The sequence below is a fragment of the Clytia hemisphaerica genome, unplaced genomic scaffold (genome assembly GCF_902728285.1).
Source record: "Clytia hemisphaerica strain Z4C2 unplaced genomic scaffold, Clytia hemisphaerica genome assembly, whole genome shotgun sequence".
NCBI classification, from domain to species: Eukaryota; Metazoa; Cnidaria; class Hydrozoa; order Leptothecata; family Clytiidae; genus Clytia; species Clytia hemisphaerica.
The window spans coordinates 24,588-96,676 of record NW_027104088.1 but is presented as its reverse complement, the minus strand read 5'-3'; the positions used below and the strand labels follow the sequence as shown (position 1 = coordinate 96,676).

Sequence of the window (72,089 nt, the reverse complement as noted above, 5' to 3'; positions counted from 1 at the left end):
TCTCACACACTCGTTGGGCCACACATGGTGAACCCAGTCCAACCAATGCTCATCCACACAGATCTGACGAAACAAATGGTAATTCCTGATTAATTATTCACAAGAAGTATTGCTAGAAGCTTTACTTTTGTATTGAGACTTTGGCTTAGTCTTGCTTTAAAATAAGTTCATGACAAGAGACAAATTTTTGTGTTTTTTACAGCTTTTGGATGTAAAATTAGGAAAGAATTTTGTGTCTAAAAGGCTCAAAAACATTAAAAGAACCAGAAAGAACACAAGAAAGTTTTTTTGAATGCGATATATGCCATAAACTTTATAACAAAATAAATCTCACATATATTTTTATCTCTGCCTTTTTAGAATTTGTTGTTGTACATAATGGAATTATCACAAATTATAAAGATATCAAACAATTATTGGTAAGATTTTTTTTAATGTTGTTGTTTATTATCCCTCACTTTAACCAAAACCTTTTAAAACATGTGGAATGTTACTACCTTAAGTGTATATTTTTAAGGTTTATTGTACGTAAATAAACTCTTCCTGCACTTTAGGCAAAGAAAGGTTATATGACCGAATCTGATACAGACACAGAAGTTATCGTTAAACTATTGAAATTGATTTATGATCGTGACCAACAAAGTGGCAATGAAAAGAAACTATCTTTCCCAGAACTTGTGGAACAAGTCATCTTACAATTGGTAAGTTTTTAGTTTTGCATGTCAATAAAATTTTTGAATTTCTGCAATGAATATGGCATAAACTAATGTTTTTCCTTTACAGTGGATTTTCCTTTAAATTAGGCAAGTTCTTTCCTCCGTTTAGACCCTGTCTCAATTACTCAAAATTCCCATATATTGAACAAATCTGAGTACCTTAACAGGCTTTATTGTGAAAAATTGCTTGGCAAGAAGACTTTCACAAAAATGAAAAAAATACTTAAAGATTTGTCAACTTCTTGTCTTTCTAGGAAGGCGCATTTGCTCTGGTCTTCAAAAGCAGTCATTTCCCAAACCAATGTGTAGCTACTAGAAGAGGAAGCCCTTTGTTGGTTGGTGTCAAAAGTGACAAACCCATTACAATAGATCAAATCCCTGTCTTGGTCAGCCAAAAGAGTACAGGTAGGTGTACCTTAAGGAATTGATTTTGGTAAACAGTAAATGATATTTACTGTATGTATGGAATTATTTTATCAACCTTTTTTTTAATTACTGCTGCTTTATTTCCTTACAATGACCTGTTAGAGAATTTTCGTAATAATTTTCTATCAAAATTCTTTTTATTAGAAATGTCCAAAGATGAACGTCCAACATTGGAGTTCGATTCACAAAGTACAAATTTCTGCACAGCTGACGGTAATGGAATGGAATATTTTTTTGCTTCAGATGCTAGGTAAGAAAATATCTTTATCCATAGAGCAGTACTTGGTCATAAAAAAAAGATTTTTCATTTTCAAAAAGATTTTTTCAAAGTTGACATTGTAGTTTGGTATATTTGTATTCTAAGTTCCATTCAAGGACAAAAACATGTACAAACTCAAACCAAACCTTTTATTTTTCTTAAATCGTTAAAAAAAGAAAAATTGAATAAAACATAAAATTTGAAAGATGGAAAATATAATAAGCACAATTTAAGAGAGTGTGACAATAAGAATACAAATATTTCTTGACACTTTACACAATAATTCAATTTCTTTTCCAGTGCCATCATTGAACACACAAAGCGAGTTATCTTCTTGGAAGATGGAGATGTTGCACTTGTTCGTGATGGAAGTAAGTAGAATCCAAACTGATAGACATCACCTTTTTTGGCATTCATTAATTAAAGATTTCTAGACGTTAAAAAACATTAGATGGATTTTGTTTGGTCTAAAACTAAATTAAATTTTCAATCCTCGCAGCATGTAGTTTTGCAAGATGGAAATTTATCTAACTTTACTAAATTTACTAAAGCCATAGCCGATAAATATCTTTTAGGGTTAGAAATGTATATGATAAGGCGTGGTAATTTTAATTTTAAATATTCATCTTTTTTACAGATTTGCAAATTGCTGGCATGAACGATTCAACGCCTTTGACAAGAGATGTACAACATCTTCAACTGGAAATTCAACAAATTATGAAAGGTTGCTATTATTGGTTTCTTATTACTCAACTGCAAGCTTTTCATATCTGAAAAAGTAACTTCTAGGGCATAGTTCACTACAAAAATAACACAAATAGCTTAAATATTAAACGTGAATGTAAACCATAATTTGCAAGAGTTCCATCAAATGTTTCCGGATTAAATGAATCCAATCTAGTGTTGATGATATGAATGAAATAAAGGCTGCTAAGGAGCGTTTAGGTACTTTGGAACAATCTCCTTTTTTAAAGCTCGATCGTAAGTATGTTTGCCCAATCTCAAAATTAGCCATGGCTTAAGTCATATCAAAGATTCTTGACAAATAACCAACACTTATTCTACTATTTTTAGGCAACTACAGCACCTTTATGCAAAAGGAGATCATGGAACAACCAGAATCAATCTACAATACCATGAGAGGACGTGTCAACTTTGAAGAAAACAGAGTTATCCTTGGTGGTTTGGTGTCTCACATGGATTACATTAAACGTTGTAGAAGGTTGATCTTCATCGCTTGTGGAACTTCTTACCACAGTGCAGTCGCAGTAAGTTGATCGAGCCTTTACAAGTTAAGACACATACATAGGATCACCATGTAGCACAGTCTTTCTCGTTCTGATAGCCTGATTTTAATGGTTATGATGACAAATTGTTATCAAAATAGCAGGCATTTCTTTTTTTGTTAGCAAAAGTATCTGTTTCCTGAACTTAAATTTCACTATTTTTACATGGTATCTTTTACATCATAAAGAATGGAGCAAATTATGTGCTTCATTTACCAAATCTGTGATTTAAAATATTCAATTAAAATTTTTTTGAAAAATCCCTAACCTGTAACCCTTGTTCTTCCTAGACACGACAATTATTAGAGGAATTGACAGAGCTACCAGTCATGGTCGAACTTGCCAGCGACTTCTTGGACAGACAAACACCTATTTTCAGAGATGACGTTTGCTTCTTCATCAGTCAGTCTGGTAGGTGTAACAATAACGATTGTGTCTACTCAGATATCATCTTATAGCCCGAAAAATTAATCAGCTGTTTCGCCTCAAAAATGAGGCAAATTCAAAGATTTTCTGCGATTCGCCTGATTTAAGTTTGAAATAATTGTATAAGTAAACATTTCATTGTTTTTCTGTCATGAATATTCGGAAACTTTTAGAAAATATGTTTTTTCTTTTACGTACTTTACCATAATAATTGCCCTATTTTTGTGTCATTTCTTCTCATTCAATGTAAAAGTGACGGGACTTTTATTTTTATTTTTCCCCAGGCGAGACAGCTGATACATTGATGGCATTACGTTATTGCAAATCACGTGGAGCTTTATTAGTGGGAATCACCAACACTGTTGGAAGTAGTATCTCACGTGAAACTATGTGTGGTGTTCACATCAATGCTGGTCCTGAAATTGGTGAGTTTATTTGCGTTAATAGTTGAGTAGCTCAATCGGTCGAGCTCTTGTTTGTGATCCGAAGGGTCACCACCAACTCAATTTAGTTTGAGATAATATGGTCCAGTAAAGGTGTGGGAGCTAAATATTACACGGTAGTGTACTTGGTATCTGGGTATTGCCTTGTAAACAAACCTTTATGGCTCTTGAAAGTTAACCCTAATTCTTTTGTCCTTGACCAGTACCAGATTCGAACTCACCACCACTAGTGCATGGGTAAACTAGCTGAGTAAAAATCATCATCTATGGAAGTAAAACCTAGTGCGATTCTACATTTTGATGTACAACCTCGTCATTGTAATGTCTTTTAATCTCTTATCTCATCACAGGTGTTGCCAGTACAAAAGCATACACCAGTCAGTTCTTATCGTTGGTCATGTTTGGTGTTATGATGGCTGAAGATCGAATCTCTAAACAAGATCGCGTCAACGAGATCATCACATGTCTGAAAACATTCCCAGGTTTGTAGTGTAGAGTTGCTATTGAAAAAGCCAGCTGATTTATAATCCTGTATAGACGGTCATGGCTTTTTTCCTAGCACCGTTCTATCCACGTTTACACGTATATAGCCCAGTAAAGCGAAAGCAATATTTAGAACTTTTTGATGATATCATCATTATCAGCCGACTTTCTTCAGCTGCTTCAGCAATACGTTGAGTAGGGAGTATATTTCATATTTTTCTCCTGTTTGTAGAAAAAATCTCTGAAGTATTGAAACTGGACAAAGAAATTCATGAAATCGCATTGAAAATTCATAACCAGAAAAGTTTATTGATGATGGGACGTGGATACCAATTTGCGACATGCCTCGAAGGAGCATTGGTAAGTTTCTAGCCAGATTTCTTTAAATTGGCTGGATAGTGTCCTTCTTAAGACAAATTTAAAATTTACTTTAACCGAGTTGCCGAAATCTGAAAATCTTATACCTACAAGTTTTTCATAAAATGCAACTCAGCATCCTGGTATACCTACAAGTTTTTCAGAAAATGCAACTCATCACAATCCAAGCTGGCACACAACGTTGTTTTTAACGTTCATTTAACGTTATATGGACGATGTGAACGTTAGATAGTCAGCCTGTTTTATGCCTTGCTGCTGTTTTTCATTAAAACTCACACTTTATCGGTTTCTTTTTGTCTACTATTTCAGAAAGTCAAAGAGATTACATACATGCATTCAGAAGGTATCTTAGCTGGAGAATTGAAGCATGGACCATTGGCACTTGTTGACAAAGATATGCCTGTACTCATGATCGCACTCAGAGATAAAACTTATGATGTAAGTTCAGATGTGGTCTCGTCATTTCTCTGAAACAGAATCTACAAAAACTTGTTTTCTACCACTTAAAGTGTTACAGGGGTCTTATAGTCTTATCACTGTTTCTATTGTTTTCGATTGTGTTCTTACATGTGTTCTTACTTGTTCTTGCTTTTTATGCACTTTTTTATATCAGCACTGTAAGCATTAGATTGAAGCATCATTATGAATTGAATTAGGTTCCAGTTTACCAGGGTTGATGACGTCGAAGTTCTAAAAGCTCTCGCATTTACCAATTTCAACCCTTTGAAACTCGAATCCAATGCTCTTGTCTTGTACCATTAGTGAATTAAGAAATAATTCCAACTAAGCTAAATAACAGGAATCCAACCTAAGAATGACCATTAAAAACCTTAAAAAAATTTTTTCTTTCCTTCTCTTTAGAAATGTATGAATGCTTGTCAACAAGTGTTAGCACGTCAAGGACAACCTATCGTTATTTGCACCAAAGGTGACGAAGAAACAAAGAAGATTGCTGATTACTCACTGGAGATCCCACAAGTTCCAGATTGTCTATCTGGTGTATTGACAGTCATCCCTCTACAGTTATTATCTTTCCATTTAGCTGTTCTAAGAGGATATGATGTAAGTTGAATTTCTTATTGAGGGTTTTGGACACTTTAGATACTGAGATACTCTTCCAGAAAATGAACTCTACTTTTGATTGTTTTCATTGGGATTTTTTTTTTGTTCTCGTGGTTCTGAAGGCTGGAAGATCGAAATACTCGCTGAAAGTTAATTGAAAACGTGTTATAACTACCCAATCATTTCCGATTTTCATGAAAGAGCAGGTTTCCTGGAAAAGCACATTTTATTCTTCATCAGAAAACTGCTGTTTTATAGCTACAATCCTAGACAGAACTGTTTGTCCACCCCCTCCCCCTCACTGAGTACCATCAGTGAGTCTTGTGAACGTGCAAAAATTCAACTCCAACATTGATTTTTGGGGGAGAGGGGGGACTTGCCGGTGGAAAAGGGTCATCGGACACCAGTTTTGATCACCATTGTACCAGCTAAATTTCACTACTGTATCAATGATTTTTCTTCTCTTTTTTTCCAGGTGGATTTCCCAAGGAACTTGGCAAAATCTGTCACAGTAGAATAGATTACATCACAAACCACATCCATGCCGCCATCTTTTAGCCTTTTAATAATAACCCCCTAGTAAATAGAAAATAGTAATAGCAATTTTTTAGAATATTTAAAAAAATAACATCCCAAACAACGAAAGTTTGAAAATCCTCATACCAGTCAATTATTGTGTGACATTGTAGAATTATACAAACTGAAATATTTGTTTTTCTGTTGTAAGGTATAGATATTTTAGAATATCGTATCCATCATCTAGTTAACCATGTGAAAATCCACTAAAATGACCTTAAGTGGCATCAAGGCAAAGAATGACTATAAGACAGCCGTTTTCTTAGCCTCAAATAGCTCTTGTTCTTTTTCGATATGTGTGTGGCCAGTCTAAGGGGACACAAAACAACCCAATGCATTGTGCATACCCTAAAATGGTTTATCAAACCTAGTTCAGTTAATTTTTTTACATCATACAAGCCCTGTCAGTTTGCTTTAGATTGTCATTTTAATGATAAATGTATCAGATTTTTTTCGTTTTTTATACGATGTGAAAGTTTAACCATAACTTTTGAAAGGATCTTTAAAAATTTTTATCCTTATTTTTTTTTTTTTTGCAATGTAAATGTGTTTACGTGTCATAGTAATTTCATTACAGTATTTTTTGTTTGTTTGCTTATTTAAATAATTGAATACATTATTTTTTATAAAATTTCTCATTTTTTATTTCCCTTCTTTCTCCGAACCTAAGCCTCTAAGCTCCCGGTTCTTCCGCAATACTATTTTGGCTATTTTTGTTGCTTTGCTTAGTGGACCTGCTCGCCAGAAAAATCTTAAGCTTGTTTCTTGTTTAAATTTGGTGGTCACAGGCAGTACGCGGCCTGAGTTGCTACGATTCACGATTGTCTTCTTTATTTCAAATGAAAATTGCTTCAAGTATGTGAAAGTTATGAAAGTTATGAATGAAAATGAATTAAAAACCTGGGATCTTGGGATCTTGCCATCTATTGACATCAATTATGATTTCAAAGCGTATGTATCACTAAATTCAATGCTGTTCGGGGCGTTTATAGGTATAGATATAGGTTTGCTTTCTTAGACCTACCCCCTTTGTGCTTTCGAATCTCTGTGATCCAAGTATTCACAAGTGCTTTCTATATGATTAGATATATAAGATTTTATTAGATACACAGTAACTTGAAATTTCTCAAGTTTTTGTTGGCAGCTCGGAGGTTTTATAAAAATGTTTGTTTTTTTTCATTTCATCATGGATATTCTTAACATTTTTGGAAAAATCATCCTAAAATATTCTTATGGTATTTTCTTAGGTTAGGGTCGAAGTTCAACCAAAATTTGACAAGAAATACACACCTGAAAATTTGAGTCTTACTGGGGGAAGACTGGCAATTTACAGTTAAAATTGCTATGTAAATGGCATTTAGATTTTCATGATGGTGATATTCTTACGATATTCTTAATTTTTTGGCCATTTTCATCATAGACATTCTTATAAAGTGTATTCTTATAAAAAAAGCGTGTATTATGAAACACTTTGAGATAATGTAAGGAAAGCCTTTGGATTGCAATAGAAGTCGTCAAGACAAATATTTTCCTGTTTTCAATTATGATGAGAAGAAAACTTTTCCTAATTGATGAAGAGTGGTTTTCAGTTGTCTGATATGGACAATCAAGACAGGAAGCGAAATTTGCGCTATCAGAAATTTCAGTTATTTTCTTTTTGCTTTGGACCCATTTTCGTAATATCATAGTATTTTATCCTTTATTATTTACCAATTAAAAAACAAATTGAATTAAAAACCATTTCCTGATACGGAATGCCACGCAAGCTGGTTTATGATAATGGTGATTCCTTTACTGTAATTATTGATTTCATTATTGTTTCGTTTTCTCTCGAAACAATTAATTAAGAGGATTCCCTCTGTCTTTACCTGATGGGTAGTGCAGGTGTGTACACTTCACGGTACCGAAATTACCTTCTTTGTTCCCTTGTGCACACCTTAAATGTTCCCCCTTTTCCTCCTTGGTGGTGGTAATCCGCCTCTAACTAAGCTGCGCGGCCGTGGTTTTTATGCAAATTCCAGGTTGAAAGTAAAATTTTCCGCTAGATTAAAAAAAATATACCACTCGAAAAACAAAGAAACCGCTAAATTCAATCCATCGTTTAAAAATACGGTGTATATTCTAAGGCTTCATTTACTTTTTTTTGCCAAAGAAAGGTTATTATAGAGATTCGCTTCTTAGTAGCCCTTCGGGCTAACAGCATTATATAATATACTACATTGATCCGGGGGTTACTTTAGCCAAGGTTCTAAGCTAACAGTATATAATTTTGACTTTAAAATAAATGTATACTCTTACTTTAGCAGTAGCACACAGGATAATAGGATGAGTCAAATAGAAGGGCGTCAAAGCTGGCGCGTCGGTGGGCGGCGTAAGCGTGCGATTCCGTCGTTCTGCATTTTACACATTTCTGTTTTCATGTAAACATTCTTTAAAAAGGGTAAATCAAAACAACAACAGCCTGCATGCGAAAGTCAGCTGTCAGCTGAGCTCAAGCTGCTGGGATAGCTGCTGAGAACCAAGAACTGAGAACCTCTCCCTGTCCGCCTCCTTCGCATCTTCATGCTAATCAAACAGATTGTAAGTCACGTCTGGTGAAGCCCACATCTGTAAGCAATTTGACTATTTTTTATTTAGCGATATAGCTAGGTAATTTGTTTCTATTCAAATTTTGCTACATTTTCAAAACTTTATCTCCAGGTCCAGACGATGTCAATCGAACGAATTGAACGCCAAATCAATTGAACGCAATCAAACACAATCGAGTGCCAATCGAATATTACGATTTACTTGATTGATTCAATTGCGTTCGATTAGTGCCTGGATTCGATTGATTCGATTGTGTTCGATTGATTCAATGCATGATTCGACTACGTTCGGTTGGCTTATATGCATTCGACTGGTTCGACTAATTGATTCTGTTGATTAACGTTGATTCTCGCTCAACATTTGAAGAGTTAAACGAGATGATATAAATCATTTTAGCCTGGATTCTAGAAAATGCAGATCATGCAGGCCCACTGCCCACATGTTTACTGCAGGTTGTGTGTCAAAGCCCGTTCGTTGCGTTGATTTATCTATCATATCGATACTTAACCTCCCTAATAAGAGGCACTCGAAATTGAAAGGAATTGAGGTAAATTGGAATCTAATTTAATCGACCACCCGTCGAACGCAGTCGAACGTAATCAAATATCAATCGAACATAATCGAATATCAATCGAACATAATCGAATATCAATCAAACATAATCGAATATCAATCGAACGTAATCGAATATCAATCGAACGTAATCGAACGTAATCGAATATCAATTGAACGTAATCGAATATCAATCGAACGTAATCAAATATCAATCGAACGTAATCGAATATCGATAGAACGTAATCGAATATCAATTGAACGTAATCGAATATCAATTGAACGTAATCGAATATCAATCAAATCAATCCAATTTTACCCAGAATACGTTCGATTGCGTTCGATTGAATCGATTGATTCGATTGGAATTTTCGTTTGATTCCGCTCGATTGACATCGTCTGGTTATCTGGGAAAACTTTTTGCCGCTTTGATTGAGCTTTGTTGTTGTCTGATTAATGTTTGACTAAGTTTGTTTGTTGGACTTTATGATAGACCTTTCTGCTTTTCTTCCGCCATCTTGAATTATATATAGATTATATGCCCGGGCAAAAAACATGTCAGTGAATATGACCTGCGTTCAAAAGGACCTTAATCTGCTAAAAAATGGTTTTTATTTTAGTATAAAGTGAGGTCAGCGCTAAATTCGAATTTCCCACTGTAAAATTTTTGAGGCAAATTTGGTCATAGGCGGTCATCGAAAAAATGCTCTGTTCGTGTCGCAACGGGTGTTAAAAATGCATGCAGGCGGACGGGTGGTAAAAACATTCCCAGGTTTTTTTTAATCACGCCAGTAACTCAGGGGTGGGTGGTAACGCGAGCAAAACAATTTTTCGCTGGTCGTCAGAGCAATTGAGAAAAAAGCTATACTTTAAAAGAACAAATTGCTTTTCCCAGATTTTTTTCCGCATCTCCGCACCGGAAAATCAGCAGAAAATTTGATGCGGGCGGGTGACACGAATAGAACAATTTTACGATGACTGCCATACCCTGTGCCATACCAGGCACAGGTCATACCCGTCCTGTATACATCAGATTATAAAAATACAGGACGTTTCTCCCATGGTTCTCCTCCTGTCTACCATTTGATCTCTGGAGGTAAACAAACCCCAATTTTGCCTGCGTTTCTTTAGGGAAAGTTGATTTTTTGAGCTCTTCTTAACAGTGCGTCACAAACAGCAATTTTTCGATGGCACGGAAGCGCTTCAAAACACCAGCTTTTTTGGAGTTTTGTCTCGTTTACCCAAACGCTTCAATCTCGCGTAGGCTTAAGGGTCAAGACTAGAACCCCCAATACGAGACATTTGCCTGACTGAAAAAAAATCATCATCTCCAATTTTGTTAATTGCCAGAATCGTTTACTCACTGGAAATACGCAACTTTATGAAGTTTCCTTTTTTTTCGGTTGTGCTTCATTTTAAAAATAACGAAGATGAAAAGTTACCATCAATCCCGCGAGTATAAAAAAATTTTCCGACTAGTCTACGAAAAGTGCGCTCGCGCGGCAAATAGAATATCTCGCAAATTAATAGATGCATAAAACTGACAAAATCCTTTCTTTTTTATGCTTAGGTGACGTCACCATTGATCCTGACTTGACAATGGAGAACCAAATTTGGCAATGCATAATTATTACGAGCGGCCGAGAAAGTTTGTGTGACGCAAAAATTGCACGATAAACGAAGCCCTAGAAAAACACCCACTGAAAATTGAAAATAGGAATTTATTGAATATTTCACTGATTAAGTATCAAACTTTTTGTTTTTTTGTAATTATTATAAATTCATGATTTTTAAATACTATTTTTTGAAAGTCAAAGGACAATTAAAGTTGAATTTAAGCTGATTGGGTGGATATTGGGCGGACGGGCGTTTTGCACGTTCCAAGATTGGAAATTAAACGAGAGTAAAAAATGGGGGCGTCTTAGTATGTAATATTAATTCATTATTAATTTTATTTTTATTTTTCGCAAATGAAAAATGAATTTTTGATTTTTGAATTAAGAGCCATTTTCTGTAAAAATCAGGCAGAATCAGGCAGGTTGAGGAAGTGATATCCTCAGATTTTGCCAATTTTTGGATATTTTGCTCAAATACATGAAAATAACATCCTGTAAAAATTTTTTTGAAAAATCTTTTTTCGTTCCCAAGATATGGGCCTTTAAAATTTGGGCCAATTTGCCCAAAAAAGTGCACTTTTGATAAATCTTTGACTTCAAGAGCAATTTTAGACATGATCAAGCCTAAGATTCATTTCAAAACATATTTTCCTGGAAGAAATCAATGGGTACTTTGAAAAAATGGCATTTTGAGAAATTTTTTTTGACCCCATGGCTAGAAATCATTGCCTGAAATCACAACATTTCTAATTTTGAATAGATTTTGAGAGCAATTAGCTGGCTTGGCCACAAGTGTCACATTGATATTTTTGTATTTTTCTGAAGTCTTTATGGTCATCTTTAACTTTCAATTAAAATTTTCATGTGACACTTAAGGCCACGCCCTAAAATGGCGGTTAAAGATAGCTTTTCGCTCAATTTTTAGTATTTTCAATGAGCTTTTAAAGCCATGGCCCTAAGTTCCACCACTAAAACAAACCATTTTTAGTTAGTGTTTTGGCCATATTACCTGATCCTAAAATCAAACCCATGTGCTCCAATACCATTTTTGCACAATTTATCTTTGAAAATATTTTTAAGTCATCAAGACTTAGACAATTTTTCCCTTAGCAACGCATTGTTTTTCCCTAGCAACCAGGCATCCAGCTTTATCAAAATTTTCCAAACTGTTTCCTAGTGGTTCCAAACCATGGTAAATGTCTTAGATTGCAATATCAAACTCTTGGACACAATTTTCACTGAATTTTAGGGCAAATTAGGGTCGCAGAGACAGAAATAGCAGACCCCAACAGGTAACGAGGAAGCAACTTTGGCTGATGCTTGTTGCAAAACCCTAAATCAAATCAAATTGATTCTAATGTTTTTAACATTATTGCAGAGGAAATACTAAGAGAAAATTAAGTGGGGGTACTTAGCATAGAAGTTGAAGGTTCTTTTAACAGGTGAAATGAGGCTTTTGACAAGAAATTTCACCACTAAGGAAAAACGCTAAGTCTCTTGTTTTTCATTGTTTTCAAATGCTAAAAATTATTTGCAATTGATCTTTGAAGGGAAGTCTCTTCTTGCATTTCATACCTTTGTACTGTTTTATCATTATACATACTACACAGACCTAGAAAAGAACTTTGAAGAAAGTTATACTGCCTTACAGATGGACTCTAAGAGGAGGAGAGGATACAGAATTTACTGTCCTCGACCTGCCTGATTCTTACAGAAAATGGCTCTTAAGGAAATATAATATAATATAATATAATATATTATATTATATTTGATTGTCAATACCAAAAGATATTTCTTTACTTTACGAATATTCTGCTGTGCTGTGTTGCTTTGCCACTTACCCCCGGATTGTTTTAGTAGACACTTCGGTCACATAAATAAAAACACGTGTATATGTTGAAGCAGACTGTGGACTGACCGAAATTGCAATTTACATAAATTATTGTGGAAGTGAACGCTATAGACAAATGTTTGGGAAATCAAAAAGACAACTTTTGTGAGAATGTTGAGTTTTGTTTATACGGCGGTTTGTGACGCACTGCTTAAGTTCTGTCAAACAAAATCCCCTCAAATTTTAGTATGTTCAATCTATTCATGATATTATACCACCCTGAAAATCTTTTGCCAAAACAAGATCGCTATCAAAAGCTAGAAGCTGAAAACCCACTTTCCCTAACCACTCGCAGGCGTTCGTTTACCTCCCAAACAATTTTATCCATTTTATACACAACGGTGAAGCGCACATATTTTCCCAGGCAATTTCTGAGAAGTTTGAATTACGGGAAAGGTGTATTGCTGTGGTGAGGTTTTACAGGAAAATTTGAACCTATATTATGCTAGTTTCATACAAATTGCAAATGAAAAGCTATCAACAGAAAGAAATTATCAATGATGAAAAAATAAAAATCTTGGGAAATTTTGTTTTTGTGTTCTATTGAAGCTCCCCTGACAGTTGACAATTACAAGACGGTGTCAATCGAACAACTTCGAACAAAAATCGCAATCTAACCAATCGAACGTAATCGAACGCGATGGAATAATTGCGATTCGGTTGTCGAACGTAATTGAGTCTCAATGGAATGGCTGATTCCTGGGTAATAATTGCGTTTGAAGGTTAGATTGGTTTGATTGATAGTTGACTATCTTCGATTGGTTAGATTGATTGTCATACATTTTTTATTAATCTTTGTTTATCAGTGCATCACAAAGTGGGATATACACAAAACTCAACATCCTTTCAGTCTAAACTTAAACTCCTATATCAGGATTAGAAACTAGGCTAGTCTTACCTCATTTATCTTTTCCCTTTACAACAATACAATGCTGACAAGTTGACACAACACATTGACAAGACAATCCTTGACTGAGAGAAGTTTATATCGAAATCTGCATAACAAAAACGAAAGTGATATCTTCTACTGATTGCTTCCTGGTGCTCCTTCGCAGCTGTTTATCAAATTTCCACCAATGAGGTTGCTGCATTTCAAACGGCCCTTCTTTTTGGCACCCGTGGCTTCTCTGTGCTTTGCATGGTGGGCAGCTGTAAAATCCCACCCTTCGTATATTTTTTTCAATCTGTGATCCTAAAGGGCTACATACACTACACAATATATTGCCAGGCAATATAATCAATATATATTGATAAGGTATCCACAATATTTGTCAGCTCGATTTACAATATTTTAGCAATAAAGGGGGATTTTCAAAGAAAGAAAATTCCTTTTATAATAGAGTACCTGTTGTTTACTCCGTACATTACCGGTCTGAAAACTATATTGTCAAATATTGTTTGTCAGTATATTGTGTAGTCTAAGTAGCCCTTAAGGCTCAGGTTTTTTCTCATCTTCAATTTACTGAAAAAAGCGATAATTTGATGCGAGAGTTAGATTGTCAACAAAGTGCCGTAAAAAATCATTGATTAAAAGAAGAACTTTAAATCTTTAATATTTTCATTTTGAAGAATTGGTGCAAAAAAGTGAAACATGGAAAAGTTTCATTTTTATTGGTTTAATTGAAATAGGGGATTTGGAAAACTTTCTATGTTATTTTTTTGCACAATTCCATGTAACTATGGGCAAGCACCCTGTTGCTAAGATGTTGGCTTGAAGTCAAAAGTGAAACCACTGAAAACAAAAGTAAAATCGGCCCGTACTGGAAATCCCGTAATCCTGATATAAGAGTTTAAGTCTATACTGCCTTACAAAAGTTGTCTTTTTGATTTCCCAAACATTTGTTTCAAGCGTTCACTTCTACAATAATTTATGTAATTACTGTTTTGGTCAGTCAGGTTCAACATATATGTGGTTTTTAGTGACGTGACTGAAGTGCCTACTAAAATAATCCGGGGATAAGTGTCGAAGCAACACAGCAGGTTATTCTTTAAAAGAAATATCTTTTGGCATTAATAATTAAATATAACTAGCCGGTACCCGACGTTGCACGCCGGCTTAGCTGTAGCTGGACGCACTAAAAGGCCTTTGGATGTTGAAAAAAACGTCTTATCTTTTAACCATATTTGGATCGTGTACTCTTCCCCCTGTGACATAATTTTGTTTTTAAGTCAAAAGTTACTGTACCAGTGTCGTTTGAAACAACTCTGCAGGTAGTTGTTTTTCTCGCTTCGCTTGTGTTAAATATGCCGTCCAGTTGAAATGACAATTCTCCAGGAAAAAGTGGGAAAGTCACTTAAAGAATAGTGCTACTCTTTGTTTTTATCAGATTAAAAAAAAATAGACAATTCTAAGTTGCATTTTTAACCCTTGTCATAACTTTTCGGATTTAAACATGTAAAATGAAGTACATACACTTTTTAACAGTAACAACGACTTGAATGTTTTTATAGGAAGAAAGAGGTGAACACGCTTTTTCTTATGCTTTATATCGCCATTTGAATGCTGTTGCTGTCCGACAAACTTTTTGATTTTTATGTTTTGATTTACATTTGAAATATTCTTTTCTATGAAATGAAATTGTTTTGTTTTGAAAACAATTCGAATGTCATTAATAAATACGATCGTTAAATACATTCGAAAACATTTAAAACAAAAGAAGAGAGAAAAAGGTAAGCATGGGCAGAAATTAAAATTACTAAATGTAGATGAGCTTTAAATTTCAAAACAAAGACTGAATAAAGTCTGAACCAAGCTCTATCCGATCTGTCAATCAAAACTATCTTTTCGAGAACAAAAGAAAATTGCTTGCAAAAACGAAAGTGACACACAAAAAACAGACTACAGACTACGGTGATTAATATATAGATATATTACATTATATTTCCTTAATTCAAAAATACAAAAATTCATTTTGCCTTCGCAAAAAATAAAATTAACAAAATGATGAATTAATATTCTAATTTGTCTAATTTCCGATCTCAGAATGTGCAAAACGCCTGTCCGCCCAATATTCACCCAATTATCTTAAATTCACCTTGATTGTCCTTTGACTTTCAAAAAATAATATTTAAAAACTATGAATTTGTAAGAAGTACAAAAAACAAAACGTTTGATACTTCATTAGTGAAATATTCAATAAATTCCCAGTTTCAATTTTCAGTGGGCGTTTTTCTAGCGCTTCGTTCTGCTTCATTTATCGCGCAAATTTTGCGTCACACAAATTTTCTCAGCCGTTTGTAATAATTATTATGCATTGCCAAATTTGGTTCTCCATTGTTCTTACTGTCAAGTCTTTGATGATTGATGGTGACGTCACCTAAGAATAAAAAAGAAAGGAATTTGTCAGTTTTATGCATATATTAATTTGCGAGATATTCTATTCGCTGCGCGCGAGCACATTTTCATAGACTAGTCGGAATACCTCTTTTTGCTTGCAGGATCAATGGTAACTTTTCATCTTCATCATTTTTTAAATGAAGCACAACGGAAAAAAAATTAAACTTCCAAAAGTTGCGTATTTCCAGTGAGTAAAAGATTCTGACAATCGACAAAATTGATGATGATAATTTTTTTTCGGTCAGCCAAATGTCTCGTATTAGGGGTTCTAGTCTTGAGTCTTAAGCCTACGCGAAATTGCAGCGTTTGGGTAATCGAGACAAAACTCGAAAAAAGCTGGTGTTTTGAAAGCATTTCCGTGGGATTGCAATATTGCACTGTTCATTGCGATTAAATTGGATCACTCCGTTAGAGCTCTTCAGCAGGGGCTGTCAACAATCAGCAATCCTTTTTTTTTACAGCTTAAGACCGTAAGGGGGGAGGGGGTCAACGCTTATGTCGTCAAAAATAGTTAAAAAAGAAGGAAAATCTCGCTTACAATAGAAGCTCCTTGCAGTGTCCCAAAGTCTTAAAAAATACTAAGAAACCATACAATCCACCGCTTCCACCATACTTTTCAATTGTACATCATTTCAATGTTAGTGAAGAAAAAGAACGCAAAATAACATGTAGGAGAAAGGTAATTTCAGGTCTTTAAAAGTTCTCATGAATTTTTTGGCCGTTAAGAGAAAGGGGGGGAGGGGGTCAGAGTCTTAACAGTCTGAGGCTGTTAAAAAAAGATTTTCTTTTGTCGATGGTCCCTTAGCGTGGAGGGTCAAGTGCTTAAGTGCCGTATGAAAGTGAATAAAATTTAATACAATTGAATCAGTCGAACGTAATCGAACGTAATCGAATACAATCGAATTGCAACTATTCGTTTGTGTTCAATTGCGTTCAATTGATTCGGCGTTTGATTCGTTGGATTGACACTGTCTGCCAATTAGCTAGACTGGAGGCTCTTTCCTTATTCCAACAATACAATGCAGACCTGCGTACTCTCACACATTGAGCGTGAAACTGGCACATTTCAACATTGTCTCACGTAATTTTTGAAAAAACTTTCTCAGATTTCCCAAAATTTAGCAAAAAAGTGTCCCTTTGTTGTATTTCCGAAAAAATATTTCAGATGAGATGGAGTTTTTATAAGATACTTTAATAATTTGTCATTTGAAGTAATAAAAAGGATGTGTTCTTTAGAAAAAGTAACAAAATTGTTTTATTACTGGTTAACGACCAACCAAATCAAATAAGAGCTTGTAAAAGCTCCATCTCGTCCCAAATATTTCCTCGATTTTCCAATTTCAGGAAAAATGTTTCCTCGATTTTCCCGATTTTCAGAAAAAGTTTCCCCGATTTCTGATTTTGGAAAAACAGAAAACTGGGCTCAAATTTCGGATATAATTTCAAAATTTTTATCTCACGCAAAATGGACATCTCAAGTTTGCAGGTCTAACAATGCTTACAATGTTGACACATAATACACATTGACAGAAGTATATTCCCCATGCAATGTTTCTTTCAAAATCTGCAATAAAAACGAAAGTGGTCTCTTCTTCTCAACTCAATGGCTTGTAAGCTGCTCCATCAGAAAGTCTTTTTTTTAATTTCAACCGATGAGATTGCCGCGTATGATGAAGGTTAATGACCAGCCCTAATTTTTGTACTCTGTACCAAAGTGTATCTCAGGTTTGTCACTTCACTCTGTGCGCATTGTCTATTGATAAAAAATTCCCATGGCTTTTTGGTGTCTTTAGTAACGAGCTGTCAAATGTCAAACGAAAGCGGGAATTTGATGTGGAGTATTTGTAGCGTGAATAAAACCTGGGATACACAAGAACAAGGTTGAATTACCTGTAGATAGTTTTGCTTGTATCTCTTTTAAAACCTAGGTCTAGTTCAAATAAAGTTTTTATTTAGAATTCAATAAAAGTACATAAAGATCGTACAAACACCATTGAGTTTTGTTTTTGGCTTGTTCTAGTGACCTATAAAATGGCTTAAATGAGTTTTGATAGATCTTATTGGAGTTTTGATTTTTCTAAAAAAGCAATGCATTGTGGGATTGTTTCGGGGGTATTACAATAGAAATCTCTTAGGAATTCCTCAAGGGGAATTCCCATTTCAAGGAATATGATATTAATCACTTGACTTCTTTCGACAATTTTTCCTTTCGCCCTTGCGATAACACCCCCTATTCCCATCCCTCCCTGTCTCGCTTCAGGCAAAATCCTAAGGTCATGGTTCAAAACCACATTTTTCCAGTGCGAAGAAAAAATTGTGAAAGAATGTGAAAGAACAGCGGGCGGCTCTATTAAATTTCTTTTCAGGGGGTGGGCGAACCTTTTCAAGCCAATGTAAGATTTTTTAGAAATTTATGATATTAGAAATCAATTTTCTTGAAACATTCCCAAAAGTGGCCAAACTATGGAAATTATGGAATATAACAAAAAAATGTTGGGACGAACCTTTTCAAGCCAACATAAGATTTTTAGAAATTTATGATATTAGAAATCAATTTTCTTGAAACTGTCCCAAAAGTGGCCAACCTATGGAAATGATGGAATATAACAAAAAAATGTGGGGATGCCTATATAAGGTCTCCCCCAGGCCCCTCCTCTCCAAAGGCCCCTCCCCAAGGCACTAAAATCTTTCTTACCCAAACATAGGCATATTATATATCACTGGATGTGCAATTTGAAACTGAGCAACTATTTGTACTTCAGAAAATCTTGAAAATGAAGCAACTAAGCTATTCAAAGGATACTGTCTATTTTTAAGGACAATCTCACCGTCTGGTACTAATCTTTATCATTTCTTAGGGTATAATTAGCCTCTAGTTCACTTTCTGAATATACAAGAACAAGTTTGTGAAGCCAATGCTGTAGTTTTATTAAACTTGCTATTAATTTAGAGATATATCCTTCTTTAGAAATATGACTTTAAAAAAAGGAAACTTTCATTAATCATAGTGTGAACCCCCCTTTCTGAAGGGATTAGAGCCTCCTTAAAAACCATCTACTGGAAGGAAAGGAAAGGAAAGCGTAAGAAATCAGGGTGGAGTAGATTTTCAAAGGGAGGAGTCTTAAATGATTTGTGAAGATGTGCAATAAAAGCTTCTTTTTCAATTTTTTAAAATTTCTGACCAGATTAAGTGATTGATCTGGATTGATACTTTGTCTATGTGAAGAACACTAAAAATGACACTTTTCACTGGCGGTAGGTAGATTTTGTAAAAAGGAATGGTATTAAAGCCCTATTAAAGGGAAGGGTAGAAATCCATCTGCAAACTATGTTAATATTTTGAAAACTAGGGGGTTTTTGACATATTTTGTTGAGGTTTATTAGTTAACAAAACAAAGAATAAGGTGCTAACTAACTACTGAAAGCTAAAAAGGTTAGGCTGAATATGTCTCTTTAGATATATGTATCACTTTTCATGAGACTAGATACTGATATTGCTTTTTGAAGTTTGTGCAAAATTGGAAGTTGACATGCCTTGATGTTGAAAGTAATAGTTATAATTGCTATAACTCAAATACAATAATATAATTAGATACACTAGATCGTTTATGGGCTTCCAATTCGAGATTTACACAGGTTTACAAGTGCATTTTTGTAACATCAAATTAGTAAACCTCAAAAATAGCCCAACTAATGGGAAAACTTTTTACCTTTTGATATTCTATGTCATTTTAAAATAAATTTTATAGCTCTGCTTCAAAGAACAAGTTCTGAGGTTGAAACTTTCTGAGTGGACCTATATCTGTCCAGTAAACCTCGAGTATCGCCCCAATAAGGAATAAAGAAAATTGATAAACCATTAGAAGTTTCTCCAGGTACTCTGAAACTTCTAAAAAGTACTCTCATTGACCGTAGATTTTCAATAATTTCACATTTTTGACCGGGAATGCAGGATCGAAATTGAAAAAGAAATTACTGGAGTATCTTCAGGAAGGCTTATTTTTACCCCTGATAAAGTTTCAGTGTTTGAAGTCCCATAAAGAAAAGTAATACTAAAGGAAACTTTGTACCTAATAGAGGGTGGCTGGAATAATGTGGGGTGAATGAATAGAAAACTCTTTAAAATTTAATAAAAAGCCCCCCCCTCCCCTTTACCTAAGAAAATTTTTGCCAATAAGGAACTTCAAAAATTTAGCCGCTAGTCCAAAATGACCTTTTCCCTTCAATGGTGTATATTATTAGTTGTTAGATATTTCTTACTTTGCCGACGATACAAAAACCCAAGGGACCATAAAATGGGAAAAACACTATGTAATATTAACAGTAACAGTGACACACAGATTTTAGACTGAGAGCGTTAATCAAGCAAGAACCACTAGGTAAAAAAAGGCCGGACTACTCTCACCTTATCCATAGTGTATTTAAGAGTCAATACCTAGCTAACATTCAGAAGGCTCCTTGACTCTTATCTACTTAATTCTTACATGACAAGGGTTGAACTGAATGAAGGTACATTCACTTTCAAAGTGAATCTCAGCCTCCTAGATTGCAGTCAAGATACCCACTAGTTATTTTCAAATTTGAACGAGTGCTCTTATATACTTTCGAATGCTTATAAGAAAAATAGTGTATCATAAAGTCAGTCAACATTTTTTCATTAAAGGATGGTAATGGCCAATTAGTAACTTGGTTTTCTCATAATCATTAGCATCAATAATATTTTTAGCTCGCTAAAACAAACAAGGAAATATTTACAGCGAAAAGGGAACAAGTTTTCGTATATTATTATGATGCTAATGAAACTGTTACGTCGAACTAAGTTTCTACGTTGCTAAGAAAATTGCTTTCCTGGCTATTTTCATGAAATCATGAAGCATATAGCTCATTATAAACCTCCCTTTTTTAACAATTCAGTGAAAGTAAACGTATTAAATAAATCAAATCTATGTCCTGATTGGTTTATAACCAGTTTTCATTACCACATTAGACGATAATAAATGATTCAGAAAGTCTCCAAAATTTATCAAGTAGACAAAGTTAAGCAGCTATAAAAATGGAGTGACTGAAGGCTAGGAATATTAATTTCGCTAGGAAACTAAATAATGTTTTTCTGCAATAATTTACTGTAAAATTAAAATTAATTATTGAGAGTACAATAATGTACTTTTATTGAAAGAAAACTTTTAAATTTTACTTGGCGCTGGTATCTTGTTTGTTTATCATCGAGCACTATTCAATATAATTTCATGGCAATGATTTAAGAATTACTTTAGTGTGTTTTGGAATCACTATGTTATCGTTTGAGATTCCTATCAGAAATTATTAATTTGCATTCTTTGGAAGAACTTTCAGGAAGTAAACAGCTTTTTCTATAATGGTGACATAATATTTCATTTTGTAATATGGCAGTTACATAATGGCACCTTCATCATTGATTGATCATAATCTGGATGTGACATTTAAGTTTTTATGGCACTTAGTTACACATCCTGGTTTCCAGTGTTCTTATGTCTCAAGTCATATACTATTTAAATTGATTCTCCAATAAATATTTTGGTCATAAGATATTAGAGGATCTTTTGGTAAGAAGGTACCGTCTCGTTGATAAGTTAATTTTCTATGGGTCATTGCATCGAAATCTCAAATTGAAGAGACTATCTTGAATATTATTTTTACAATGGTTGGTCACTTTGAAGAAACATTTGGTTTCTTTGAAACTGATAAAAAAACATCTTCATCTTCAGGTCACTTATTCATTTTTGTCATGGCATAAAAAGCACACATAAAAAGTCGACCTAGACTCGACTATTGGTCTTATTACATTTTGCATAAGCATTTCTATGAACGAGACAGTTGAAAAGTTTTAAACAGTGTTAATGGCAGGTTTGAAATCAAATGTTTGCTGGTATGGCCAGCTTAAAATGATTAATCAGCTTTATGCTCCTCATTACTATTAACTCTCAAAGTGAACGTAGCTTTCGTCTGCCGTGCATATTTACTTTGTCTCCTCTCAATGCAGGGCTTCTTTGAATTCTTTAAACACCTCCAAATAAGGGTTTAATGTTGGTGTATTTTACTAGTTGCTTGTCACATTGTTTTCGTTACGTAATCATAATATCACAGCTGGTCTTTTTAGCATGAAACACGTGATATTGGAAGCTTGCCAAGTGTCTATACTAGTGATACTATTTTGAGAAATTTAGTTACACTAATTGGGCCGAATTTAAATTTAGACTTTCCATATTAAAGAAATATTTTTCTTGAGTTTTGCTTCTTGTTTAAAACCTTCACCCATTCTGAGAACACGCTCTTTAGCACTGTGGAGCTGTTGGCTTAAACCTTTTCCTGGAAAATCCCAACAGCTGGAGCCTCAAAGTTTCCCTAGATACAACACAAGCTGTACGTTATGAAAAGCCTGCACTAACATGTCAAAAAGCGTGACTTTCTGAAATTTCTAATATTCTGAAAGTCATGTGTCTGGTGTTTGACATATGCCACAATATCTTTGTTATTTAATAAAGCCTTCTGATAGGTGATAAATCTTTCATAAGAGTTTTTGACATATCTTTAATATCCTCTATTAATCTGATACTATCTTGTGTTTACCCTATTTCAAAACAGTGGTTTAAATTATGTGCGTACTGATATAATAGTTTTTGAGCTTGCTGATCTAAAATCTTTTGAATTTTGTACAAAGTAAACCCACAAATTTATATAATCGATTAAGTTTTTCATTTAGAATTGTGGTTTTTTTAAATTCGTTCATTTTTATGATGGTTTATGTACAGATAAGGGGAAAGTTAATTTACACATTTGAAGTGCGAGTGATTAGTTTAATTCGCTTTTCTTGGAGAAACTCCTGAAGTTGTGTCTGTCTGAGAGACTGTTCGAAATTGATTGATGATCAGATGAAAACCAGGTTCAAATTAGAATCATAATTAGAATTATACCTCACTTGCATCACTTGGGTTTGACAAGGGTGTCTATGCAAAATTATCAGGTTTTTTAAAAATAACTAACAAGAAGAGAGTTGTTGTAGTACTATTAGCGGGAATATTTTGCCAAACCTCAAATTATAATGTACTATGTTTTGATTTAGTTCATCACTGCTTCAAAATTGTTCATGACTGGGATATTTTTACATGCTTTTCATTTAAGAACTTTTAAAAAATGAATCAAGTAACTTCATACGAACACATCCAATTATAGTTGAGCTATTTTTAGAGCCAGCTAAATATAGATTTTAGTGTTGTCACCAGGTCTAGGTTAAAGGTCGAATCTTCGATATTATCGTGTCAAAATAACTATTTCTACAAAATAGTTGATCATGAATCTTTCAAAAGTCAATTCTTTTAATTACAGGTAGACCTTTAGTCAGCTAGACAGTACACTATTTCTGGATTAAAGATGGGAAAGAAAAGCAATTAGTTCTAGATTAGCTCATTCTTAATGAGCCTTTAATTAATTGTTACATTTATGTCGATTGTATCTGCCTTTTCTTCCTTTCTTGTTTTGATCATTTTGTTAATCGAAATTTGTTTTTCTTTTTGATTATAAGAATTTTACACTTGGACTGTTTTTTAGTATGCTAAAGGGAGCTCAAGGTTTCTTTACTTTTCAGATTTGGAAGTCAAGTTCTCTTCCGTTAGGACCCGAATAAGAATCTTCATGGTTGGATAATCTTGACTTGACTGAATAAAAATCTTTGTGAAAAGTCATTTATTTATGCTTTTATCGGTCATCATAGACAACAGATATTTCAACCTTGGATATACTTATACACGTTTTTTATAAGAACATCCAAATGTTTTGAAGCCTTCAGATGTTCTTATAAACTTTTCGGGTTTGAAGCCTAAAAATGTTCTTAACATGTTCTTATTTTCACCGTTTTTTGAGTATTTTTGTCCATTTTTCTAAGAAATCGGGTGTTTTTGGGTCTTTTAGAATTCGCGAAGCCTTAAAATGTTCTTAACTCGTTCTTAGTATTTTGGCAATCGAAGCCTTATGTTCTTATATAGTTTGTTCTTTTATAAAAAAACTTGTAGTGTAATATCAATTACATACAAGTGAGGCCAATTATGCTATTTCTGTTGTATTACATTTTTGATTAATGATTTGTTAGTATTGTTGCTAATTCTGTAATGATATGTTTCCTTCCCCTTGTCGTGATTATGTAAACATTGATTAAGTGAAATGTAACATTTGTAGTATAAAAAGGTCAGATCCTGGTAACTACATCTCATTCACCAAAGTATTTGAATTCAGAAGAATAAGGTATGATCTTTTTATTCTAGGATGTATCTATGATATTTGTTATTCTCGTAGTAGCTTTTATACTCTTGGTATTATATTTTCGTTTGTCAGACAAATTTTCCAAGTACTGTAATGGCTTCTTTAAGGGTACCATTCGGTCAAAGATGGTGGGTAAGCATTATCAGAAGCTTTAATACTCGTTAGTTTTTTAGCACTGTCAATTAAAGAAGTCAGTGTTTTGATTTCAAGAATTTTGTAAGAGACTTTTTCTACTTACTGTATGTGCTTATTAATATTGTTTTGAAAGAGGGGAGAGGGTTAAAACTGTGCTATAATTTATACATTGTGTGCTTATCAGCTGAAGTGTTGTTTCAAAGTAACGATTAGTTAGAAGAGCTTTCAAATATCGAAGTTGTTAGACGAGACATTTTTCACGTCTTGTTTGAAGCCTGTTGCAAGATATGTCAAGATTTTGATCGATTGATTCGAATGATTGATTGAAATGTGCAATATTTACTATAGTATAGGGGCTGTGATGCAGGTGTGGTATTTTCAGGGACTTTGCTTCTTATCAGAATGTTCTAGAATTTTAAGGATGATTTCAATGTTCAGGGTACAAAATACATTACATTTTGCGATACTACAGTTTAGGTTTACAAAGTATTGTGAGGTACATTTATAATAGGTTGTTCTCAGAAAATAGTGAGTCATTTTCAGGTATTTAACCATGTGATATACCTAATAGTAAACATACCATTTCGAAAGACAGAACATACATCTTTCTAATGACGTCACTGTTGTTTGGGTTATGCAGCAACAAGAATTCTAGTGTTTATTTTACTTCCATGGTATAGAGTCAACATGTGATCACTTTTTTTTGAAATTTTAATGGTCGGTGGAAATATGTAATACTACAAGGTCTATTTTTCTTCGATATAAAAACCATGAGAAGAACGACAAATGATAAAAAGAACGAGTCTAGTGGTTTAAAGAACGATAAATTACGCATACGTTGATGTCTTTATTTGGGTGAGCTGGAAACATTAGATGAAGTATGTCTTGAAAAATGACAAAAACGAAAATAATTAATGCACACTTTGTAAAGTGAATTATTCTTTTATCTGCACTTTTGTGTTTATTGGAATTTGGACGATGGTATCAAGAGCTATCATGTCTTTCAAAAATATCACTTTTAAAGTATTTTAAGAGCTTTTGGCAATAAAACCAGACACGATAATATTTTCCATTTGCTATGGTGTTATTAAGTTTAGTATCCCAGTCAGCTGGAAGCGACTTTTATAATTTTAATTTGTGTGAGCTACCAAAAAGTGTCCATGTAGGTTTTCAACGAGTAAGTATATTTAAACTAAAAACAAGATTTTTTTGTTTCCTTTATTGATTTGTTCAATGATCTGCAAGCAATACCAGGTGATAAAGAGTAGCAGGCCATCATCCTATGAGGAAACTAGTGCCACACCTCCAAAACTATGTTCGCTGTGTGTGTCTATCCTATTTTAAACTTTTCATGGAATTTTTATCTCATTAACTCACATGATTTCTAAAAAATGTACAAGGTACACGAAATTTGATAACATGTCACTGTCTTTTTTCTGTAATACACGTCATTTTATATAAGAACAAAGTATAATAAGAATTTAAAGACGTAAAATAAGAACATTCTTTTCGGCTTCTGCTTTCTGGACACATACACTATACACTTCTATAATAAATTTATATTTAGATATTGAAAAATGAAAAAGTTTTAAAGGACAATTTAGGGTTATAAATCAAAAAGCTATCAACACTTGAAATATTGAGTATTTTTACAAGGATGAAGTTTGGTAACCTGACTATTTTTTCCCTGTACTAACAAGTAGACCAAGGTCTGACAGACCTGCCAAAGTCTACTTTCCGGAATTCGAGACGATAGACACTTGCTTGATTTGAACAGTGCATGGACGTTAGTTAGACCTCTTTTAGAACAGATAAGAAAACTTCGTTAATTGCTGGTACGCTAAGAACACTCTGGTACTATAAGAAGATCAAGGATTCTTTTTCCTTTGACATCAATGAGATTTTGAGATATTTTATACTACTGAACAATTTATTAATCAAGGGAATTTGTGAGATATGTTTTTATACCTCTAGTTGTGGGGATCTAGAACCAAAATTTGTTACTCGACATTGAATATATTTTCCTTTTTTTTCAGGAAATTTTCCACGCATTTTTCTCCTTTTCTGTTCTTATAAAAAATCATGTCTTTTCAGAAATTCATGAAGTCTGATGGTCTCCTGGGAATTTCCCTGACTACAATCGACTCACTGATAAAAAATGAGAGTAACAAATAATACGTTTCCTTGGTGACCAAAAGTGTATTTAAAATAGTATTATATTCAAGATATACATTGATTGGTTCAGACGCTGTTGTGCTGTTTTAGCATGTCAAACTCACATTTTTAAAAATTGTTCACATTTTTATTTCATTGGTTCTTTGGACAACCCTTGGTAACTAACCACTTTTCTAAGACTTTTGAATAATTTCTTTATTATATCAAAACTTGTTGAAATTATCAATTATTATATGGCTGAGAGATGGAAAAGATGTTAAATAAAAAAATGGGTAGGATAGAGGATGGACTTCTGTGATTTCTTATTCTCATAAAAGTTTTGATTTGAGATTTAATATGTTTTCATTTGAACAAAAACATGGTTATTTGATAGGATGGGCTGATGAGCTCGTGAGCTCTATACGTGCATGAAAACCTGTTAAAGTGAAACTTTCGTGCACAGACTGGTTCCATTAGGACATCATGAATAATATGGAGTTCTGCATAAACGCTTCACATATTGTCTAGGTTTCCATAGGACTGTGACGTCAGTTAGATTTGTTAGAGCAGGTTTCTGGGAGATATATAAGAGAGTTAGTGAAGTTGTTTATCACTTGATTTTAGAGAGTTTGATTTTGATCTCAAAAAAGAAGAACGAAAAGTTTATCAAGAATTATTTTAGTGTTGAAAAATTATCACTTAAGAAACTGCTTTGACTTAAAAGATTTCGAAGAAATAGAGGTTTAAAAGAACAAGTTTGCTGTTAAGGCTTAATACATAGCCTTTTTTTAAGATTGTCAAATCAGGTGGAGGAGAGACCCTTTTAAAAACTCTTGATGGACTTCTAATATGGTTTAAGTTGAGCTTTGTGTTATTCTTTTATCTTCAAATGAATATAGTTCGTACCGATGTTGTTGTTGTTTTTCAAATTAACATTTAGTTAACATTTAGCCAAAACGTTTTGGGAATATAGGGGTGTGGGGGTAGTTAGGTATGACAAAGGCTGTCACAGAACTTTATACATAAACTTCAATTATCTTGCTTTACGTTTTTTTTGTACTTTTGTACATAATTGATTTCTTTTTTGCTATTTCAATTAGCGAATTATTTAAATTGTAAAGAAAAACAAAACAAAATGGTCTTCAGTATTAGGCGTCAGGCTTCTAGGAGGGAGGAGACATAAAAGAGCTTTTTTAAGCTGTGTAAGCTTTTGTAGTAGGATTCGCAAAATGGTGTCCGAAATCTGTCCAAAATTTCTTTGATTCTAGAGACAAAGTTGACATTGATAGTAAAGTTTATTTATTTAAATCGTTAAAACAAAGCCTGTACCCAGCAGTCACAAACGGGAAGGAATTATAGTCTAAATCCTGTTCCTTTCCTTAAGATAACATAGATTTTTTAAGTCATTTTAATCTGTTAATCGATTTCCATTAAGAGGTGTGTATCAATGAAAAATTGTCGGATGTAGTAAAATGTTTGTACTATCTTCCTTCCCAGATCATTTTGTGGTTGGAAGAAGAGGATGTTGAACTTTGCTGCTGGGATATTTGAAAAACAACACGTTTTATATTCATCAATTTTTCTGTTTGGTTGGGGTTTTGTTTTCAACCTTTTTCGAATTAGTACGACACTCAAGAGGAATGAAACAGGTCTTTACTTGATTTCAGGCGTTTGATTTTTTTTTAAAGATATTTCAAGAAGGATTTGCTATTGGGAAGAATGTCTGTTAGACAGAGTTCATTGTACTTCAAAATCTTACACAGTGCTTTTAGACTGGTTCCCTTTTAATGACTCTGGCATCAGAACCTACGACGCTACGTCTTTCTATACAACTATGTAGTAGTGCAGTGGTAGAGCATCCGGCCTCGGTTCGCAAGGTTGTGGGTTTAACCCTCAGCCGGGTCATACCAAAGATTCTCAAAATGATACTTGATGCCTTTCTGCTTGATGCTCAGCAATTAAGGGAAAGATCAAGGGTAAGTGGAGAGAACCTGGGAGAAAGAGTGGTGCCCTCCCCTACCTTCGGGTAGATAGCTATCGAAAGAGGAGCATCCGGGTCGCCTCCGAACTGCGGTCTCAGACTTACTTATGCAGCTATACAACTATGTAAACATGTTGGAAATTGCTCTGGGTACGATGTATTCATTGTAGTACCTTTGCATGATTATAATGAATGTTTTAATGATTCATTTCAGATCGTATAATATACACAAACACAACAAAAATATTCACAACAAATTTCTTCACACATACAACAACACAACTACAACAAAAATGGATTGCGTTGATTTGGAAACAAGACTTAAAGAATTCGATCAAGAACATTTGATGAGATTTTACAACACTCTGGATGATGACCAACAAATCAAGTTGACCAATGAATTGAAAGGCGTTGATTATAAATTGATCACCAAATTGTATGGCAGAGCTAAAGTCGACTTGGAAAAGACTGACGTGAGTTACACTCTCTTGCTTTATAAGCATACGGGAAGTTTGGGCTAAGGCTCTGATTAAGCTTAGCAAAATTTTGTTTTCACATCAGCCTCAAATTATGCTTTATGTCAAATGTAGGTTTTATAAAAAAAATCGTCAATTTCTGTTTCTCAATTCTGGTCATCAACAGCAGGATTCGAATGTTTTGAAATTCCGTTAATAAGTTCGACAAGAACATGGCGGACTAGTCGACTTTAAAACTGGACACATTTTCACGGGAAATTTGTGAGCAGTTAGTCAGAGTTAGCCTATCTAGTGAGTGAAGGGATATGACATTTGTATATATGCAAGACAGTGAACAATCAGTAAATTTATATCTCATCCATATTCAACAGGTCAAGAAAGACGATTTGATGGAACTTATTTCACCAGAATTGAGAGTGGAAAAGTCTACCTCACCGAAAGAAACAGTCCAAGAATGGGAAAACAGAGGTCTACAAGAGATGGGAGATAACACCGTTGGTGTCATTCTATTGGCTGGTGGACAAGGAACGCGACTTGGTGAGTCTTTTCTTTGAGAAACAGTTTTTTGGTGTCTTTATGGGAGATACAGACTCATCATTATATATTCAATATTGAACTTTGTCTCATAAGAGTATCCTATCATAAGAGTCTCTTTTGATTAAAAACTCTTAACCCAAAATATAGGTTGTACACATTACATGACATTCTCCGTTAATAAGTCTTTATGATATAGTAATCTAGGCAAAGTCTCGTTTGTTTTCAATATTTATCAAATAATTAATTTGCATCCCCTTTCCTGTTATAGGCTTCAACCATCCCAAAGGCATGTACAATGTTGGTCTCCCATCCAACAAGACATTATACCAACTCCAAGCAGAACGAATTTTCAAACTACAAAAATTAGCTGAAACAAAAACTGGAAACAAATCTGTTATCAGATGGTACGCCATTTTATTTCAAACTACTTCATTTTTTTATGATTTAAATCAAAATGCGTTAAATTTGCAGGTGTATGTCGAATGAATGGTCTCTCTTCTATAAGAAGCCAGCTCCCTAAATTTCTTGGTACTGGTTATAGAACTTTTTTAAATAAATTGAATCTAAAAACTATGAAACTTTCCACATCAATGTCCAATCTTCATCAATATCATTAAACTTCTGCCTTAGCCAGGTTCCCGCAGTTAATCCGTATTCGAAGAATCTTGGATTAGTTGTTCATTAAATCGTTTTTTATTTGTCTGAAGTTGAAGATACATATGACTTTATGGAATAAAAATAACTTTGGAAAAAATGAAAGTGAATGAGTGGCCCACAAAAAAATCGTACTAGAAGCCTACAGGTTCCACGATGGCTTTTCGAACTTGGAAAGCGATCTATGATAACGATATTAACAACTTCAATGGTTCCATTTTCAGGTACATTATGACCAGTGAATCAACTCTCAAAGACACAAAAGATTATTTCGAGAGCAACTCGTTCTTTGGTTTGGAGCCATCAGCTGTTGTTTTTTTTGAGCAGCATCAACTACCATGTTTGACATTCGAAGGAAAATTAATCCTGAAAACACCAGGTATTATATCTTGCCTCTGAAGAACCATGACCAGTGAGACACTGTCTTTGTCCATAAGTACAACATATATTAATTGAATTTTCATGCGTTTCTAAGTTGATAAGCGATTCGTATTGGCTAAAGTTCTCTACAATCTATATAAGTGATAATAATAAAAATTCTACAATGATAAAAACTCCACCAAACTACTGCAGGCAACAAAATCTTTTAGTTATTTTTACTTTACTTTATTTAAATTTGATTAATTTCAGGATCTTTGGCTAAGGCACCAGACGGTAATGGTGGATTATACACCGCCCTTCGAAGCGCCAAAGTTGTCGATGATATGGAACAAAATGGCGTCAAACACGTTTTTGTTTACTGTGTAGATAATATTCTTGTTAAAATTGCTGACCCATCATTTATTGGTTATTGTGCAATGAAAGATTTAGATGCTTCGAATAAGGTATGAGAAAATAACTCTAAGAGTTCTAAAAGACCATTCGTGTTAAATTCCATTAGATGTTTTCGTTAAGAAACTGATCGATTTGTGTTCTTAGCTGGCATTCAACGTTATTCCAACGTTCATCAACGATGGTAGTAAATTACAAGACTTAGAGGGGGGCGTACGGGGTTTGTGATTTGCGAAATACGACAATAATTTTGCCAAATTTCCGAAATTCCGTAAAAAAATACTTGCAATTCTGATACCGAATTTTTGGGTATCTTTTCTCGTTTTGACTAATTTTTAATCAAATTTGATTTTTCATGTATGAATTCCGAAAAAAGGGGATAAAAACTTTAAAATACCGAAATTTTGAAGCAAAAATATATGGATTTCCGAAATCGAAACAATTTCAGAATTCCGAAATACAGAAGGAATTTTTCCTGAATTCCGAAAAACAGTACACCCCCACTTAGAGGTCAGTGATAACGAGTAAAGTCTATCTCAAAGAAATCTGCAGCGGAGACAAAAAACTAAAGATAAATGTTGAAAAGATAATCATGAGTGGAATATTTTCAAAACGATGATAATTTTTTCATCACAATTTGAGGAACCGACAATTAATATACTAATTATTTGTAATATATTCCGACTTTAATAGTCATCAACGGGCTTATAGTGATTGGTGGTAATCTTAATTTTAAAATAATCTTTTTCTTCCATTTCTTCTTTCAGGTGATTGAAAAGAAAGAACCAAATGAGTCAGTCGGTGTGGTGTGTAAATGCGAAGGAAAATTCCAAGTTGTTGAATACAGCGAAATCTCACAAACGACAGCCGAGAAAAGAAGTGAAGATGGTCGATTATTGTTCAACGATTCCAACATTTGCATGCATTACTTTAACACGCGATTCTTAAGACAGATTATCACGTATGTTGTTTAATGTATCTCCAACTCGAACTTCTATAATTCGAATTATCAGAAATCTGTACATTCACCATAGCTCTGCTTTCACACCCTGAAAAGAAGTCTTTTGGTTCCATTAGTATTTGAATTCCACTGTACTGCACCTCTTGTATTTTTCAAAATGTTATTTCTGTTCAGCACATTGAGGTCTGGGGATGGGGAATAAGTTAGCAAGGAAAAGTGTCTTCTATATAATCATGTATCTTGTTTCCAGTCCCTAATTGAGAATTCTTCAAAAATAAAAAGTTTTTAAAATTTAAACTTAGCCCGGGAAATAGGCTAAGAATCGGTGAAATTGCCATAAAGTCATTTTAAATGAACATACAAATGTATAAAAACCGAAAAATAGGGAGGTTTTTTTTTTACCCAACCGTTAGAATAAAAACCCTATTTAACTGATAATATGGGCAATTTATCCTTGGCAAATTTTCTGAATGTTTTTCATTCAATTTTTTCACCACAGGGAACACTTAGAGGAGATGCCACATCACATTGCCAAGAAGAAGATTCCATACGTTGATGATAAAGGAGTTGAAATTAAACCCACCAAACCAAATGGAATGAAATTAGAAAAATTCGTTTTCGATGTCTTCCAATACACGAGGTACTTATGCTTTGATTGGTGCTTTTTTAAGTATTTTTCCCATAATTTTTCATAAGAGGGGCGTGATTGGGTGGTTGGGCTTGTGCCTCTAGCATAAACCGACTCTTCGCTACCAAGAAATATCCTGGCAAATTCGTTTGTTTTTGTTTCGAGTCACGCTGTCTTCAGGGGAAACGATAGATTTTGTCAGGACATTCTTTCAAGTAATTTGCAACGTTGATTTATTTAAATAAACGTTTCATTATCTTTTTAACAGTAATTTCGGTATCTTCGTTTGTGAACGTGACGAAGAATTTTCACCCTTGAAGAATGGCCCTGATACACCGAAATGTTCGGCCATTTCGTGCCGACAAGACATTTCCAACTTGTGTAAAAAATATCTTCGAAACGCTGGAGCAGAATTCGTTGATGACGATGGCAAAACCGTTGAAAATTGGTAAGTTTTTACTTTCATGGTTTAACTTACTAAAGATAAATAGTGTGTGTTTGGCAAAGAAAATCGTCTAGTGAGTTCAACCATATGGCTTATTTTTCACTCATAATAATCAAATCTTATTGGTTGAAAGGAACATCATATGACTTTCTGTGTCGAAGAAAGGGTAGTGTTTTCCATCTTTATGTATATGATATTAATACTTATTTTTCTTTTTCTCTTTACAGCACGAATTTATGTGAGATTTCACCTTTACTTTCCTTCGCTGGTGAGGTAAGAACAATTTGTTTTCTTTATTACCAAAACATTCACCTCTGTCTCAGTGGCCCAATATTTTCGAGCGACTTTTACCAAGTACCTAGGTTAGAGAAAATACCCCAAAATTTTCGTGCTCGCTTCACTCTTGTAATAATTGCAAAGATATTTACTTTCCATGGGACGCCAAAATCAAAATCTTCTAAAATTGCTTCCCCGGTTTTCCCGAATATTAGTCGACCCACCACGCTACTGGGGTCAATTCATTTCAGTTGCAAAAGGGTGTGCCAATTACCTATCAGGTTACTGCTTCTAAAGATATTGTTTTTTTTATGAAGGCGTACCTGATGTCCTTTTACCAGTTTTATAAGTTTTAGGTTACTGCTTCTAAAGATATTGTTTTTTTTATGAAGGCGTACCTGATGTCCTTTTACCAGTTTTATAAGTTTTAAATAATGTTATTCTTTGATCTTTTTAGGGATTGGAATCATTCAAAGGCCAACAATTTTCATCAACTCAACCTATCCATTTACAACCAGACGATAGTACGAATTCACCGCGATCTAAAAAATCTAAAAACTGAAAATTTAATTTTGTTTTAATTATTTAATTAACTTTCCCAAAATTTAAGTTTGTTTTTTGTTTCTAATTTGTATAACTTTAAATGATAGATACATTTTCACTGACTCTCTTCAACCAAACCAACACATGCGTCTTTCATGAATTTTAAACTATTATTATAATATATATTATATTTTTCATAATGAGAATAAGTTATAAAAAATTTTGTTTGGATTTATTTTTTTCTTTGGAATGTTGTTTTTTCTCAGTTATTTCTTTATTTTGGTGTGCATTGTTTATTTTGTTTTTAGTTAAAACAAAACTTAGTTATGTTAAATGTAACAGCTTTATTTTAGCGAGTTTGTTTTCGTTCTTTCGTTCAATTTTTTCATACATTCTTTTTGATATTTTTCATTTTCAACGTGACTTTGTTTCTTTTTTTCTCATCAATAATAGTTAAGACAATGGAATAATTAGATTTGAAAGATTTGCACTAATAAGTTTTCAACGCGAATTTTTTTATTCAAAAGTTATTTTTCGGACATTTAATGTCCGGTAAAATCTTACAGTAATTAACTTTTCAACCCCAAAAAGATTGATATATTTTTTTAGTTATTAGTTTACTATTATATTTAATGTACCATATGATAGCATGTAATTGTTATATTATGTTTTTTTTTGTAATACCATGCAAAACATTTTTTGTTTGTTTTTAATTTAAAAACATCTTTAAATTATTTAAAAAGAATTTTACACTTTCATCACAAGAAAGCCATGAATGTATTTTTTTCTTCTAATTCGTAATGCCTATATCAAGATTTAAGGGAATCTTCCTCGACCAAGGAAAAGCCACACCCCAGTTAATGAATCTAATTACTAAGCATTGTTTCCACGCATGTTAGCTCGTATCAGTTTTTGATTCTGGGTCTGTAGAGTCATTTGACAAGATTTGAGAGCACTCCATATTTGCCAAATCGGTTTTTTTTTAATATCCATCTCCCTCGCCAACGTGGAAACCACGCCTTTTTGGACTTTCTTAAATGGTGGGCACTTGTCATCTTCATCTTTTGGTTCAGGATCATTTCAGTCATTTTCCAAGTCGGTAGACCAGTTCAAATTTCACTCTAGTCTGAATCGCAGACCTCTACAAAACCACAGGTAGCACGAATCCGTTAGTGGATGCCAGCAGCCTAATTTCACTCTTAAAAATGTTATCCATTATCCATTTGGGGAATTTCACTCTGCCACATGTTAACCACGCCCTTTTGGATTTTCTTCCTGGATATCTTTGATCCTTGGAATGACTTCTGTCATTCGTTTTTATTTGAAGTCAATGTCTCTTGTCAATAACTTGATATTGTGATGTTTTTGAATATCTATTTTGAATACCCAATACCATCTCCATCTAATCTACCAAAAAATTTTCTTCGAGAGTACACAAAATCAAAAATAACCCTTATAACACGTTAAAACCTAAAAAGCTCTTTTCCATGTCTGTTTGATTTTCATCGAGACTTAAATAACGTGACGTAATCTGATAATATAATGGAGTAAGGTGCCAACAATAGGTAGGGATGGCTCAAATACGAGTTCCTACGTGATAAAAGCCAATAGGGTCACTACCACAGATATCTGTAAAGCCCGAAGGGCTAGATTTGCAGCTTTGTTCAAAAAGTGAAGCTCATCTTTGGAAGGATTTCCTACCAGAGTCACGTGACTAAAATATGCAATTTCACCAGTTTGAGAGATGTGAAATAGCGTTTGCCGCCTAATTTTTTTGATCTCGCGCTCCGAAAACAATCAAAATGCTAGATCCTATCCATCGGCACGAAATTTAAAAAGTCAAATTTTAGCTTCACTTTTTTTTGCTGGAGAAAGCTTAAAGTTGCTTATCTAGCCCTTCGGGCTTAGATATCTGTGGTCACTACCCAGCTACTCAAGACACTGTCGCATTAACATAATTAATTAGGTGGATGCTCGTCCCATGCTCGTCCGAACCACTTCAAATACCTTGACTATGTGCTTCATAAAGTAGTAAATCAATGCATTATGGTGCTAAGGTATTAAAACACATGCGCGCATTCAGAAATTTGAGAATGGTATGCGCATGCGTATATCTATACCGCTAGTGGCTAATACCTAAGAATATATAAGCATAATGAAATGCGATGGGTTGGTCGGTCGGGGTGGTGGTGTCCTATAGTAACTCAATAATATATCCAAGTCACTTAAAGAAATGAAGTTCCTTAGTCTTTCTTGATAAAAACGATTGAAGTTTCTTATTTTTCCTTTGAAATTGCACATTTTAAGAGTATCATGAAAAAGAGTGTCCGGGTCATAGCGCATCACTGCCTTAGGGGTAATCTGAGAAAAGCACACTGCCATGCCTTGTCCCAGACCCCAAAGGTTGGTTTCGAGCAAGGTAAATTAAGATACACCGGTCATCAGCATACTGACTGTGCGAGCACTATCTAGCAATATACTGAGAGCTCTGGAGTATCAGAATTACACAAGCTACGAGCGAACAAGCTCACATTACGAAATGGGATACCATAACATTCCCAGGAACCGGCTGCCGCATGTTAAACCATGATATTAACCATGGTTAGGCGCTCACAGACTGGTATGGACTGCAGCACGGAAACTTCTATTTTCCTGAGAACGGGTCCTATTTTGTAATAATACATTACGTAACAGTAAGCAACTACAGAAACGCATCTTCTTCCGTCCAATTCAACGCGCTGTTTAATTACTTGTGGTGATATTTCCGTCACAGTAGTAAGAATTGCGTTTAATACAAATGTTTACAGTAATGAAATTTGTCAAATCTCTACGACAACTCTCTCAAAGGTTAGGCACGTCATCGATAGGCACGTAAAATCGTATACTTTTATAGAGTATTGTATTGTTCTATTACCCTTGAAAGACGGCGATGCGACGGCTTAGTCTCAGATTATATACTTGACCTTTACTAAGAACTTTTCCTAAAAAATTCATTTTCAAACAAAATTAAGAGGAAATATAATTTCACAGCTCAAAGTAAGAGAGCTTCATTAAACCATGACTCGATGATGATCACTATATTTCTCAAAAAATTGTAAAAAACGTAACCTTTGTATAATTCTACCTGTATCAAAGGTAAACACATCACTGGGCTGTATTTTGAGTGAATAGAATGTTAAAGGAAAATTATACTTTAGTATTATAAAAGGAAATAATTTTACAAAATCTTTGAATTTTCAAAGGAAAATCATGTAATTTGTTTATTTCACAAGAACGATTACAAGTAGCATTTTCTTTTTATTTCCAAGGAAAATGACCTAAACAATGGTTTGTATTTCCCAAGAAAGCGAATACATTTCCCTGTATTTCCTAAGAAAAATCACCTAATAAATCACCTTGTATTTTCCAAGGAAACTCGCCTAATGCAATGTCTTTGTATTTCAAAAAGGAAAATCATCTAACAGTTACAACTTCTTTATTTTCAAAGTAAATCATTTAACAAATTGCTTTGTATTTTCCATAGAAAACCACCTAAAGCATTAAGCAAGAAAAATAATGATATTTTCCCCTGTATTTCCTAAGGAAAACCAATAATTCCATTTTCCTGAGAGGAATAAGTAGCGATAACACATTTCCTAAAAGAAATCAATATCAAGTCAATACAAGTCATTGTATTTCCTCAGGAAAGACACCTTATACATTTCCCTGTATTGTTAAAGAAAAATTATTACCTCTCAAAATGCCTTGTATTTTAAAGGAAAATCATCTATTACATTTACATGCCCTGTATTTCCTAAGGAAAATCAACTAATACATTTCTTTGTATTTTCAAAGGAAAATCACCTGAAAGAATATCTTCCTGAGCAAAAATACTTCTTACAATTCCCTTGTATTTCCCAAGGAAAATGAGCTATCATTTTTCTTCTATCCTAAAAGAGAGATTTTCATGTGATGAAGTTCTGAATTGAAGATAATTGGTCCCCATTCATCTACGGTAAGCTTTATGGGGGAAAGGAATTTAGAACCACTTTACCGCTTAGACAAATAGATAGTGAAATGAGGAAACGAGGTCATGTTTTTTTCCTTCTCATTAGCTTATCATTGAAAAGGGGGGATGAAAAACGATTACATAATCTTAAGCTCTTAAATTGTTATTGCAATTAATTGATTGAGCTCTTGATGGAATCTACTCAAAAAGCCAATTAAAAATGATCGAAACATATCGAGTTTTTAACGTTTCTTCAAACCAGCCGACATCATGAATCTTGTTTAGCTTCAAAATCGAATATAGTTTATCCAAATGGATTTTTGAAGATGAACTGTAAGCTTGATTAGTAGGAGAATATCAGATTTGATAGATTTGTATGCACTCTCTCTGAATCTTGAAAGATGTTTTAACGAATAGATCCTGGTGAAAATAGCACAAGTACAAAGGCGTGCACTTAAAATGAGAGTCAAATCCATTACAAAAGTCAAGACGTGCCTCCTCGTTATCAGTTGACAGTCATAAAAGTGAGTCTGAGACTTAAGGGCATGTAACCTCCGGACAAGGAATCGTAGGACAAGCCTTTATTTGAGGATATGGCATTGAGATGGGTTGACCAATATCGAAATATAACCACCTTTTCTCTGCAATTAACGAATCTGCAACAGAAAAGGCAAATGACAACATAGTGTCGATAAACCCTCATCTCCATATAGTTGACATCTCCATATAGTTGAATTTCATGCACTTGACTAGTGTTAAACTAGTTTATGCTTTAATGAGAAAAAACGTTAAAACACATTCTAGCGTCCTGGCTTTGGACGTTATGAATATCAAAGGGACGTTGTTTTGACGTTGTGCCGTGCCGGCTGGGTCAATACAATGATACAAAAAAAGTGTTGAGTTCGAAAAGTCAATGATTACACCCCCTTCTCACAGACCCATTGGGAACCCTTCCCACAGGAAAAATTGGCCAAAATATCGTCCCCGGTGGAAAATTATACTCTAGTTTTTGTCCCCGCTGAAAATGATCACATCAGCAAATCCTAGTCTGAATCGCAGACCTCTACAAAACCCCATGTAGTATAAGGAGCACGAATCCGTTAGTGGATGCCAGTAGCCTAAGCAAATCCTCGCTGCAAAATATTGTGCTACTTTTTCAATCCTCACTGAATTTTCAGGCTAGAAAACAATGTAATTCAAATCCCCAGCCATAAAAAAAAATGAGGAGAACAATTCCATCGAGTTTCAGTCCATTATCTTTATCCCCACCGGCTGATAAAACCCCACCGGGTCTGTGAGATGGGGGTGTTCAATGACTCTGCTGGCCTTTCTTTTCTTACCGTTTTGATAACCTTCTCATAAAAACTAGATGTCCATGGAGAATCTATGTCCTGCATTTCCGGTATTCATACAGAGGTAAACCAGTATTTTTCTACAAAACAATAACGTAAATCGATAATGATAAGAACCAAGTTTGTTAGTTTAACCTTGTCCTCTTCTTCTCTTTCAGCTTAATTTTTTGTTTTTGTATTCATAGAAACCAATCAATATTAATGGCAAGAGCCTAAACAAGGCTAAGTCCCATTTCAAATTACAGATACACACAGAGAATCTATGTCCCGCATTTCCGGTATTCATACAGAGGTAAACCAGTGGTTTCCTACGAAAGCTTCAACAGGGCTACAAATTATCAGTTATTTTTAGAGATAATCTTGTTTCAAGAAAGTGACGTTTAAATAAAATGCACATTGGATTAAAAGAGGAAAGAAAATCCAATTTAGGGTATACGAAGTACTTCATGAAAATATAAATCATATCTTAATTATGATAGATGAATTACGATCTAAGGAGGTGAAAACAAGACGAAGCTTCGAATCCAATGTTATGCTTATATGAATTTGGAATCGTGGGGATTTTTAGTTTGATAGTACTGTTGACGCTTTCGAACTCGATTTCAAGGGGATCGAATCTTTATCGAATAAGGGAGTGTATCGAATAGTACAGCGTTGTTTATGAGAGTTTCTCGTTGACGGTGGCTTTCAATATTATCGAATACTGGAGCGTATCGAATAGTTGAGCGTCAAATTAGAGAGTGTAAACTGTACTACTAAAGTCCCGAAAGAGGAGCCATTAGTCTTTTAAGTGATATAGAGGTTTAGAGTGTTCAATATCAAAGCTAGACCAGTAGCTCATCATCGAAACTGTTTTAAATTACTCGAAAATCGTTCTCTAGTTGGATTATGACGTAATTATTTCATTAAACGCCTTTCGTATGACGTATATGTCATTGTGGCTTGGAGAGAAACCATTGGGTTTCAAACTGAGATAGATGACCATGGTCTTGAAGCCTTTTGTTTCTTTCTATTGTTTCTATTTTTCGTTAAGAAAATATTTTGTTTTGCTCACTTTTTGATCATGTGATTAAATTTCGAGCCAATTTCAAAAGGAGTATTTGGTGGCAATCGAAATACTAAACAAAGTTAGAACAATAGGCTTCCAGATCAGGTTTTTTATATGGATTTTGGCTGTATCGATGTAATGTATCTTAACAAAGGCTTTGGAGGTCTAATTTATTTACCCGCGATTGGGCAAAAATATTGACGAGAAAAATATAATAGCTCGATTTAAGAACGGAAAATCATGGAAATTCGTATTTTATTCGATAGCTTTTATCAGAAAATCTGAAAAATAGAGATTCAATTTTTCAAATAAGCGGGACATGACAAGCCATGTATCTTTCCAAAATGAGGATACATCACTGCAAAAACGCTGGAGAAAATCCCAACTAAACGAGAGGAATCTTCTTAAGCGAGAGTCTTTTACAAAATACAGTAGAGTTACAGTTATGGTAAACATGAACATTTGCAAAAATTTGTCATCATAATCAAAAAGCGTTTTTTAACAAAACCTCAAAACTATTACTAAGTGAAAACCATTGATTAAATAACCGTTATACTCACGACATACCCACAGCTTTGTCGCCAATATTTTCACATACAAATTACACAAGTCAACTGTGCAAAACATTCAAAAGGAGAGAGATTTACAAACAAACATTCGTAGAAACAACCCCCCTCCTTACTCAAGGCTACTTTCAATTTTTACAAAAACCATTTTTTCAATGAATCTTGTACACTGGAGCACTCAGAAGTTTCTTGGAATGTCATATTCTAGACTTGGTCATAGGTACAGGTGTATAATTGTGATCGAATATCTACTAGGAAACTACAGAAGAACGAGTCTCCCTAATTCGAAGGCGCACGGGGAACACTAATTTGTTCGAGTTATGAAGTAAGGTTTATAAGGCATTGTTGACAGACAGGATCTTGCTCGAGTTTAATGAGACATTCGAATTATAGAGGTTCGAGTTAAAGAAACACTGTATTGAAATTTTTTGAATTGCAAGTTTTTTGACGATTTTGCTTTTTCTGTTGTATAAATCGCCAGATTTTTCGGTTTAGGTTTTTAAAGCCAGCTAACATTGCACGAGAAAACGTGATTCAAAAATATAGTACCACCGTTATATCATGTGCAGATAATACGTAAACGCCCTATGACAAGCTATTACAATATGACGTGTGGTATTATACACCCTGCAGTGGAACATCAAAAAATATTCAGGAAGTTAATGGCAATATGCACTTACTTTCTCAGTCAGTGGTCTCGGCACGAGTATGTGAAAGCTTTATCACGAGCTCAGCTGGAATAGAAAAAAATGGCTCGGCATTGACTTTTTAAAAATACATACTGTACAATGTTTTTTTTGAGAACACAAAATCCTTTTAAAAATAGTCTCAAAACATTGTACGTATTGAGAACATACAGGTTGTACTTATGAAAACATCGTCTCAACGGCTACTGTGCACAAGATGTGGGTCTAATCCTTTAACAGATCTTATTGAAAACTGATGCTCCGAGAATTAAAGAGAAGAAGGGATCAAGGCTAAGCGCAATAGTGTAATTTGTGTAGGAGAGAAGATTTTATGATATGGAAAATATCTTTTTTTATCGTCCACCTCTAGGCAAAACGCACTGTCGAATATTTTTAGATATCCGATAGAAAAATATCTCCTCTGTAGAAGCGAGCATAAAGAAAATAGCTTATTGATCAAATAATTATTTAAACGTCACATATAAAAAACCAGAAAAACAGAAAGGTCTTTTTTAACAAAAGAGAAAGGAAATTCGAACATTTTGTAATTAAAGAGAAAAAAACAATGAAATTGACTTCCTTAATTAAAACGTTCGAAAATGTTATAAAAAGAGAGAAGTACTGAATGAGAAAATAATGGGACAAAAAGTAAAATACATTTCTGCTAATTGGTGAACGATAAACCATATATTCAACGTGAAAAATCGGATATCGAAATTATTCAGTCTCGCTTTGATGATATTCGACTCAGCTTCGCTTCGTCGAATATCATCAAGCTCGACTGAATAATTTTCGATATCCGATTTTTCTTGTCGAATATCTGCTTAATATCATGAATATATGATACTGTGCCATAAAAATTTGCTCTTATACACAAATTTTGTAACCCTCTTGTGTCAACGCTACTGAAACGTTAAATACTTCTGAAAAAGGAGTGGCACTTTCCTAGGCCATTAGAAAAGATTTTCTGATACTCCTTTTCTGTGATCCCTAAAACTTGCGTACTTACAGTTGACGCTCTCTAATTCGAATTTCAAGGGAAATTAGATTTTCATCAAATAAGGGAGCGTATCGAATTGTAAAGCATCGTTTATGAGAGTTTCTTATTGACGGCGACTTTCAATCTTATCGAATAATGGAGCGTATCGAATAGCAGAACTTTGAGTTAGGAAGCGTCAACTGTATAAGCAAGATACACAATTTTAACCTCCAAAACGCATTGTTCGTCACATTAAATGAAATTTATTTGGCCTGGTTTCTATATAAAAGCTTCAGAATGTTCAAGGAAGTAACTGTTATGTTTCATTAGATAGCTTACTTAGCGCCACTTGTTAAAATGGTTTGTGGCTACGACTGTCTCTGATAATACTTAATTAAACTAAGTTTCACAGTTGTACTGGTATCATATACTGACACAGATCACTGTTTACAACATTGATCTTTTTTGGATTTTTGACGTCAGTTACAAAAAGTATACTTGGCTTTTTCCAGTGACAGATCTAAGGGGAGTTCAAAATTTATGATGGGAAGTCTTCATTTCCTTCTAAGGAGTATGGCTTGAATTAACACTCTCCACCATAAATTTTGAGCCCCTTCAGATCCGCTACTGCATTTAACTGAGTTTAGTTTTTGATAATACATGATACCAGATATGAATTTGTTTTGGTTCGCTCACAGTTGCATTATGGGTTGATTTGGATAATTTGTCACAGTTATGCTGAGTTTTCTTTGGATAGGGAAATAAAAGCATGTCTTCCATGAGGATTAAGTTACATCATGTCTTTGAACCGGCGTGTAGGAAGTTTTGCTAGAATATAAGGTTTTAGTGCAATATCTAAACATTTAATTACGAATGGGGGATGAAATTAAGGTAAATTTTCCAGTGGGGCTAAAATTCTAGAGTATTTTTTCATTTTTTCCCACCGGGACAATATTTTTGCCAAATTTTCCAGTGGGGGGGGGGTCCCAGCTTGTCTGTGACACAGGGGTGCAAGAAAATAAGTAGAGTAAAATTCTTACTGAAAATTTTCAGTATTCTGAGTGAAGTTTAGCAGATAAGGCTGATTATCTTATCCAAATACCGGCTAACATATAACATTGTTTTCAACGTTTTGCTAAATATATTTTGATAAAATAGTGTGACCGTTAGACGAACGTTATTTTGACTGAATTAGCTGCAGTTTTAGGGGTATCCTAAGTAGTATTCCTCATTATTATTCTCACTGAGAAAAAAATCTATTCTGATGAACGCATCTGAGGCTAGGATAAGATTAAAAATCAAAATTTCATTCTAGGTCAAACGCACCAGACAATCGACATTGATTAGATATTCTTTGTGTGTGCATACCAAAACTTTCAATATACCACAGGACATCGCAATATTCTTCAAAAAAACATATCATTTATTTACGAAGATTCTTTGGATAATTTTCGGTGTCATTTTGTGGTCTTTTGTTTGAGATTGAAAGAATTTTTTTCAGAATTTGATTCTGATCAAACAGAATTTGGATGCTTGGTAATCGTCTAAATTTGGGACTACATGTACATGACCTTACGACGATGTTTCAACTCAAAGGTATCTGAGCTTGGATGGAAAACGACTTCGCAATCATGTAATAGATAGTAAATAAATTATTCAAACTTTTTGCAGAATATCTCTCTCCGCACGTTCCACACCTAGGTTGTTTTCCCGCATTCCGCTGTTGTCCTACTGTTGAACTGTTTCGACATTCAAAAAGATTTACGTAAATGAATACCTGTATTTTAAAAAATGGATGAAAAAAAAGTAAAAAACTGAGATTACTCGCATCGATTCATTTTTCAGTGACATTTGTATCGGCCGGCGGTACTATCTTTGTTAGTTTGTTACTTTCAATGTATTATGTATTATGCAAGTAAGAGTAGTAAGTTTCAGAGTTTGATGACGTTCTTAGTTTCATGAGTTTGCTGTGTTTAGTAGATTTCATATTATTTTAGATAGGGAGGTCACAAAGAAAAGTTATCAAAATTTCAAGTATTTTTGCATCAATCATTCCGCTAAAATATGACTTTTTCAAGCAATAGAATCGGTCTGAATGTAACCAAAAAGATTTATGATATTCATGATGTAATGCTACGGAGATACCACAGGTTTTTGCCAGTAGGTGCAAATTCTGACAAGAGAAAAGTGGACAAAGTCGGATAGTTTCTGTAGAAAAAAACGTTACGTCGTGAATATCTTTAGTATTACGGAAGGAGAACACGTCCAGCAAGCACCCAAGTCTTCAGTCAAAACAAACTCCTTCACAGAGGCATCCTTATAATCATGCACAGCTGTTTGTACAACACAAGGGAGAGTGTGGGAATGTGGCTTTTTCAAGATATTATTAGCATTGCCAGAAAAATTGCAACACTTATTTCCAAACTATTAAAACTAATTTCTCGTGGCCAATTATTCTCATCCAACGGGCTACGCTTCTGACCTAATGATGTCAAGAAAATGATGTACGATGGAGTTCCTCATTACATTCCGGAAGAGTTTTCCGTATATGGGTTTAGCTGCTCTTCATCGCCATGGTTTATAAAAAATATTTATTTTCAAGCAAACATTAAAAATATTGAGACCTCGATATTGGTGTCTTTAGAGTCTAGAGTAGTCAAAAGTTTAGTAACTGGAATTTTCAACTTCAAGATGATGGAGCTATTTGGCACAACATAAATATCGTGTTAAACAATGCGTCACACTAGTAGTAAATTAGGCTTCAATTTTGTCCTTCTAATTCTAGTCTGTGTTTTACTTTACGTTTTTAACATATTACTTTAGGACAACCTACTTAATTGTTTGATTGGTGCATGAGGAAAATCTTGTAGCGGTTCTGACTTTCGTATGAATTTCTTTGGTCAAATTTATCAATGATGTACGTAAAGTATAGATTGTAAAAAGTATCCATGAACAGCTGTTTTGTGGCTGTGGTTTTATTTGAAAATTGGATATCTTAGATAGAGATCCAAAGTAGATTTTCTAATTTTGGTCGGGAGAAGAGAGGTATTTCACATAACGTTACCGTTGGAAAGTTAGGCATTGAGGAATTATTGTCAAATCTGGAGCAATTAGAATTCTTGCTCAAGATAGACGCAGCAGATTTAACTTTAAGTTACAATATTGAGAGCTTATCAATGTTTCTTTTAAAACATCGACAAAAAACGTAGGAGCATTAATATTGAATATGGGTGTATAAAGGTTAAAGACAAGGTTGTATTAAAGTTGGGTATATGGTCTATGGTACACATTGACTGGAGTGTTTATAATGCACGTGTTTGATACAGTAATATAACAATAGCGTTCAGTTTGAGGTCGTTGTTGTTATTTTCTGCCCGCGCAGTTTGATTATTAGCCCGAGAGTGTCATTTGGGCCCGACGTGAAGCGGAGGGCGCAAATGGCACTAGAGGGCTAATAATCAAACTGCAAGGGTAGAATTAATGACAACAACGAACGAAAGCTTAACGCTATTACTATTATTATCCATATCGGAAATTCAAACAACGTTTTTTTCTAGCGTCAGCCAAGTCTTTTCGTTTCAATGCAATGTCTTCAACAAGTTTTGAGTATCCTTGCAAGCGGGCCGCAAATGACCAAAAAGTGTTTTTTTCTGACATCGGTTTAGTCTCACCGCTTCAATGCAACGACTTCAATAAAGTTCCGAACGGGCCGCAAACGACGTTATCGCCCTATAACCAGGGCGGACTGGTTATAATGATATTTCAACCCTCTGAAGCACAACGCCGCCTTAGTTTTCTCAGCGCGGGTATGACTATTTGAGTCATAGAACCTTTCAATACCGCCCGCCGTTCGAATCTTTAATGGCTTACTTAATGACCGCTATATGGATAATAATAAGGATGTAATACTATTATAATTTTACGGTAACTGTTACGGGATAAACATTATCTTGTCAATTTTCCTTTCCATTGATTTTTATTTATTTTTATGTCTGATCCAGTCGTCTACCATCCTAGACTAGGTATGCATCGTCTTAGACCCTTAATTGGCATTTGTAAGCAAACTTAGCTATATAAGATATAAGATATATCATTATGGCCACTATAGTAATTTCAGATAGATAAAGTGACTTTAGATATCTGCAGATTACGTGAGATAGCTAACCGCTAAATTCGCATAATCTAAATTGACAAAACCGCTAAACTAATGTTCGCAAAATCGTGATCATGACAATGTCAACACTTTCGCGTGCGACCAAATATTATATAAGGTATCATACTACGTTTTATAACATAATAAACGTAACATATCATAAAATTATTAATAATGTGTATACTTTCTCCTTTGACCCTTTACCATCCAACGAAACTGAGAATAGATCGTCTTTATTTTCAGAATAAAGTAACGAAATATTATACTGAATATTATACTGGTAAAAACAAAGATTTAGCGATGAAGTCAAGTATAGTTGCGATATCATTGGCGATTTTTTCAGGTATGTATTTCTCATTCACTTAGCTGGTTATTTATTTCATCAGATTTTATCAGAAGTATTTTCTTATAGAGCCATTACTTTTCGCAAACTTAGCTTACTTGAACTTTAATTTCCCCAAGATGTAAAAAGGTTTGTCGATTTTCGATTTCTAAACTACCTTATAGGCCCTTTTTACACCGGCCCTTATTGGCGTTATTTTTGGGCTCGTGGCGTAATAAGGTCCGACGTAAAAGGGGCCAATAAGGTATGTTTATTTTATTGTAAACAAAAATTTTATCATTCCAAATCTTTAAACTTCTACAGCCATGATTATTTCTCTTTCCAGTTCTCCATACAACCGAAAGTCTCAAATGCTACGGTCTCCGTACTAAAAATCCGTCACCGACAAACCTCGGCAAAACAATCGAATGTCCACAAAACGTCACACATTGTGTCACAGGTATTGGTACGATTGGACAACGTGGTGAAAGGAAAGAATTCGAAATGCTTGGACGAGCATGCTTCGCGGCCGACAAAGCGAAACAATTTTGTACGCGCGGGCGAAATTGTCAGTATATGGTGAAATCTGACGGATCGATATTCAAACTTTGTTATCATTGCTGTGAGACGGATTTATGTAATCATAAAATGCCTGGGAACGAGAAAAATGATTCTGAAGGTATTACCACTAATCTCCAACTATATGGCTGGATCGGGTTTCCGGGTTTCCCATATAAAAGGAAGTGTGTTCAGCTGAAGAGCTAACTAGTCCGCCATCTTGTACCTTATCGGGGAAAACTTCGTCGGGGAAAAGTGACGAAATTTTGGACAAGTGACGAATATTTTCCCCGACGAAAATTTTCCCCGGCCTTAATGCATTTACCAACTACCAGCAAGTGACGAATTTTTCCCCGACGAAGTTTTCCCCGATAAGGTATTCTAATCTGGATGTCGAGGTTCAAAAACCTAGTGTGCAGGACTAGTCGACCATAAAACTGGATACACTTTCACGGGAAATTTGTAAGCAGTTAAAATTAGCAGTTATCTATTGTGTAAAAACAATATAATATCTGTGGTATTAACACTAAGCTCATTAAGAGGTCCGATTTTAAGGTTGGATGACGTCAAATATATGTATTCATAAGCTTACAGTGTAGGGAACAACCTCGCGAGCCAGGGCGAATCGTTGGCGGTCAGGCGGCAAAAGTGAGGGCGGGGATGGCCAGACGATAAGCGCCCATCTATAACGTCAAAAAGCTTATCGCCCTGGGTACGAGGTTGTGTAGGGAATTAAAATATTTAATATCGACATTCTCTCCTAGAAAATTGTCGTAAAAAATCGACACAAAATGTAACCAAGATTAATTTACTTCTTTTTATCACTTAATAGAACATCTAACGGGGCTCAGTTTTAAGACCATTAAGAAAACTTTAACGAATGTTTTTTCAGATTCGCCTGACTCGAACACGCCTGAACAATCTTCAAAACAGAAAGAACACGAAAAGAAACGAAAGGTTTCCTCTACTGAAAACGAAAAACAAGAAATCAACCGAACATCGAAAACCAATGAAAACAAAACGAAAAAGACAAAAAAGTTGGTCGAAATCACAAGAATTGCTAAACGAAGAATACCGACAATTATTCGTTTGAAAACAACAAAGCCACCGGCTATAACCACAACTACAAAACGAAAATCTACGACAATGTTAAAAACAACGACTACGATACCGACAACAGAAAAATTTACCGAAAAGCAATCAATGACTGTTCAAACAACAACGGAAAGTAAGCCAACGCCAACGATCAAAACTTCGCAAAAACCGAAAACAGACGAATTCGAAACGAATAAAATCATCGGTAAGAAACATAAGCCGACTTTAAAACTAAACGAAAATACGATACACAAGAGAGCGAGAGACTTTAACAACAATTTCGGACAATTTCGAGCTAATACAATCGTTCAAAAATCTGAATATAACCTTTCAAAGCAAAACATTTCAATTAAAGCACTTTCATGTCATAAAGACAAAATGACAGCGTACCTCAACGTCGAAAACATGCAAAAAGACTTTTACATCATTCTTCGAAATTCAAGCTGCAGATATTTCGTCCGAATTCTAAACATTGTACAAAACACTATCGAAGTCCCGATTGATTATCACAGCTGTGGTACCATTATGGTCGAAAATAAAGATCACGTGACCTATTCTAGCCAGTTATCGTTCGCGAAAGAAGATTTGAGCGTCGAGGAGCACGTGTTGACAGTGAAATGCAGCAAGAAGAAATTAAAAGCTGAACAGACGGCTGCAGCCATATTAGAAAAAGGTGAGCAAAAATCTATTTTTTTGTTGTAAGATTTTTATCGCCAATTGACATGAATCTCAAAGTGATATTTGCGTACTCGTTTTTTCTTATAAGAACAAACTACACAAGAAATTAAAGGCTTCGATGGCCAATATATCAAGAACAAGTTAAGAAAATTCTAAGGCTCTGCTCTGCAGATTCTAAAACACCCGATTTCTCAGGAAAATGGACAAAATTACTCAAAAAAAGGCGAAAATAGGAACATGTTAAGAACATTTTTAGACTTATAAACCTTAGAAAGAATATCCGAAGCTTTGAACATTTTGGATGTTCTTATAAAAAAACGTGTAACGTCAAAAACATCCAAAGTACTTCGTATTGACTGACTGAATTCTTTTGTTTTATTCTATTAGGTCGAAAGAAGCCATACCAATTATCGCTTCATTTGTTCAAAAAGTCTACATATTTGGATGAGTATTACCCCGATAACAACCCGATATCAATACCGAATTATGGATGGGTTTTCAGTGAAGTCAGATTAGCATCAAAACATGACAATAATGTTCTGAAACATCTGGATTGTCTTTTGAGAATGAAACAGGGTGAAAAAGGAGAAAGAATCAAAGAGATATTGGTTATTGAAAATTTGTAAGTTCTTCAATAAATGCCTAAAGTAAGCAATTACCTAGTCCCAGCTCCAGTCCCCGAAAATTCCTTTTTACAAAAGCACAAGGTACAAACTCACGCCCGCAGTCCCCCTTTCTTCACCATTTCACAGATATGATAAAGTTCATGATTGCACCACTTCAAAAAAAATTAAAACTGTTTTTTGCAAGTTGTCTAAAAGGTGCTGCAATAAAACTCATTTATCATCATTCTTATGGCAAAACTATACTAGGCTAAGCTTAATCGAATTACTCGATTGGTCTGAAGAAAACACCAGTTTAATTGGTTCAGAAATTTATTTTTCTTCAGGAATCCTGTCAACAGGTCAGTTCGCATCATTCACAAGAAGCGAACATCAATCAGATTCCGTATTCACTTGAAGCCGTTTACAAACATTAACGATAATTTGGAGCTCGTATGTTTCGCACACGCGTCGTGTGACAATAAAGAGAAACAAGACCAATCTTCAGGTTGTGAAGCAACAAGGCAAGCTGTTACCATGGAAACAGAATATGTGGCATTGAAACGAGGCAGAATTCAAGTAGTGGAAACGAAAGGTGAGTTGATTAAATCAAGATGTGCAATATTCATAATGTTCAAGACATTTCTATACGGGAACAAAACAACAAAGCCTTTCACGCATCTTTTTATAAGAACATTCACAACTTTTGAAGCCTTGGGATGCTCTTAACTTTTTGAGTTTTGAGCTTAAAAATGTTCTTAACATGTTCTTATTTTCCTCATTTTGTGAGTATTTTTGTCCACTTCCCTATGAAATTCCGTGTTCTAAAGACCGCAAAGCCTTAAAATTTTCTTAATATGAAATTCATTAAAACTTCAGCTCGAAGAAAAGCTCTTTTATTTGAATACAACAAATTTGAAATAAAAAACGTTTATTTCTTTTTCAGTCACGTCAGGCAAAAAGCAATCCGGATTAATATCTTCAGAGACGACGCGCTACATCATTCTAGGATGTGTACTCGGAATGATTTTCATACTCACGATTGCATGTGTTGCTATCAACAAACATGGATGGGCTATTCGGATCAATAACGATTCAGAAAGCGGAGATAGCCATGACAGTCAACCGGAAAAGTCACCGGTAAAGAGTGTTACCGCTGTTCTAGAAGCTGAATCACCCGGAACGTCCGGTCTTCAACGATCAAAGGAGAACACAGCATATAGATTTTCATGACTTGTGAACTGAACTCGATACGGTATGGCTGTGTAGAGCTCCACGTAAGGCGAGAATATGGAGTCAGAATAAGTATACGAGAGCTGCTGTCAACTGAAATGTTGTAGCAATAAAGAAATTGTGAGAAACCTAGATGGAGGAATTCTCCATGGAAACCCATTCAAGATGTTAGAATGCAAAAGATTTTTATGGTGATTTAAGAAACTCTCAATAATCCCAGTATATCTCTCCTCGATCAAAGCTCTTTTAAATCGGGCCTTCATCATCATGAACATAAATGATGATAAAGCTAAGAAACGATTGAAAATAACTTGCGAGAGCCTGATATAAATTGAGCCAGGCATACTTTTAAGGTGGACATTTTATGATATCAGAAAATCGCTTATTTACTTCTCTACAGCTGGAACCACACATAAATTGTAAATAACGTAGAATTTTATATATGATATATCATTTTTTTAATTCTTGGCATCGTTAATCAATTTTACGCCATAATTAATTATAATTAAAGATTATTGATTTGTTTTGATTTAAAAAAAAAAATTAGGATAAGATCTACAAAACAACATCAAAAGTTTGAAATAATATACAAATGCTTTAAAATTTAAATATAATTGTTTGAAAATTTATCCCTTTCAAACAAGAAAACGATTATAACAATACACCTTTTCGAACATTGAAGTATAAGCCCGAAGGACTAGAAGTGAATCTCTAACCTTTCTCAGGCAAGAAAAAGTGAAGCCTTAAAATATACGTATTTTTGACGACGGATTGAATTTGGCAATTCCTTTGTTTTCGAGTGATATTTCTTTTGAAATTTAGCCGTAAATTTTAGTTTCAATCAGTTATTTGTGTAAAAACCAGGCGGGCCGCTTAAGGCCGAGCAACTTTGGCAGGATTTTGTTGACTTCAAATTCTACCAAGGAGTTATAATTCATTAGTTTCGAATAAGATCTCTGTTATAATTTGTGTAATTTGCACACGAAATATCAATTAACAAAACTAACTCTCTGATTGAACTAGATGTTAATATTCAAACGATCACATTTTATTCACTTGATATTTTTCGTGTAATATTTTACAAGGAGTCAAAGCAAAATAACAATTAGAAACCTGTGTATTTTCCATCAAGTTGGAACATTTGAAAACCTCCATTTTGGGTCGGCCATTTTCACTAAATTAAAACTGCAACTGTGCTTTGACCGTAGCTCAAAACTTTATACAAATTCCTAATAAATAACAAACAAAAATAACCCAACTAACTAGTTAATTCAAAATCTGCCGCAGTCAGTCGTATTCTTATGCTCGCAATAAATGAAATATACCAAATAAATTCAATATTTAGGAATTGCAATTAATCTAAACAATACTAAACAAGATTTATCGCAAAGCAGATTTCACGATCAGACAGGCTTAAAAAAGATCAGGCATTTCTCACTTGATTTCTTTCCAGAAATTAAGAACAAGACCACCCTGGATTTTTACACTAAAAAAACGGACCACTCTGGATTTTTTATTTTCCATACCACCCTGGACGTCACACCTCCTCAACATAGGGAGGACAGACTATTTCTGGAATAGCCCAATGCGAATATCGATGTTGCCCAACACATATATAAAGAGCCTCGAATATTTTTTGCCATAAAATGTTAGAACTTGTTTCAATGAACTGCAATACCTCCATCATTGCTTGCTTGTGGTCATTTGGTGACTGAATCAAGTTGTCATAAATCGGGAAAATCTTAAATGAGCCATGTTTCATGAATCGTGTCCCCTGCGCATGCACAACAGTGGGATCAAAAGATGACACAGATTAGCCATGTAACAATAACGCAACTAATAATTTGAAGTAACTTACTGTAGCTATCATATCAATAAACAAGATTTTTCCACCAAAAGAATCAAGGTTATCTTTTTTAGAGGATGAATTTAGTTTCACAATAGCTCATATGCCAGCAAACGAATCTTGTGGTTTTTGTCTAAAAGTAGCTTGAGTGTCTGTATTTTCCGATGGTGCTCTAGAAGAATCTCGAGCACCTAATTGGTTGTTCGGTACATTGCTAGAACTTGGTAGCTGGTCTGTAGAGTTACGCGGCGTGTTTTCAGTAGGAAGAGATCCCATGTTAGGTAAGGTATTTGTTGTTGTTGTTGTTCTGGTTGGAGGAAGTGAGCCAGTCAGATCATCAAAAGGATGAACAGTTTGCTGTTGGTTGTTAGAAAGAGATGGCGAGTCTGTGTTTGTGGATTGTCGCATTTGGTTGATGGAAAGTCGATTGATATCAGGCATTGCTGCATTGGTAATTTTTGGTGTTTTATGATCCAATTCTGATGGATTGTCAGTTTGATAAATGCTTTGGTAGTTTCTTGGCGATGAAGTATCTTGCATTGGATTGTCAGTTGTTGGTTGAGGTCTTTGGTCTGGCGGTGCAAAGGTTCTTGGATGTTGGTTAGGTTGAGTATTAGCTTTAGCTGATTGGTGTTGTTGAGGTCGTGGCTGTGTAGATTGGTATCCAGCTGAATGAGGAGGCTGTGTTGTATGGTATCCAGTTGGATGTTCAGTGGTGTTTTGAGATCTTGGTGGAGTCGAGGGGTTATGGTCATCGATAGGGACTTCAGTATGTGGCGGACGTTCTCTATTAACTGGATCTAAAAATGAAGCAGGATGAGTTTTGATAGATGTTATTGGTGGAATATTCTCACTAATCTAATTGAGAAAACTTTTTCCCCAGTTCGAAGGGCTGTTTCTTAACTTACAATCGATTGGTAGGCTACGGTTCGTAGTTGATAAATAAATTTTGGGCCATTTCATATACGATAATAACACCAACTCAAGTTGTATAATAATGAAGCTTCCTTTAAATACAAACATGTGATTGATTTTTTAAAGATGTTTTTACCTGGATTATTTGATGGTTGCTGATGTGAAGTCTGACCACCGTAATTGTAAACAGTCTGGTTTCCTGAAAACGTGGTATTTGAATTCGTTTTTATCTCAATCTCTGCTAGTGACACATATATTGACAGGGGTTTTACTGTGTTTTTAATAGGCTGGCGAATGCAAAATTAACTCCGGCGGAGTCTATTCTAGGTCGGCAAATTCTTAGTAAGCGCAGTGTATTGATTGGCGCGATTATGTACTTGAGGCAACAAACCAAATCTTTAGACCGGCGAATTGTAATGTATTGAGTGCCTTTGACGAGTGAAAATCGCAGTTAGTTCGCTGAGCCTAAATAAAACCCTTGTTTGTTACGCGCACGCCAGCTCAATATAATTTTACTTGTCAATTCTCATCTTCCGACTGAATGAATAGAATATATAGCTGCTTAGCGCATGCTTCAAATTGCTAGTTCAACTACATTTCTCAAAATAAACCTACTTCACCATGGTTTAATAAAATGGAAGAGTGATAAAATAGAAATGGATTTAATCCTGTCGCGTGATGCACTTTTGTTAAATAATTCTTTTAGACCTGTCAAGGTTTTGCCAGATTTCAATAAGAATTTTACATTGAGGGGGGGGTATAATAGAGAAGTGAAAAATTGGACAAAAAAAAGAAATTACATTGACAAAAATATGATATGTTTTTCTTGTCATGGGCTGTTAGGTAGCCTTTTCCTGTCAAAAGGGAGTCTTTCCAGCGAGATTATAAGCCAAAATATAAAGAAAATACAAAAATCCACTTTTTAAAGATTTTGACCGTTTTTGACCATTTTTGGTCAACGAGTGATCCACGCACGTCCAAATTTGACCCTACTTTACTTGATTCTGTCCTCTAGCGAATTCATTTGAAGTTTTACTACTGGGTACCCTTCCATCATTCAGGCAGGTCCGCGCTATAGCACTCTAAGCTATCCAACGAACTATGAACAAGCTTCTAACTCCTTCTAGATTCGGAGATATAAGCCTTTAAAGTTTCAACTAGCGATTTTCTTGAAAAAAACTTAGAAAAAAATGGCCGTGGCACTTAAAGGGTTAACAGAGGAATGAATTATACGATAAAAATTGTTTGATTTTATACACTAGAGTTTTTGTTGGGATTGATGTGGTCAGGGAAACGAGGTAGAGTGGTTATAAACGTTAGAATGAACTGATCATAAGAGAATAAGAGAAACACTTACCTTGAATAAATGTCACTAAAATGTAATAAAAGAAATTTCGTTAAATCATTTGTAAATTTTTAAATTAGTAAATTAGTAGAGTAGCTTACAATAAATAAACATCGTACCCTAAAACCTTCTTCAATAGACCTAAGGTGAACTCATTTTGAGCGAAATAATTTTGAAGAGCGACACAAATACTAACTAAAATTTTTGACCATGGCCTATTTTAGCGACTGACACAATTTTTTTAATTTTCCCGAGAAATCAATTTTTGTGGGATATATTGGTGGTATATTGATAATTACTTCAGAAAATTCTGATAAAACTTAATTTTGATGAGAACTAATTGAAGTGATGAAAAGGTAGTAACTCATCTAACTATTTCGGCGAGAGCTAATTTAAAACAAATTTCGAAAAAATTTACCGTAATTAGTTATTCGAAGTAAATTCCCGCATTTCTTAGCTTCTAATAGATATTAGTCAACTTACTGTCACCCTTGGCAACGTGAACACCTCTTCCGACTGTTGAGTTGTTTAAATTGACAACAGGTGTGTGATCTATGAAAAGATAAAGATAATCAGACAATTCAAAATAATTTTGGAATTCTATTTTTCACTTGGTACAAAACCATGGAACTCGAGACATGAATGAAAAATATATTGTCAACTTAAGGTTTTAATATACAGTTATGCGAGGAGAGAACAAAATTTAACCAAAATAGTCACAATATTAGCGAGTTTATGTATGTACGTTTTTCTGCGACGGAGACAGTTCTGATCTGATCAGCTGAGGACGACGGTAGATAGGCATCTTTATCCTGTTCGACTTTGCAGGTCAAAACTGCAAGTCTTCAGTCACTCCACGACCGTCCTCAAAAGTGCAAATACATAAAGTCGCTTTAGAAATGCCGAGGAAAGGGGTCTCGTTTGGTGGGAATTTCAAGTTCCCTTTATTAGTTTTCAAACTATGAAGGTGAAATACTACCACTTTGAATTCATGAAACAGTTATATCTTTTTAACTTCGGACTGTGTTAGTCTTGATAATAAAGATTTTATACAATTCAGAAATTGAAGAAGTCAACCTCCATCATAGACAGACAGGTAATAATTTCGGCTTACTAGTCTGCGAACCCGAAGAGGGCTGGGTACCAGGTCGACCGGAGCATTGAGGATGGCTAGGTTGATTCGGTGTCTGATAGCCTGAAGAAGGATTAGCCTGTGTTCCGGTAGATTGGGCAGCGGAAGTAGTTTCTGGAGGCATCACGATACCAGATGATTCGCCTACAGTGGAACCTAAGACGAAAAGAGATTCATCACGAAATCTTATGCATAAATACCCAGCTGGCACAGAACGTTATAAAAACATCCATCTGACATCCCTGACGTAAAATATAACGTTAGATGAACAACCTCGTGTGCCAGCTGGGTAGTCAATGATGTAGTTTACATTTTAACCGATTGTCTATTAAAAGCTGGTAAGAGACAAAGGTTGCAATTAACGTGGGAGAAAATATCAAAAAGAAATTGAAAACATGACATGCTTACCACTGATGTATAAATCTTTCATTGTAGAATTATGGACTGACACCCTTTGCATTATATTAGTCTCAAATTGCACGTCTAGAAAAAAAAAACAGATTAAAAGTCAATTTATTAGGTCTGAGTGAGTTCACAGGATGGTAGAAAATTATGTTACCATGAGTACCGAGAAATGGAGGAAACCAGATAGGTATATCAGTCGCACTGAGCCTTATAGAAACCCTAGAGGCAGTTTCTCGATCCCGGTCAATCAAGATTTTTTGGAAAAATGGTACCTTAATGGTAACACTAAATAGCGGAATTAATGCATCGAGAGAACGTTAGATCTACTTTTCGTTAAATATTAGATGATGTAGCTCATCATGAATAGTTGCACCACATCGCCTTGCTTGTGTAGGTACGGTTTGAAAAAATTCCGATCAAAGATGACGAATTATAGCTTAGTAGGAACTAATTTTCGCGGGAACTGATTTTCTCTTTTTTCGCGGTTTTGCCGAAAATCCGTGAAAATTAGAACCCACAAATTACAAATTTGGCCATTTTTCATCAGAAAGAAGTTAAAAATCCCTGGGAAAATGAAAGAAATGTGTCCAAAATAGGGCAAAACCGCGAAAATTAATTCCGGCGAGATGCGATTTTTTGGAATTTTTCATCCTCCCTTCCCTTAAGGTAGTTAATAGTATAAAGAAATAGGGTCAGAGAATGAGGTTTGTACCTGATGATCCTTTCAAATTTTCATCACGAGCTTTTTGTAATAAATGATCTACAGTCTCCATCTAGAAAAAAAGGTTCAAATTCTTTTATTGATACGTTATATCTAAAGTGAGCAAGAATGGGATAGACTGGCTCCTTTTCTCGAGGAGAAGGCAAATCTTCGCATGTCCTTGTACAGTTGACGCTCTCTAATTCGATCTTCTGCAATTCGATACATTCCATTATTCGATGAAAATCCGATTCCCCTTGAAAATCGAATTGAAGAGCATCAACTGTAATCACATTAAAATCATACATACAGTTCAGGAAGTTTTAGGGCATGTCACCATAGTATAAGAAAGCCGCGGCTGGAATGATAACATCTGAATTTCTGTTATTCTGTCTCTGTCGTATTTGATGACTATTTGTTGATCAAGAAATCAGTAATGTAGCATCTTTAATGGTAAACTTTATTGGTTTGTCGTTAATACTTACTTCTCAGTGCGTTTTAGACATTAATGATATGCTCTTGATAATACACTTGCATTATAAAATCATTGTAACGAAAAAATCAACACTAAGAAATTGAAACAAGCACAAACTGGCTGGGCTGAAAGAACTCAAAAATTAATGAGGTGCCTCGAAATTTCAGTGAAATCTTTTTAGAAATCAATGAAAAAGTACATCAAGATAACACTGTGAAAATTTTAAGCCAGCGCCTTTAAAATTTATCATCTAAACTGACAGGAAAGTTGTCATCTTGAATATAGTTCTTATAATTTCAATTTTATCGAAAAACTATGTTTCCACAAAATACCCCTGAAATATGTCCTAAATTAGTTCAAGTGTTCTATTGGGTACAGATTCAAAGATATCTAGCAACAAAAAAACTTTTTGTGAAGGAAAATAAGAGAAAAATTTCAAAACATCTTGATGTTCTTATAAAGCTCGGAGACAGAGATGGAACAGCAATTAACTGAAAAGACGATGCGGTACATATTCCAGCCGCGGCTTTCTTATACTATGATGTCACTATCAGTTTTCCTCGTCGAATACTCAGAAATAAAACCACACATTTTTTCCAAGAGATAAAATTTTATACAAAGAAAAGAAATTAGCTTTCTGGGATAAGATACTTTAAGATGCAGATTAAGAAAGTATTTCAAATTGAACAAGCAACATGCTGAATGGACCTACCTGATGATGAAAGCTAGATAATAAGGCAATAAGGAGAAAAATGAAAACAATCAGTCAGATGATATAGCGTTTTGCGAAAAATTCATAACACATTAAATCTTATCATTGATTGTTGATGGGGGAGAAGGAAGAGGAGTAGGGAAAAAAGAAATAGAAAGTTCCGGTTCATCTTTCATCAGTGCGCAAAATTTCATAAAAATATATTAAGTACAGCTCGAGAAATTCAAGAAATACTATCTTTCCGGCGAAAATAGGTTGTTCCGGCGATTTTTGAATAGTTCCGGCTTCAAAGATCAATTTTTTTGAAAATTGAAACATGCTTGATGGTAGGCATGGCTATTAATAATGTTTTTAAATGAAAAAACAACCAATTATAAGAAAAAAATCCAATGAAAATCCAGAAAAACGGCGTTTTCCGGCATTTTCGGCCGGAAAAAAATGTTTTTCGAAAATCGGGCTTCGTCACATTTTAGGCATTGCCATTTTGCATCATTGTGCAAAAAATCAGAAAAAAATAATGAGTCAACATTGAGAAAAGCTATATTTTCTTATTTGGTTAAAGGGAATTTCCCCAAAATACGAAAATCCGTTTTTTAAGGCGAATAAGAATTTTCCGGAAAAACCACTTCAGCCATTCTTTAGGGAATCTTGCCCTTCATCTTTGTACAAAAAAAGTGATGACAGGATTTTGCACAAAGTCCAAAAAACCCTATTTTTAGGTAGTTTTTGGCCCAAATTTGACCAAATATATTTTTTTCGAAAATCGGGCTCCGTCACATTTTGGGCATTGCCATTTTGCATCATTGTGCCAAAAATCAGAAAAAACTGCCAATCCTGAGAAAAGCTGGTAACAGACGGATGAACGGACGGACGGACAAAGGTTAATTTATAGGACCTCCAGGTAGGTCCAAAAAGAAAGACGATCAAAGAACCAAAAACTTACTGAAAAACACTTCAGTTTCGTTCCAGCTATCAATTGATCTTTGCTCTGCTTCATACATTCGATTAAGAAATTTCTTGCAGGCGTGCTGTTGCTATCTCCAGTATTGACTTGAACGGCTGTTAAATTGTTCTAAAAATTACAAAAAAAATGCATGTAAGTTAAATTCTGAGTATATTCCTTCCTTGTACCCCTCAAGATTGACAGGAGTTATGAACTTCAAAGCTTGATAGATAAGTGATAGGTCGATGATATCATAATTTTCACTTCTGGTCGGCAACCTGTTTGTTAGTATTTTAAGTAAGTTTGCGACCGCAGTCGAGGGCGACCCGAAGGCTCCCTTTTCGTATAGCTGTCTACCCGAAGGTAGGAGAGGGCGCCACTCCTTTCCCTGGATTTCTCCACTTACCCTAGTTGCTGAGCATCAAGCAGAGAGGCATCAAGTACCATTTTGGGAATCTTTGATATGACCCGGCTGGGGATCGAACCCACAACCTTGTGCACCGTAGCTGGATGCTCTACCTTTATGCTACGGTCGCTGTTAGTATTTTACAGACTAGAATGTCACAGCTGCTGAAGCAATGAATTGGGATTGACCGATTTTTTTTTGGTTGAAACTGGGTCGAATTACATTTTCTCAATTAAATAAGTTATAAATTGTTGGTCCTAATGAGCACTTACATTATTTATTACATCATACTGTGTTTTATCATTGAAAGCTAGATGTAACACTGCTTCCTCGTTTCCATTATCGATTGCCAAGTGAAGTGGTGTGTTGCCCTCCTACAAAAATATGCACAGTATAATAAATTACATTATATTTGGGGGGGGGATATTTTGTTCGGAGGTAGTGAAAAATCTGCAAAATTTGCCTTGTTTTAGGGGAAAACTTGCTCTGATTAGGGGTGATTTTGAATGTCTGGGGGTACTACCCTTGTCGACCGACGGGGGTGCTCCGCTGAGGTTCGAACAATGGACCCTACGTGGGACTCGAAATTTGCGAAAAAAGTGACCCTGAATGGGACTGAAATTCCCAAATTTTCTCAAATTTTCTACTTTTTCCCCAAATTTTCCAAAAATAGGCACCCTACGAGGGACTGATTTTTCTATTTTGGTGTTTTTGCGACCCTACCTGGGACTCGCGGAGGTTAAAAAAGGTACCCTGACCAGCGGAGCATCCCCGTAACTCATCTTGCTCTAGTACCCCCCCCCCCCCGGGGCTGCTCCTCTGTCCACCATGAAACTCCCCTTATCAATGTGAAAAAACCTAACATCAATTTTTCTTCAGACTCTTTACCTTATTTCTTTCATTGACTTTGATTTCTGCACATTTCAATAGTTCAATAACAGCATGATCATTTTTGTGTTTGACTGCATGATGAAGAGGTGAAAATTCTGTGACAGGATTCTAAAATGGTAGTAACAAATTTATCAAAGAAATAAGACGTGTTTCAGCATTTCCTCATTTTCAGCATTTAACTCTTAGGATCTCAATTTTTTCCTTTGATACGAATAAAACATTTTGTCCACGCTTGATTCCTGACCCCTGTTTTGATTGACAGCTATACATTATAATATAAAGTGCTTTAAAAAAACTTCTTGGTTAGCATTTTAGTTGGCATTTGCTCAGTTTCAGCATTGTCTCTTTTAATCCTAATTTTTTCTTTGATAAGAAAGATGACCATTTTTGTCCACATTCATTCAATTACTGACTGATTATTTACTGTACTGTACACAAGTGAATCAAATTTCTAGTTATACTTTGATTGGCTAGACAAACCATGGATAGATTTAAAACGACAAAATTAATTCATGTTTACTTTTTTATTCACATCAATCTTTTTCTTTTTGCCATTTGTTTTTGACATCAAAATATCGAATATCTGTGGATCACCCAACTGTATTGCTTTGAACAGAACTGATTCTTCATGCGTCTTGAATAAGAAAAACAGTGAATGATTAGAAAAAACATGTTGGAATTATTTTGAATACATATTATACCATCAGGTAAACTTAACAACTTACACCACTTGCGTTAAGATCAGCTCCCTCTTCAACCAGCTTGGCAACTTTCTCAACATCTTTCTTCTTCAAAGCATCAAACAAGGTTGGAGGTCGTGACTAAAAAGAACAAATTTTATGTCTAGTTGTAAAAGATTCGGCTAATAAAATTTCTTGTGAATGAAATCAAAAACAGAGAGCAAACTTTTCTCTTGACACTTACCTTCTTTACATATAAAAATACCAAAAAATGTAACCGTGCTCATCAAAAATCGTTATGGAATTTAAACATATGGTAAAACAAGCTATTCTCATGTGGGATAATATTTTTGGAAAAGCTGAAAAAAGTTTTGGAAATCTCCAAGAGAGGATTTGATGTTATGTGTGAGAAGACTTTTGAAAAAATAGATCACCATTCCTCGACTAGTGGCTCAAAGAGCTTGGGTCTGTATTGAGTTTTCTCGTGTTGGAAACGTTCATGACGTGCAAATAAGATGGAGAAACTGTTGCCAAAACATAAATAAGAAGAAACAATTTAAAAAAAACAATGAAGTTGTGTTTTTGTCATTTTGTCTTATTTATAGCGTGATTGCTGTTTTTAATGATTTTTTGAAATTTCGACATGGAAAATAAGTCAGTTTTTTTTTAAATAACTTTCAAACTACTTTTTCAAATTTAATGTATTATAGCTCAAAATTCAAGTTAGAGCATCTTCTATACGAATAAAAAAGAATGAACTAAAAATTTAAATCCTGAAGCTCACAATATCTCGACAAACCTGTATACTTTTTTTTGGTGCACCCGGTATAACATTTTCAAGACGTCAAGGTCTCAACGCTGATGAAAATATGATTCTAACTTTAAATGCTCTAATGCAGTCTAATGGAGCCCTTGGTTTGAATTCCACTGCAAGGTCATTTCCAATAGATTTGGTTTATTACCAAATCGCAAGTTAATTGAGTGCAATCAAAAGAAGCTAATCAATAACTCAATCATGTTGAATTTTGAATCATTCACAAGTTGATTCTTTAACCAACTATTGACTTATATTTTCGCAGTAAAATGATGTGCAGAATAAAGGTATATGTGAGAAAATTGCCTTCATCTAACTTTTAGGACCCCCTGAGAGGCTTCATACTAAATTCAAATATTGTTACATGCAGTATATACTGCAATCGAGTGAAATTCCTGTCTGCCATTGAGCACTGGTAAAGGATCATCTCTTTTTTAAAAAACCAAAGCTTACCGTCATTTTCCTCTCTTTGATGACCTTTTCTTCAAACTCAAACGTTTCTCTCTTCTTTTCTGATTGATGATTCAAGAAAATCTCTGAAATTGACTGTATGTAGCCAGAAATTATAGTGAAAATGTAGAATATGAAAATTTGTGATCGTTGATCTCTCCCTGTAGAAGCCTGATGGTTCCTTACTTTGAACATGGATTTTTTTCTATGTACAATAGCTGAAAGATAGCAAATAATGTGTGGTTGATGGTCAAAGTGGAATTTTCAAAAGTACCTAATAGGATAATAGAAATAGGATAAATAGGATTCTGGGGAAAACAGCCTATAGAATGCCTGTTTACATGTTTACTCCTTCCTATTATGCCATTTTTTGGTAAAAGAGACAAGTAAACACCAGGAGAATTTGAAATCAAAAACTGTCAGAAAAACAAAAATGCTTTACCCTTAATTTGAAACTAGACACAACCCTGCAGTTGGGCACACAGTTGTATTTTTAACAACACAAATGATCCAAAATTTTGTCAATAGAGACCATGACAATACCATGACAAATGAATTTTCACTAGCACCCGCTGCCAAACGCCTGCTTCCAAAATATGATGAACAAATTATGACCATGTTATTATTTGCCATGCGGGTGCAGTCATCCCCCCAATTATTTTGTTCCATACGGTAATTCTTTTTACAAAAAACCAAGGCACAAATCTGAATTCACAATCTAGTTATAGTGTGTATTTCATAGACTTATTTAAACATACAAGGGTTAGCCCCAACCCTAAGGTTGCCCCTACTGGGCCTTTAGACCTATATTTTAATTCTTAATAAGCTCCAACCCTGACCCTAACTGATCCTGATCCTGACCCTAACTGATCCTGATCCTGACCCTAACTGATCCTGACCCTAACGGTATAAAAGATTTTCACCCACGTACAGATAGAATAACAAAAATTCTGCTTTCACCCTTAAGAAAAAGTTTTTTTTTGATGCTGAAAAGTATTATTAAATTATGCTGGAAAAAATTGTCTCTAGTTACATTACCTGAAATCTTAAGCAATTTATCAGGCACCGTCTGGTGGTGTCAGGTGTTTGGATTATCTGGTCATGCCTAGTGCTCCTGTAAGTAGTCTGGTGCGTTAACAGGTTGTTGTGGCTAGCCTGATGCACAGCTGCAATGCAATCTAAGCTGGGGTCACAAATAATTTGTGTACCCGCCGTCTGACAAATCTTTTGTTAAGCAATATTGTCAGTTAAAAATAAATATTTGATAAAACTATCGAATTCCATGTACTCCATCCTTTGCTTCATCCGCTATCTTTACTTCAATTATTGATCTCATAAGAATTCAATTTCAACTTATAACGGAGATAATATCTAACCCTTTCCTATGGGTTTGCAGGAATACAGTCATATAAAAACAGAGCTACCGCATTTCAAAAAAAAGAGGGGCTGTATTGTAAATTCAAAGGACCACGGGGAGACTGACCAACACCAAAAAACAGCAGGAGGTTTATTTTCAATTTCTGATTTCTGCCTTAGATTCATAGTTCGAAAATCCATTTTTCCAATGTTTTTTTTGCTGACCAACCAACTCAATTTTTCTACCTAAAAACGATGTGAACACAACTTATTTGTGATCGCTGCCCTGTAATTTTTTTAAAAACACCTAGTTCCGCAACCTTTGTCAAACATGTTTCATTATCATTTTCAACCTTTTCATTATGCTACAGAAGTATACATTGATGAATTTATGATGAAGGTATATCCAGACTGTGTCAATTGAATGTAAGTGAACGTGATCAAATAATACCGTCAACTGCTCTAAACTTGGGACTATCTGCAAAACATGGGACGGCAATTCGGCCACAATTTCACCGAACCTCCAAAGTCATTTGATTTGAGTTAATGATCAGCGTATTAAAAAATACACAATTTTTCTTTTGCACAGAGTAGGCTTTTAAATCGAAACATGAAAAAAATTTGTAGTGGAACACACGCAGATGTTTGGAACGAAGAAGACCAAATTAGTGGCAAAACGATAGAGTGTTTGACATCACTCGCGCGACAAGTTACACACTCATTATTTGTTAATCCCTTCAGGCGATAGACGGTTAGGCGGTGGGTGTTTTCTAATTCTCCAATCGGCGTCCGGTCATTTTAAATGAAAACAAAAAGTTAAAAAGGGCGCACTATCAGTGACAGTTATTGTGACATGTTATGGCAGGAAGTATGATTGATAAACTTGGTGGAATTATCAAAACAAATTTGTTGTCAAAGATTTAACGGTAAGTGAAAATACAGGCCAGATTGTCAACAGTTGCCATGTTCCGACCAATCGTCCCAAGTAGTAGTTTAGTTATTTTGGAGAACGCAACAGCCTACTGTACCTACCCTGAATGAATAACAAATTACTCCACATACATTACTTTCCCTCAGCCATTCAATGAAAATGTGATAAATTATCTTGTCTCATTGTGGAGTAATTAGTTATTCAATATAGCTGGCGACACATTCTCCAAAACAACTGATGTGATTCGATTGCCGAACCCAATCAAATCTCAATTGAACAACCAATTCTTAGGTTGTGTTCGATTCCGTTCGAATAACATTTGATTGAAATTCGATTATGTTCAATTAGTTCAATGATTACATTCATGTTCGATCAATAAGATTTTGAGTGCAATCGCAATCGAATTAGCCCACTCCTCTAGAGCTTTAGAGTGGACAGCCAGCAATATGCCATTCGAAAATCAGATAAAAGTGAGCGCGCTAGTACCACACGATGAGACAAGAGCAATTAATGCAAGCGAATGCAATTATCGAACAGAATCGAATACATTGAACCCAGACGTTACTAATCGATAAAATTGATTATCGATTAAAATTGATAGCTGATCGATAATTAATCGATTGATTAAATATCGATTAAAAATGATAATCAATAAATAATCGGCGCCTAAAAAATTGTGAGTATCGATTATATCGATCAGATATAAAATATCGATTATATCAATTAGATATCGATCCAAGTTTCATGGATATTATCGATTAAAAATTGATAGGATCGAGGTATCAAAAATTATATCGATATTAATCGATATTATCAATTATTAACACTGTAATCGATATTATCAATTAAAAATCTATGGTGATAATTTAATTGAATGCTAAAAAATTGTGAGTATCGATTAGCTATCGATTATCGTTTTTAATCGATATTTAATCAATCGATTAATTATCGATTAGGCGGTCATCGAAAAATTGTTCTATTTGCGTCACCCGCTCGCATCAAATTTTCCGAGGACCCTGCCGACGCACCGGACTTAACGAACACCGGACACGCGAAAGTCCGGTGTAAAATGAGAATTTTTTTTACACCGGACAATCTCTACACCGGACTTAAGGAACTCGGATGTCCTGTGTCGGAGAAGGATATTTTTTTCCACCGGACAATCAAAACACCGGACATGACCAGTCCGGTGCGTCCGGTGTTTCTTAATTTTTTGTTTCATAAATGTCCGGCGTCCAGAATTCCCTGTATGCAACACCGGACTGACACCGGACTTATTACGTCCGGTGTAACGAAAGGATACTTTTTGCCACCGGACAAATACACCGGACAGTCCGGTGCGTCGGCAGGGTCCTATTTTCCGCTGATTTTCCGGTGCGGAGATGCGGAAAAAAATCTGGGAAAAGCAATTTGTTCTTTGAAAGTATAGCTTTTTTCTCAATTGCTCTGACGACCATCGAAAAATTGTTTTGCTCGCCGTACCGTTACCACCCGCCCCTGAGTTACTGGCGTGATTAAATAAAACCCGGGAATGTTTTTGACCACCCGTCCGCCCGCATGCATTTTTAACACCCGTTGCGATGCGAACAGAGCATTTTTTTGATGACCGCCTCAGCTCGCTATCGATTTTATCAATTAGTAACTTCTGGATTGAACGTATAATCGAAGCAATCGAACGGCAAATCACTTTGAAATAACTTCAGCCTTTATAAGAATTTGAAAAAAGGACCATTCATGTATCATTACCGAGTTTATGTATTTGCACTTTTGAGGACGGTAGAGTGACTGAAGCGATTTGGAAAAACCCGCAATTCCGCCCCGCAAAATCGACGACGGTAAAAGTGCTGATTTACCGTCGTCCTCAGCTGGTCAGGATCTAATCAAATTAGAACCTTACCGTCTCCGTCGCTGAAAAACACACATACATAAACTCGCTATTATCATATCGACAACAGCAATTTTTTGACAAACAGCAGTAAAAAAAGACAGAAAGACTGAAAGAACTTTGCACCCTTTCCTTTGAAACAGTTTATATAAATACTACCCAAAAATTGCTGTTTCTAACGATTTTATAAAAGAAGAAAAGTGAAAAAATGGTTAAAGAATTCTAAAAAAACTACAGCAAATCAAATACCAATATCAATTAAAGCATGATAAAAACTTTACCCTTACTAACCTAACCCAACTGCCCAATCCTGCACTGTGGTCTCTGCAAAATTTACAAATTTTCAGGGGAATTACCTATTTTTTGTTTACACTTTCACTTTCGGTTTCATTGAGTAAATTACGGAATGCGATATGTAGGGCGTTTGGCTAGGCGGGGAAATTTAGGATAAAAAAACTTGGCGGGCGGGCGATCGCGATTTTTTTGTTGTCAAAAACTGCTTGTTACCGTAAATCCTCGAATAAGCGCCCGGGCGCTTATCTAATTTTTACGGTACACGTCTTTTTTTTTTAAGAAACACACTTTTAAGAAACATGAGGCTCAGAATGCCTAAAAACTAAGAAACATCTAAGAAACATGCTGAGGCTGAGAATGAGAAAATAACATTTTTTAATTCGGTTTTTTATAAGAACCGTCCAATCAAGGCTAATTATGTCAAAAAGTTTAGAAACATGTAAGAAACATTTAAGGCTCAAAAGGCCGATTTCTTAAGAAACATTGAGGCTACTTGGTAAAACTAGTTTCTTAAAAAAAAAGACGTGTAGTAAAATAAGACTTCTAACCTCTAGTCCTATTCATACTAGGATTTTAGGGGCGGGGCAATTCCTGTACCCTCCTTAACTTTTGATCTAGTTGGTCTTTTTGCTTTTGGATGAAATTTTGCACACAACACAATATCGTTGTCATATATTTTTTTCATGACGTCACTTATCATGCCCGAAGTGAGCAAAAACCGGAAATTCCCTTTGTTCTTATAAATAGCTATTGTATTTTAACAATGAAAAATGTTCACTGAGTCTAAAATGCTTATTTTATCCTAAATATTCAACAAATTACGGTTAATTTGACATGAAAAATAAATTTGTATTGGACAAGTGTCAATTTTTGTGACACCTTTACTACTGTCAAAAATGTCATCATGCTCGCTCAAGGTGTAAAATTTTTTTGTCAATTTTCTCTTATTCTGAAGCTAAATAAAAGTTAGAATTCACAGAAAATTTCATGCCAAAAGCTCTATTATTTCCAGGATACCAGATTAGTAAGACAGAAAAGAGAATTGAGATCACAAATAACGAGCAAAAAGAAGCTGTGCTTTTTCAATTTAGTGTCTAGTACATTACATATCATAAAACAGCACTGTATAATCATGAACTTATAAACGACTGGACGTCTATCTTTTATTGTCTCTTTGAAGCGAGCTTCGTTGCCGCCTTAGCCCGGGGTCCACTTAGAGCTTTTTTATGGTCTTTTTGGCGCTGATAAGTGGCCCGGTAGTATATGGTAATATGCTTTTGCTTAGGCGGACTGTAAAACAGTCCGCCAGATTTTTGTTGTTTTTGGAAGGTAAAAACAGTACGAAGCAATGTTTTTATTTGAGAATAGGGTATTGCAAATCTGTTATTGATGTTTGTTTTTCATTTTTGATTATATCTTTCAACTCCAAGCAGTTTTATTGTTATTTGGATTTTTAACATTTTTTCTCAAAATGGCGACCTCGCCAAATGCTCCTAGTCTACTTCACTGGACTCAGCGTCATAAAAAATTATCAAAAAGCAAAGTTCAGCCAGAAGTAGACTCTAGTCTATTGCCGCCTGTATTTCAAAATTGGTATGAAAAATCCGACAATATTCCGTCACAATTTTATTTCTTTGAATTATTTAGGTAAAAGGATTGATAGAGCTTGAACATTACTCCTAATGTACAAAAAAAAAAATTTTCGATTTTTTTCACAAGTTTGCAATATATTTTATCAACATTTTCAACTTTAAAATGCAGAATTTCAACTGCGTGTATACTTTTGAATCCCTTTTGTCACTCAAATAATTTTTTTTATGACTTGGAAAAAATAGCTTGCCAAAGTTGAGAGCCTGTTTCATAAGAAAATCGAAATTAGAATGTGACACTCTCTAAAATTATTAGACACTTTTAAGTCAAAATTTAGAAATATTAGTCGGAGTTTTGACAAGCTGACGATGATTTTGCCTCTGTTATCTTTGTTATGATATAGATAAACGACCTGAGAAGAGTAGAACAACAGAGACTTTTGTCGAAGTTTTGACGTTGTTAGCAAGGTATTCCCAAGTGGTATATTATGAAAATCTATTGTTTCATTTTATGCTTTTAACGAGGCGGCAACGAAGCTAGCAGTCTTTTCTACAAAAAGACAAAGGAGATGGATGTCCAGTCGTTTATATGTTCATGGTATAATCTAGCAAGCTAGACGACTAATTCAGACATAGTAGAGCAAACCACGAAGAAATAAATTACTTAATACACACGATTAAAATTTCGTACCGAAGACATAAGAAGGGAGATGTAGAAGAGACAAGCGAGAATGTATTATTTAATTGCATTCGACTCTCTAGAGGCAACAATATTATTTATGATGCAATTGACGTATTTATATGTTGAATCCATTCCTGCGTTAGCTCTAATTAACTTTTAATTGGATTAACAAAGACAGTTGGATACTATGAGCATAGATGAATAATACTAATAGTACAGATCGTTTATTTTGTAGTAACTTATGGTATGGGTTGGAGTGGCTGGCTTGGGAGTAACTCAGCTTTTATGCAGCCGAGTCACTGTCTCCCCACTTAATATATTAGTTCTTTCTTTTATCGTTGTTGTATTTAATATTTAGTTTCGTTTCTTTTATTGTGTCAGCTCAATACAATTCAAGATGTTCTAATTTCAGACAAATAGACAAAACAGACGCAGATGGGTCAAGTTGTTGGAAAAGCTGAAAAAGGGGAAGTTGTTATTCTAGAAGTTTTTGATCAACCTTTGTTTGTATCAAAATCATTTCTACTGACTCCAGTACCTTGCTGTTCAGAATTCAAACGATTTAACGTGTCAAAATTTAGATTCACATCTTTGTTCAGTGAGATTGTAACATCTGATGGGAGATCTTCTGCACTTGAATGCAAAATAAGTTACAATGTGGACCAAGATACGGGGAATGACACTTTAAAAGCTTACAAATTTGTGAACAGATCTTTAAAAACCGAAATGACAAAAGCAAAGTTAAAGTGTAGCAGAGAGGATATGACAGATACAAATACTGCTGAATCAGCACTTTGTGTAACTCGAGTTATAGGAGATTGTCTAGTAGGACAAGCGATGAAAATGACATTTAAACAAATTATGGAAAATAAAGAATTGTTGATCGAGATTGTCTTCAGGACAGCTTTTAAAATCTTGCAAATGAATGGCATTCATCTAGACTCATTGGATTTACATAACATTGCATTGATTTTGGATAGACAAGATTCGATTTCCATTTCATCTACATGAAGTTAGTTAATCTAATCTTTTGTACTTATTTTATCACGCTCATAATTTTTATAAATTAAATTTTCACTCGAAGAATGAACCTGTATTATCGAATTACGTAGATTTAAAATGCAGTTATTGCCTCCCATCTAAAGTCTGTCCACATATAATTGGCAGTGGAAACAAAAAAGGCTGCAACTTTTGATACCTTTCGAATCAGATAGCGTTTTTGCACTCGTTGAAAAGATAATCACGAGTGGAATAATTTCAAATAAAAAAACCTGATTTTATTTTGAAAAACGAAGATGAAAAATGAAGAAGAAAAAAATCAACTTCTTCCCTATTTGAGCTATAATTACCAATTTCACAATAATGGAAATTTAATCTTAGCTTATCTTCATTGTGAAAAAAATTTTCAAAAATATTTATTCCGTCCAAAGTTATGGATCAAAGTCTTGGCCTGATTGGGGCCAAAAAACTGCAAAAAGCAGCAAAAAGTACCCTTTTTTGAGGTCAATGGGCTGCACACTTAAGTCAATAACTTTTGACGGAATAAATATTTTTGAAAATTTTTTTCACAATAAAGATAAGCTAAGATTAAATTTCCATTATTGTGAAATTGGTATTTATAGCTCAAATAGGGAAGAAGTTGATTTTTTTCTTCTTCATTTTTCATCTTCGTTTTTCAAAATAAAATCAGGTTTTTTTATTTGAAATTATTCCACTCGTGATTATCTTTTCAACGAGCACAAAAACGCTATCTGATTCGAAAGGTATCAAAAGTTGCAGCCTTTTTTGTTTCCACTGCCAATTATATGTGGACAGACTTTAATATTAATTTTGAATATTGTAGCACAAGCTTTAGTTACCACTATAAATTTGCTCAAATCTTAGTAATAGACAATGCCGAAATAAGCAATTTTTTTTCTCTCTTAAAGTTATTGTATTGTAAAACCTATTTTTTGAAGATACCATCAAAAAAGAACTAGCCGAAAGAATTTCTCCTATATTGTAATTTTATCTTTTCCAAAAAAACAAAAACAAAACAACGTTTGCTTACTAATATAATAATCTTTTAAGATTTAAAGTTTTCTGTTTAAAAAACACTTTTAAAGTTTTAAAAAGTGGGGTAAAGATCAAAATGCTTCTGTTCTAGTTGTTTATTTACTAAAAAATAAACAAACAGTAAGCCTCATTTAAAAATAAAAAATTTACTACCTACATATAAACCAGACAAATAAAAACAACTTAATTCTCACAAATACAACTTAAACACGTGACACTTCAGAGTAAAAAAAAAGACACAACAAAAAAGGACTAACATTTTAAAATATTTTATTTTATATAAAAAGAACCCAAAAATATACACACATAGCATATCGCACATTTGAGACATTCTTTGACTACGAGAGTTTGGAAATGGGAAAGAAACTTTATAAAAACTCAAAAATATATTTTTTTTGGAAAAGTATTAGAGACAATTAAGCTTTAACAA

The 72,089-nt window shown here is 34.6% G+C and overlaps 5 protein-coding genes across 6 annotated transcripts in view; 3 read left to right on the top strand and 2 right to left on the bottom strand.

Annotated features, from left to right (window-relative positions):
- The window catches only part of LOC136812673 (glutamine--fructose-6-phosphate aminotransferase [isomerizing] 2-like), a 10,024-nt gene extending 3,330 nt beyond the window's left edge, over positions 1-6,694 (top strand). Inside the window, exons 5-19 of the mRNA XM_067069199.1 lie at positions 1-78; positions 361-419; positions 555-701; positions 971-1,121; positions 1,287-1,392; positions 1,702-1,772; positions 2,039-2,125; positions 2,476-2,669; positions 2,978-3,098; positions 3,398-3,538; positions 3,907-4,038; positions 4,272-4,399; positions 4,727-4,855; positions 5,279-5,479; positions 5,955-6,694. The exon at positions 1-78 is cut by the window's left edge and continues 45 nt beyond it. Coding sequence (XP_066925300.1) covers positions 1-78; positions 361-419; positions 555-701; positions 971-1,121; positions 1,287-1,392; positions 1,702-1,772; positions 2,039-2,125; positions 2,476-2,669; positions 2,978-3,098; positions 3,398-3,538; positions 3,907-4,038; positions 4,272-4,399; positions 4,727-4,855; positions 5,279-5,479; positions 5,955-5,999 — 1,790 coding nt within the window. The 3' untranslated portion in view covers positions 6,000-6,694. The remainder of the gene's footprint in view (positions 79-360; positions 420-554; positions 702-970; positions 1,122-1,286; positions 1,393-1,701; positions 1,773-2,038; positions 2,126-2,475; positions 2,670-2,977; positions 3,099-3,397; positions 3,539-3,906; positions 4,039-4,271; positions 4,400-4,726; positions 4,856-5,278; positions 5,480-5,954) is intronic.
- Positions 6,695-28,795: 22,101 nt separating this feature from the next.
- LOC136812672 (UDP-N-acetylhexosamine pyrophosphorylase-like) lies at positions 28,796-34,655 on the top strand. The gene is made up of 10 exons (XM_067069198.1): positions 28,796-29,075; positions 29,450-29,615; positions 29,884-30,019; positions 30,494-30,648; positions 30,900-31,093; positions 31,808-32,001; positions 32,501-32,641; positions 32,898-33,077; positions 33,302-33,347; positions 33,808-34,655. The coding sequence occupies exons 1-10, from the start codon at positions 28,803-28,805 to the stop codon at positions 33,910-33,912; spliced, it is 1,590 nt and encodes a 529-aa protein (XP_066925299.1). The 5' UTR covers positions 28,796-28,802; the 3' UTR covers positions 33,913-34,655.
- A 12,210-nt stretch (positions 34,656-46,865) lies between these two features.
- Positions 46,866-51,759, top strand: LOC136812670 (uncharacterized). The gene is made up of 6 exons (XM_067069195.1): positions 46,866-47,008; positions 47,334-47,666; positions 48,438-49,313; positions 49,706-49,940; positions 50,268-50,515; positions 50,867-51,759. Exons 1-6 carry the CDS (start codon positions 46,966-46,968, stop codon positions 51,151-51,153), a joined length of 2,022 nt encoding a protein of 673 aa, XP_066925296.1. The 5' UTR covers positions 46,866-46,965; the 3' UTR covers positions 51,154-51,759.
- A 499-nt stretch (positions 51,760-52,258) lies between these two features.
- On the bottom strand, positions 52,259-63,081 carry LOC136812671 (putative uncharacterized protein DDB_G0290521). 2 transcript variants are annotated; one of them, XM_067069196.1, is made up of 13 exons: positions 62,871-63,081; positions 61,649-61,744; positions 61,444-61,557; positions 60,921-61,031; positions 60,305-60,406; positions 59,627-59,755; positions 57,509-57,569; positions 56,800-56,874; positions 56,374-56,547; positions 55,743-55,811; positions 55,272-55,286; positions 54,051-54,113; positions 52,259-53,799 (listed from the first exon to the last, which is right to left on the bottom strand). In XM_067069196.1, exons 1-13 carry the CDS (start codon positions 63,060-63,062, stop codon positions 53,099-53,101), a joined length of 1,902 nt encoding a protein of 633 aa, XP_066925297.1. In that variant the 5' UTR covers positions 63,063-63,081; the 3' UTR covers positions 52,259-53,098. The 2 variants fall into 2 exon arrangements, with proteins under 2 accessions (XP_066925297.1, XP_066925298.1); XM_067069197.1 differs by lacking the exon at positions 55,272-55,286.
- An 8,831-nt stretch (positions 63,082-71,912) lies between these two features.
- Positions 71,913-72,089, bottom strand: part of LOC136812669 (transcriptional activator protein Pur-alpha-like) — a gene marked incomplete at its 5' end in the record, with an annotated part of 3,477 nt that continues 3,300 nt past the window's right edge. Inside the window, 1 exon segment of the mRNA XM_067069193.1 lies at positions 71,913-72,089. This exon segment is cut by the window's right edge and continues 98 nt beyond it.

Bases quoted from the DNA above. Each gene is read 5' to 3' on its own strand.
- LOC136812672 (XM_067069198.1), top strand. From the start codon at position 28,803: ATGATTCATTTCAGATCGTATAATATACACAAACACAACAAAAATATT. The intron at 29,616-29,883 runs GTGAGTCTTTTC...TTCCTGTTATAG, and splicing joins TGGACAAGGAACGCGACTTG to GCTTCAACCATCCCAAAGGC. The intron at 33,078-33,301 runs GTAAGTTTTTAC...TTCTCTTTACAG, and splicing joins GGCAAAACCGTTGAAAATTG to CACGAATTTATGTGAGATTT.
- LOC136812670 (XM_067069195.1), top strand. From the start codon at position 46,966: ATGAAGTCAAGTATAGTTGCGATATCATTGGCGATTTTTTCAG. The intron at 49,941-50,267 runs GTAAGTTCTTCA...ATTTTTCTTCAG, and splicing joins ATATTGGTTATTGAAAATTT to GAATCCTGTCAACAGGTCAG. The intron at 50,516-50,866 runs GTGAGTTGATTA...TTTCTTTTTCAG, and splicing joins TCAAGTAGTGGAAACGAAAG to TCACGTCAGGCAAAAAGCAA.
- LOC136812671 (XM_067069196.1), bottom strand. From the start codon at position 63,062: ATGTTCAAAGTAAGGAACCATCAGGCTTCTACAGGGAGAGATCAACGA. The intron at 61,558-61,648 runs GTAAGTTGTTAA...TTCTTATTCAAG, and splicing joins CTGATCTTAACGCAAGTGGT to ACGCATGAAGAATCAGTTCT. The intron at 57,570-59,626 runs GTAAGTTTTTGG...CTTTTTTTCTAG, and splicing joins CGAAACTGAAGTGTTTTTCA to ATGGAGACTGTAGATCATTT.